General features: G+C 41.7%; 3 protein-coding genes across 8 annotated transcripts; all 3 read left to right on the top strand.

Moving 5' to 3' along the window:
* The first annotated feature begins 958 nt into the window (after positions 1-958).
* On the top strand, positions 959-8,676 carry TRIM6 (tripartite motif containing 6). 2 transcript variants are annotated; one of them, XM_008160441.3, is made up of 7 exons: positions 959-1,396; positions 1,872-1,967; positions 2,632-2,862; positions 6,200-6,222; positions 7,609-7,709; positions 7,878-7,904; positions 8,114-8,676. In XM_008160441.3, the coding sequence occupies exons 1-7, from the start codon at positions 965-967 to the stop codon at positions 8,674-8,676; spliced, it is 1,473 nt and encodes a 490-aa protein (XP_008158663.2). In that variant the 5' UTR covers positions 959-964. The 2 variants fall into 2 exon arrangements, with proteins under 2 accessions (XP_008158663.2, XP_054580702.1); XM_054724727.1 differs by having other exon boundaries at positions 974-1,396; positions 2,638-2,862.
* A 4,693-nt stretch (positions 8,677-13,369) lies between these two features.
* On the top strand, positions 13,370-26,314 carry LOC103303440 (E3 ubiquitin-protein ligase TRIM34-like). 2 transcript variants are annotated; one of them, XM_054724726.1, is made up of 9 exons: positions 13,517-13,576; positions 15,865-15,955; positions 18,421-18,890; positions 19,524-19,619; positions 20,237-20,467; positions 22,473-22,495; positions 23,720-23,820; positions 24,102-24,128; positions 25,088-26,314. In XM_054724726.1, exons 3-9 carry the CDS (start codon positions 18,471-18,473, stop codon positions 25,651-25,653), a joined length of 1,464 nt encoding a protein of 487 aa, XP_054580701.1. In that variant the 5' UTR covers positions 13,517-13,576; positions 15,865-15,955; positions 18,421-18,470; the 3' UTR covers positions 25,654-26,314. The 2 variants fall into 2 exon arrangements, with proteins under 2 accessions (XP_008158661.2, XP_054580701.1); XM_008160439.3 differs by lacking the exon at positions 15,865-15,955 and having other exon boundaries at positions 13,370-13,576.
* Positions 26,315-38,175: 11,861 nt separating this feature from the next.
* On the top strand, positions 38,176-46,902 carry LOC103303439 (tripartite motif-containing protein 5-like). Of its 4 annotated transcripts, XM_054725182.1 has the most exons (8): positions 38,201-38,629; positions 39,208-39,303; positions 39,929-40,159; positions 43,556-43,581; positions 45,684-45,781; positions 46,029-46,055; positions 46,316-46,540; positions 46,577-46,902. In XM_054725182.1, exons 1-8 carry the CDS (start codon positions 38,213-38,215, stop codon positions 46,900-46,902), a joined length of 1,446 nt encoding a protein of 481 aa, XP_054581157.1. In that variant the 5' UTR covers positions 38,201-38,212. The 4 variants fall into 4 exon arrangements, with proteins under 4 accessions (XP_027993440.2, XP_054581157.1, XP_054581155.1 ...); XM_028137639.2 differs by lacking the exon at positions 43,556-43,581 and adding an exon at positions 44,099-44,121 and having other exon boundaries at positions 38,176-38,629; positions 45,681-45,781; positions 46,316-46,902; XM_054725180.1 differs by having other exon boundaries at positions 46,316-46,902.
* The last annotated feature ends 8,235 nt before the right edge of the window (positions 46,903-55,137 follow it).

Below are 55,137 nucleotides of genomic sequence, written 5' to 3' on the forward strand. Positions count from 1 at the left end.
AGACTTACTGGGATGATCACTTAGTAAATTATGTAATGTATAACGACTGGGGTGGTGTACACCTGAAACTAATATAATATTGTATGTCAAGTGTAATTGGAAAAAAAAAAAAAAGTAGAAGTGTCTTCACAATAAGTGATTCCTCTGATCTTGGGGATTAGATACTGGAAAGCAATGCTAGAGTTCTGGCAAAGAGGTGAAAAGGTCCATGAGAAAGGTCTGTCCTATGGAGGTTCTAGGTGTTAACTCATCAAAAGTTGAGGACCTTTAGAGTGGACAGTGTGTCAGATGGGAAGATACAGTAATAAAACAACAACAACAACAACAAAAACAAGCTCTCTGACCCCATGGAGCTTATATTCTGGTGGGGAGTTCAGACTATTAAATATATATATTAGGTGGTGATCAGAAGAAAAATCCAGCAAGGAAATATCTCGGGAGCGATTGTATGGGTGTCCAAGCCAGCTAGGCTCAAAAGAGGAGACTTTTCTGATAACAGAACATGTAAGGAGAGAGTTGAATGAAGTCAGAGACATGCAGATATCAGGCGAAGGGTCTTCCTTGCAGCAGTAATAGCAAGTGCAAAACTCCTGAGGCAGCAGCCTTTTATTTTTGGTATTTTAACATTGAGAGGGGTTTTGGTGGACTGAGAAAAGGTCAAACAGATGGCCACTACTCTCTGGGGCCTCAGTATGTCCATCCATCCAGAAGAGGTAAAAGGAAATCATGATCTTTACTCTAATGAGGTTGAAATTGATGTCTAACATGCAGTCGGGTAAAGAATGTGTTTGAAGTTAGAATGAGGAGCCCTTGTTGCCCCAGGTGTGAGACCTCTTATTCCAGGATAGTCAGCATCCCTTCTTTTCTCTCTAATTTTCTTACTCTGGCCCTTTTTTGTTTTCCCATCTACCCAGAATTCTGTAAGTATCTTAGGAGCCAAGCATAGGCAGGAGGAGCCAGGACAATGGCTACAATGACTTCAGCAGTACTAGTGGACATACAAGATGAAGTGACCTGCCCCATCTGCCTGGAGCTCCTGAAGGAACCCCTGAGCATAGACTGTGGCCACAGCTTCTGTCAAGCCTGCATCACAGAGAACAGCAAGGAATCACAGATGGGCCAAGAAGAAGAAAGCAGCTGTCCCGTGTGCCAGACCAGCTACCAGCTCAGGAACCTGCGGCCTAATCGGCATCTGGCCAACATAGCGGAGAGGCTCAGAGAGGTGGTGTTGGGCTCAGGGGAGCCGCTGAAGGTGATTCTTTGTGCGCACCATAGAGAGAAACTCCAGCTCTTCTGTAAGGAGGATGGAAAGCTGATTTGCTGGCTTTGTGAGCGGTCTCAAGAGCACCGTGGTCACCACACGTTCCTCATGGAGGAGGTTGCCCAGGAGTACCAGGTGGGAGCCCACGTGGAGGGAAAGTAGGGAGGAACAGAGTTCTTGGCAGGAAATTTTAATTTTTTGCTAATTTAATTTTTGCAGTCTTCCCATTTAGCTAGAGGAATGAACCTAGAAAATTCCCCCTGGCCAAGAGTAGAGACTTTAGCAGTTTCTTGCTGCTCAGGATCAGCTCTGCATGTCCTTTTGAGAAGAGGATGCTGCTGGGGGCAAAAAGGGAGGTTGGGAGCATTGAGTGTGGGGGGATATGGTGGCAATGAGAAGACTTGAGGGACTTCATGGTCAAGTTCTTTCCCTGGGACGAAAGAGAATCACCCTGTTCCTACTGATGCCTATCCCCTGTGTATACCTTGGCTGTCTCGGATTTTCAGTCCAGGGCCGGACAAGTTTCTTCTGAGATCAGTATGCTCTGTCCCATTCATTCATGTCTAGTCACTGAGACCATTTAATGCTTGACTTGATGTGTTTCTTCCAGGAGAAGTTCCAGGAGTCTCTGAAGAGACTGAGGCAAGAGCAGCAGGAAACTGAGAAACTAAAAGCTGAGATCATAGAGAAGAGGACATCCTGGAAGGTAAGAAAGACTCTTCCTGAAGGTGTCCTGGGGATTGAGAGCAAGGAAAACTGGTCCTGTCCCCGATTTGGCTAGAAGAGCTTCCCTTTGCCTAGTTTGCCTAGTCCTTCTCTGCAACAGGGAGGGGTCTTGTTCCAAACAAAGCTCTTGTTCCTGGTGCAAGGCAGGGGAGAGAAAAGGGGGAGTTAGGAAATGAATATATTAAAAGGGAATCCAGGTTTTTCACCACAATCACAGAGGAGAAGAACCATGGCCATTAGCAGCTTCTAATTCCTGATTCTGGACTTTGTTCTACAGTTTCAAGCTCTGAAACTTGGAAGAACAGGTTAGGTACAGGCCGATCATTCCTACCTCCTCACTCAAAATTGGGTGGGGAGGCTAGTGGAGAGGCATGAGAGACCAGGGAGGCTGCTTGAAATCTAAACCTCACCCAGGAATCACAGTTTACACCTAGGAAGCCTCAATAAGTTCACCGGAGGCTAATGTTCTGGAAGAGTGGAGGGGAGAATTGAAGAAAGACCAGGTTCTGCAGGACGTTCCCCCTTCACTCCTCCTCTACCAGTGAGACCTGGCCAGGGAAGCAGTGCTGAGCCTGACTTCCCACCCTTTAGAGAGGAGATCCTCAGCTTCACAGACTAGCAGACTCTCTTCCATGTCCTTGAAGAATCAGCTGGAACCTGAGAGACACAGGATCCAGAAGGAGTTTAATCAGCTGAGAAGCATCCTGGACAAAGAGGAGCAGCGACAACTGAAAAAACTGGAGGAGGAAGAGAGGAAGGGGCTGAATATTATGCAAGAGGCAGAGGATGAGCTGGTCCACCAGAGCCAGGCACTGAAGGAGCTCATCTCAGATCTGGAGCGTCGGTGTCAGGGGTCCACAGTGGAGCTGCTGCAGGTAAGACTCATGAAGGAGCCCTCAACCTGAGAGTCAGGCAAAGAGAGACTAATATTCCTACCGTTCTGACACGGGACTGATATCCTGATCAAGGCAAAAATAAAATTCCTTTGACACTGGGGTGCCTCTTCCCTATTATATCTCACTTGTATTTATTATATATAAAAAGTAGTCCAAAAGTTCAGTTGATACTGTGGTGAGAATCTACTGTGTCCAGTGATATTCTATTGGAGCATTAATCAGTCTTGACATTATTGACATATTGGGCTAGAAAAGTTACTATGAGGGGCTGCCCTGTACATTGTAGGATGTAGCAGCATCCCTGCTCTCTGCTCCCTAGATACCAGAAGTACCCACACCCAGCTCTGACAATCAAAACACCTTCCAGACATTGCCAAATGTCCCTTGGGGGGAACATCTCCCACCTCCCCCTGTTGAGAATCACTGGCCATTAGGCACCTGTTGTCGATGATACTCTATTATGATTTGTCATGTGCTTTCACTCACTTTCATAGTAGATAAACACATACCAAGCTCAAGTGCTCAGAGATTCTTATGGAATCACCTGCCCTTCTTTGTGTTCACCCTCTTCTCTAGGGCAGAATCATTTACCATGTTGTAATAAGAGTTTGAACTTGTCTTTTAAGACATAAGAAAACCGAGCTCTGGTGTGTGTGTGTGTGTGTGTGTGTATGTATGTCAGGAGGGTGCAAGGTGTCCAATATAGAGAGTTTTGGTGGTAGAGCTTAAACTGAGGTTAAAACCTGAAGAGTTGTTTTTTACATTGAGTGGACAGTATGACTATAATGTTGCAGAAAGCACCTTGTGACATTCTGGAATCTACAGGCCCTTCCTTATTTTTTGTTTAACTTGTTTTCCTCTTGCTCTTCCTTTGCCAGTGTGATACTCATTTCTTTACCTATTCTTGGGCCCCAGCATTAAGGTCAAAAGGTAGTTACTTTCTATCTGTTGAAGCTTTTCTTCATTGACTGCTTCTGGTTTAACATCTTTATTTTCTTTTTCTTGCCCCTTTTTTTCATTTTTAAAAAAATATATTTTATTGATTTTTTACAGAGAGGAAGAGAGGGATAGAGACTTAGAAACATCGATGAGAGAGAAACATCGGTCAGCTGCCTCCTGCACACCTCCTACTGGGGATGTGCCCGCAACCAAGGTACATGCCCTTGACCGGAATCGAACCTGGGACCTTTCAGTCCGCAGGCTCTATCCACTGAGCCAAATTGGTCAGGGCTCTTTTTTTTTTTTTTTTTTTTTCATTTTTGATATTGGGTTACCCTAATGTTTTCTTCTCGTCACCCCTTGCCCCCCAGTTCTAGCCCCTGCACAGACTCCTCAAATTGTAAACATTGCTTCATAAGTACAGAGGAATCAATTTATATTGCTAGTCCAGGTATCTATCTAGGCTACGCAATGGACATTTTTAAAAAAATGCTTTTATTGATTTCAGAGAGAGGAAGGGAGAGGAAGAGGGAGATAGAAACATCAATCAGAAGGGAGAATCATCAATCAGCTGCCTCCTGCCACCTTAGATCCAGCCCATAAGCCAGGGAATCGAATGGTGACTTTCTGGTTCATTGGTCGATGCTCAACCACTGAGCCATGCCAGCTAGGCCCCATGGACATTTTCATTTGAGTTTTCTCTTACAGTCCATTTTTCTAGAATTTGCCCATCACAGACACATTCTTTCTTCTCTTTTCCATGTCTGTGTGGCATTGTTGCTCATTAAGATTTGGGCAGCTTTCAAGTTTCAAAATGTAAACGATGAGAATAAAGCTAACACAGGAGGCGTGCAGTGGCACCTGGTTGGATCATGCCTTAAAATTGATGCAATCCTCGATATTTGGTATAAGTAGGCACATCCACCACCTCCACCACTTTCCATATTTGAGCCAATTTGAGCTGTGTTTCTGTTAAATGCAATCAAAATAGTTACGTAGATCAAACCATTGGCCTTTTCTTCAGTCACTGAAGTTTATAAAGCAGGAGTTAGAGAGACCAAATAGGCCATGAAGTAATTCTATTCAAATGAGGCAGATAGTGACAGCAATGACCTTGAAAAGCAGGTGGCTAACAAGTTAATGGTGTGAAATGGACTGACTTGGTCTAAGATGAGACATCAGTGTGAATATAAGGAGGTTTTTATGTCAATACTTTACCTAAATTTAGTGACTGCATGAATGGTGGTATCACTGAAGAAGGTGGAAGATAGTAGAGGAGACCTCATGTTTGCAGAAAAAGTAAATTTTCTTTTAAAAATCTTGAGTTGGTGATGCCTATGGCTCATTTGCTGGGGTATACCGTAGGTCCTCGGGTTACATCGGAGATCCGTTCCTACGGCATGATGTAACATGATTTTTGCTGTAAGTCGGAACCCACCTACATAAGCACCTCCGTCACTCACATGGAGCACATACACAGCAGTAATAAAGTGAAACAGTAAAAAAAAAAAAAAAAATAAAGATAAAAATTCCTGACCTTTACTTGTGGTAAATAAATAATAAAACATAAAGCACATATGTACATATGTCGAAATGACGGAACTATTTTTTTTATAAATACTGTAAATGGGAGATGGCGACGTAACCATGAAACTATGTACGTAGAGTCCAACGTAAACAGAGGACTGCCTATGTAAGCGAGATCTGAGAAGTACATAGCTGGGAATCCACATGTATGTGTTGAACTCAAGAAAAATAGATTAATTCAATTAAAGGAGCATAGACAGAGGAGATGAGGTTTAAGAAAACAACCACAGTTACCCTTGCCAGATTGGTTAGAGCATTGTCTTGAGGCACCAAGGTTTTGGGTTTGATCATTGGTCAGGCCACATACAAGAAGCAACCAATGAATGCATAAATAAGTGTAATAACAAATCAATGTCTCTCTCAAAAAAATTCAGTAAATAAAATTAAAAACAATATTACAAAAGAAACACATTTAAAGCCCTGTATCCTCAGCAACCAGAATGTAGAGGACAGAAATTATGGCTTCAGCATGGGATATTCTCTAGGGCAAGGCACAATGTCTGGCAAATATAGGTGATGTACATATGTAACATTACACACACACACACACACACAGAGTTGTAAAAATAAAGGTACCAATGAATGAATCATCATTTCCTGACATCCCTATATAGGGTCTCAGGGACAGTGTGCTTTCAAGTTCTTATCTCTACCTTGTGGTCTCTATATTAGTCATCAATATCCCCATGATATAATGGGGTGATAGGAATGGGATGAGGAACCTGAGTGAGGCTGTACTGGAGGACAGGGCTTATGACTCCTAGACTTAACCTGTCTCTTTTCTTCCTAGGATGTGAGTGATGTCACGGAAAGGTATGTGCAGGAGAACACGAGATGGTTCCTTTGGAGTGACAAAAGATTTCTGCAGCCATCATAGAGTTACCTTGTGGTCAGTGGGAAAGGAAAAGAATCACAAGGCAGAGAAGATTTAGGACTGGTGTCTCGAGTTACTCATCATGAGAATTTTGGGGTCCCCCAAAATAAAAGGAATGGCCTGATTTCTATGTTAGGATAATTTAGGTAATGGGAGGTCACAAATTGGGAACCGCAGTGCCCTTAAGGATAAAGGGTTAACAGTATCATTGATTCTCCTAATGCCCTGTGATGGAACTCCTTTTCCACAAATCTCCATGCCTGATTCTAGTAGTTTATAGCTATGTCAGAATACACAGGGCTTTCCATTGCCCCTGTATTTTATCAGAGGGAAGTTTCCTCTCTACATCGCCCTATCCCAGAGTCCACAATTCAGCTTTTGGGACATCTTCCTTGAATTTCCCTTTCTCCCTTGGCTTTGGAACAGTTCATACCTTGCTACCTAGTTCTCCTCACACTTCTTTTATTTTGTTTTTTTTTCCAATTTCAATAAAAACATAGACCTGAGGTCTTGAGAAGAGGGATTTTGGCCTGAGATCAAAACACATACTCTCTATCCCATACTCCAGAATCTCATCCTTAAAGGTGACATCTAAAGTTGCCCACACACCAGGTCCATGTGAAATATGGAGCCTTGTCCCTTGCAAAGTCTGCACTCTTAGTTTGGAGGTGAGGACATCTTTCTCCAACTGGCATAATTCTAAGTTTAAGTGAATCCCGAGATGCTGTTCTGAAGGTCTTTCTTTATAGTCCTTTGGGAACCTCAAAGGCTTAAAGTCAAAAACACTTAAGGAAGGAGCCCTTTACTGGATGCTCTCAAAGCCCCAGTAGCAGGTTCCTGGTATTCTGCCTGTCAACACACATTTTCATCCCCTCATGGTAGACCCTTTGGTTGGCACTGACATTTTAAATATTTTGGTGGGTTTGTTTTATGAGGTAGCAAAGGATTTTGCAGCCATTATTTTATTGGCCTGAGATCAAAACATAAACTCTCTATCCCATACTCTAGGATCTCACCCTTAAAGGTGACATCTAAAGTTGCCCACACACCAGGTCCATGTGAAATACGGAGCCTTGTCCCTTGCAAAGCAACAACAAACATAAAAGAGGCTTTGAGGGGTTAAATCTTATCAAAATTTACAGATAGTGAGAAGCTAGTTTCTTGTTCTGGTTTTCTGGCCCCAGCGTCAGGGCTCTTTGGGGAATGATGCTAATTTTCTTCAGGAAAGTGTTGAGGTTCACCCATGGGCTTAGGAGATGAAGGACGGTGGTGCTGGAGGAATCCAAGGTCAGCCATATAGGAGATTCATAATGTCTGTTCCCTAGGAGTGAGTACTGGACTCTGAAAAAACCAGAAGATCTCCCCACCAAGCTGAAGAGTGCATTTCGGGCCCCAGATCTGAAAAGGATGCTACGAGTGTTCAGAGGTGAGGAGATAGAATTTGGATGTGGGATGATTGTAGTAGTAACAGATAAAAAGCATAGAGGTTATAGTTAGTATTTGGAAATAGGGGCTAAGAGAGGGTCAGGTAAGGAAAGGAACACCAGACCAGAGCCTGTTGGTTCTACACATGATTGACTTTTTGTCATTACAGAGCTGACAGATGTCCAAAGCTACTGGGGTAAGTAGAATCATAGCCTCTTTAAGCTGCCATGTTCTGATCCTCTTTTACATGTGAATCTTCCCAAACCAATCCCACTCCCCCGTCCCCAACACACAGGTATAAGCTGGTGATCCTTCCGCCCATCCCCCCACCACATAGTTCCAATTCCTCCCACCCACGTCTGTGTCACCCCTTGTCATCTGCTGATGTTGTACCTTTTCCCACAGTGGACGTGACTCTGAATCCACACACAGCTAATTTAAACCTTGTCCTGTCGAAAAACCGGAGACAGGTGAGATTTGTGGGTGCCACTCTGCCTGGGTCTCATCTGGGAGAGCACTATGACTGTGGTGTCCTGGGCTTGCAGCATTTCTCCTCAGGAAAACATTACTGGGAAGTGGATGTGGCCAAGAAGACTGACTGGATCCTGGGCGTGTGCAGCGATGCTGTGGGACCTCCATTCTCTGTCAACCAGTTTGCCAACAATCGCAATGTTTACTCCAGATACCAACCTCAAAATGGCTACTGGGTGATTGGGTTGCACCATAAACATGAATATAGAGCCTACGAGGACTCTTCCAGTTCCCTGCTCCTCTCCATGACCGTGCCCCCTCGCCGGGTTGGGGTTTTCGTAGACTATGAGGCCGGCACTGTCTCCTTTTTTAATGTCACAAACCACGGCTTTCCCATCTACACCTTCACTAAATATTACTTTCCTACCACTCTTTGCCCATATTTTAATCCTTGCAACTGTGTAGTTCCAATCACCCTGCGTCGCCCAAGCTCTTGAACATTCTGCTTCCCACACCCACACCTGAGGAGGACCCTTTGAGGCTTTCTGACCTGTTTTCTGCAGTCTCCCTCCTTTTTCTTTGAACATTTACTCAGGGCTATGATGCCCTGGTGGTGACAATGAACATCCTTCATTAAGTAATTACAGCTCTAGAGATAGGTTAAGGGTAACTTTCAGCCTTTTACTATTAATCATGGTATTTTTTTTGTCAATGCATAGGATCAAATTTGGGAAGTCCTCTTAATTTGCTATAAGTTTTTGTTCTGAATGGAAAATTGAGTTTCAACAGATATTGTCCCTAATGATTGAGATAATCATGTAATTTTTATTCTGTTATTGGAGTACATTGATTTGTTTCAATGTTTAAGCCTAATACAAATTCCTGAGATAAGACACTATCATTTTTCATGTGCAATACTGAATTCGTTTAGCTAATACATGTCTTAGATTTTATTTTTATCTCTATTTATAAAAAAAAATTGACCTGTATCTTTATATTCTTATATATCACAGGTTTTATAAAATGCAGTAAATGAGCAAAGAAATTGATGTATGTTTGTGTAAGTACATATAAGAGTGCTAAAGCCTATTATGTTAATTTTGAAGGCTTTAAATTTAAAGAAAGAAATTCTGACCAGTTTTTACTACAGCCTCCATGGATCTTAAAATGTTAAGAGTAGTAATTGAAAAATTAAAACAAAATCTGTCAAGTGCATTGAAGTACTAAAAGGAAAGAGGAAAATGATCCATCCAATATAGATTATTTTAGGAAGAGAATGATTTCTTTCCATTTCTCCACATCCCCTTTCCTTTATGCTCAATATGAACAGCCAGTGAGTGAGCAGCTATGACTCGGGTAGAGAGGTGCTATATGCTTTTGGAGCCAACTGTAAAAGCAATTATGAGGTGGAGTGAGGGTGGGAACAAATATCAAGGAGTTAACTAGAGCTAATGTCCAGTCAGTAGCCAAGAGCCACTGGCAATTCAAATGTGACTAGTCTGAATTGAGACATGCTATATGTGTAAAATGTACACCACTGGTTCAAAAAATAATATAAAAGATTGTATTAATTATTTTTATATTGTAGAGTACAATCATAATATTTTGGATATATTGTGTTAAATAAAATATATATTAACTTCACTTGTTTTTACTTTACTTGTTTGATGTAGATACTAGAAAATTTTAAATTATATATGTGGCTCGCAATACATGTTGATGGGACAGCTTATCCTGTAGTGCAATTTCTCCCCATAAGGGAGCTCTAGTATAAGGAAGATGTTACTAGTATATCTACATGGATCCTCTACCTCTGAGGCATTTGTGTAGAAGGTACTGGTAGAGAGAAGAAGATCTGAACTTATCTAGAAATTTATAATTTGGAAGATCATAGAAAGGGGTCATGGCCAGAGAATAGATTGTGCATAGTCTGGTCCCTGTCTTTAGCCCTCGGGCTGTTGGACATTTGAAGATCCATTGTGGTTTGAGGAATTATTAGTTCATCCTCCTGGCTCAGCTCTAGTTAGTTAGTGTCTGTATGAGATGAAGTATAGGTCACAGTAAAAGCCCAGTACTGGGTTACTCTAGGGTAAGGTTTCATTTGGGAGGTTAAATTTGTGGGATAACAGAGGCCAAATGCACACTCATTCTTATCTGGACTTTATTCAGAAGAAATATGAAAGGAACAGAAGCCAACCAGTGCCCATGTGGCTGATGGAAGTTGGGGGATAAGAGATGATGGTAAAAGAATCTGTAATTGTGCCCTTTTCTTTTCCCATGTAGTAAGTTCCAGGTGAAAGGAGTTAGCCCAGCTGTCCTCTCCCTATGGAAGTACCTAGTGAATGACTTTAGTTAATAGGAAAATCAAGTGCTTGCTGGGATGCTGTAGGTGAGATGTGGGGAGAAATTAGAATGAGTTTGCAGCCCTGGCTTTCTCTGGGGGATGCGGGGAGGGTGTCTGGGCAGGGGCCTACTGGCCTTGACATTTTTGGCATGATGCAGTAGGCTAAGCTGCTATGAAAATTAAACCCCAAAACAAAATGGGTGCAATAAATGTATTTATTGCTTATGTAAAAAACATGAATATAACTAGGGGGTGAATGGCACTATTCCACATGGGATGCATGGGGCAAGCTCTATCCGTAGCTCTGCCATCCCCGAAGACAGTATTGCCATCAATATCAAGACAGCAGAAAGGCAAAGAAAACTGGGGAGGCAGTTTGCCTCTTAAGTCCTTAGTCTTATGTGGAATTCATAATTTCTGCTCACAACTTTCTGTTACTGAGAATAACCATGTGGCCTCACTGAACTACAAAAAGATTATAAGATGTCTAGCCACATGCAATTTCCAGGGGAGGAAAATGCAGATTTTGGTGGATGCCAAGTGGCCTCGTGGCCTGGAACCTTAAGCAACTCCTCTTCCTCATTCCAGAAGATCCAGGATCTCAGATTTTTTCTGGGCTGTTTATTCCATCCTGTAGCCTAAAGTTCATAAGAAAAAGACTGAGTGAGGGCAATGCTGTTGCCGGAGTCTTAGGCAAGTGGTAAACTTAATTCTAACATTTTTGAACAAGCCTGTTCTTGCTAGAGCTGGCATTTACATTTTATTCTACTTTAAAGAAAAAAATTTGGAGTGAAGGGCTTTTAAAGCATTTTTATTGTGATATAATTGACATGTAAATTGCACATATTTAAAGTTTACAATTTGATAAGTTTTGACTTGTGAAACATCACCATCAAGACAATCAAGATATCCACCCTCTTCAAATGCTTCCTCCTGCCCCTTTGTAATCTCTTCTGTCTCTGCCCACCTCACCTCCATCCCCTAGCAACCACTGTCTGCTTTGTCTCAGTGTGCATTCTCTAGAGGTTTATATAAATAAATCGTTCAGTTTTGTTGTCTGTTTTCTGTCATGCTCCAGATTGTTGCTTATATTATCAAGAACCCATTCCATTATTATTGCCGTGTAGTATTCTATTGTATCAATGGGTCATTGTTCAATACAATTATATTGTATGTAAAAACTTACCCATTTGCCTGTTGATGCAAATGTGGGTGGTTTCCAGCTGTTGGCTACTACAAATATAGCTGTTGTGAACATTTCTTGTAAAACTCAAACAGTAAACACATGCTTTCATTTCTTGTCTAACTGCCTAGCTGCAAAATAGCTGGGCTATATGGTAGGTAAATGGGTAAGGTTTTGGAAGCTGCCAAACTATTTTCTAAAATGATAGTACCATTTTACATCTGACTTCAGTTGCTCTACATCCTTGCCATGGCTTGGTTCAGCTTTGGGAGAGTGTGGGGCTATGGGAATAATGGGAATAAACCAGAGGGATCCAGGAAAGTGAAGCAGAAATTTTATTTCTTTATTTAAATATATTTTATTGATTTTTTACAGAGAGGAAGAGAGAGGGATAGAGAGTTAGAAACATCAATGAGAGAGAAACATCGATCAGCTGCCTCCTGCACACCCCCTACTGGGGATGTGCCCGCAACCAAGGTACATGCCCTTGACCGGAATCGAACCTGGGACCCTTGAGTCTGCAGGCCGACGCTCTGAAATTTTATTTCTTTAATGTGACCTTTTCTCCTTTCTTTCCTTTTGGTTTAAACTGGCCCCATTTAGCACCCTGACTCGCCATCTCCCTCTCCCTTGCTTGTCCATTCCCTTAGTTATTAAGCCATCAGGACAATGAGGTTCTACTCAGCATCAAAAAAATCTTTGGAACAAAGCCTCAAATCTATTGACCACAGAGTTTCAGTCAAACTAGACTTCAGTTGTGTTTCAGTTCCAGACCCAGCAAAGAGGAACCACCCCACCGACCACACCCTCATGACACCAGACAGGATGACACTATGGCTGACATTAAGACCTGATACAATGCTCAACTTCTCCCCGCCTTGGCCCTGGCCAGCCAGCAGAACCCACAACCCCAACTCCCTCAGTTGCCATAATTAATGATTTTCCACCTATAGAAGCCATCACCTGGATGCCATCAGGGAACCAGGTCTCAGAGCAATAGCTCACCTGGGACTCTGGGTTTGGTGTCATTTCCTTCAAAATAAACCCTTACTTTCTTTGCTGCAAACTCCTGTTTGCGATTGATTGGGCTTTGGTGTCTAACAAACCCCTTTCCTTGGTAACAAAAGCTGGCACTTTACTCCTGTAATGGTTGCTATCATGCTCTGGATAATTTCAGTTCTCCCTCTGCCCATATAAACGAGTCTCCATGGTGTGACCCTTGCCCACTTCTTGTGGTATCTCTTGTTTACCTGGAACTCAAAGTACAATCTCATGGAACCAGTTGCAGATTACAACAAATTGCTTATCCTTCATTCTAGCCATTTCTGCCTCCCAGAGGTATAACTCAACTGCAAGTAATGCACCAGAGGAACTCTTGATACCCTAATGGTATCCAAAAGTGACCATTATTTTCAATTTCGAACACAGTACATTTGATAGAAGGTTGGCCTGGATAAGTCTTTGTTGTGGGAGTTCTGTGCATTGTAGAATGGTTAGCTGTATCCCTGACCTCTACCACTAGATGGCAGCAGCCTTCCCCGTAGTCATGACAACCAAAACTTTCCGACTTTGCCAAATGTCCCCTGGGGCAAATCTTTCCTCCCCACCCAACCCTTCTACAAACACTGGGTTAAAGCATTACTTTCTGCCGTCGCCCTGAAGGACTGCCACCATTTGATCCAGAAGCTCCGTCCCCTTTCCTTTTCCTGCCAGCCCCAAGAATTTCACTTTCACTTCTCAGCCAGTTCCTCAGGAGGAACTACTTCCTGCAGACGGAGCCCGGGTTGGAGAATGAACCCTGACCAGAACTGCCCCGTCTTTTCCTCACCACTTGAACCAGGAGTCAAGACATCTCCGCTGGGACCTGAAGGTGTGTGGGGAGGTTTAGGGCAGGCCCAGCGTGGGAGACTCGCGGAGAGAGGTACTAGGTGAAGTTAGGTGAGGTATTTTGTGGCGCAGATGTGCTCTGAAGGGAAGAAAAGCCAGCTGCAGGCTTCCTACTCTGAGTGCAGACACAGGGCAGCGTCTGGAGAGGGACAGCTTGAGAGGAAGGAGTATTGAAGAGGCAGAGGGCCTTGTTTGCTTCCTGGAGGGACCCTTATTTTTTCCAGGCTGAGTTCATCCCCATCCTCTATCCTATAGTTTTGATTACCTATCTTGCTGAAGGGGACTGTAATCTCTCTCTCTCTCTCTCTCTCTCTCTCTCTCTCTCTCTCTCTCTCTCTTAAAGAGATAAACAGAAAGTCTGTTCTACTCACTCCACTCCGTTTGTAAACGAGGTCCCTGTTTTACAAATGTGCGAAAGCCCAAGCTCTTAGTATGGGGCATCAGATAGAATGGAGTCTTGGGGACATGGCCAGGGGTAATATTGAACCTGATTCTTTCAGGCCCCTTCTGCAACCACCGAGGGGCTGTCTGTGGCCTTCCTGACACATCCTCAGCTGCTGGCCAGTCTGAAGACAGCAGGCTAATGATTGGTCTGCTGCCTGCCTCTGAGGCCACCTTTTCTCCTGTGTCCTGAGCTTCAGTCTCAGGGCTCTATCTACTTGCACTTCCCTGAAGAGACCTGCTTGCTCTTACTTCAGTGGTTCATTGACCCTGACTGGTGTCCTCACCTGCCTCGGAGCTCTTAGACACACCTTTGCGTTGATTGTTACCTCTGCTGCTTACTGTTTTTCTTTGTTCAGAGCTCATTAATAGGGGTTGACTATTGCCCAGAAGGAGACCAAAGATTCAATGGTCTTGCTAAGAAGTTTAATATAAATATATATCTATATATATTAAAATATAAAAATTAAAAAAAGAAGTTTGCTCCGACACTGATCATGTATCATCCTAAGGTCATTAGGGAAAAATTTGCACACCCTTGACATGTCACATATTTTCTGACACATACCCATTCTATCCTATACTCCCACTTTTCAGAAGTCACTGTTACTGCTTTCCTGGGAATCTATGCCTACCCTGGAAAGGGTCCATTTCTGCCCACATATTGTCTCCCAGGGTCAAGAACAATGCCTAATACAAGAGATAAAATAGATGTACTTACTTATTTTTTAAAAAATTTAATTCATATGAATGAAAGCAGGCTGCTGCTGAGAAAAAGTGCATTGGATATCCATTCAACATGCAAAACATGTTAAATACATATAAGAGCTTACATTCTAGTTGGAGAGAGATCATAACAAATTATAAATAATTGATGTGATATATAAGAAGGTGACTAGCCCTGGCTGGTGTGGCTCAGTTGGTTGGAGCATCGTCCCGTACAACAAAAGGTCTAGGGTTCTATTCCCAGTCAGGGTACATACCTGAGTTGCAGGTTTGATGCCCACGTGGGGTGCGTACAGGAAGCAACTGATGTCTTTGTCTCTCTGTCTCTGTCTCTCTCTCTCTCTCTCTCTCTCTCTCTCTCTCTCTCTCTCTGAACAAATCCTCAGGTGATGATTTAAATAAAAAAAAGAAGGAGTTGATGTCAAAGCACCAGAATGACTATGATTATGGGCTAATGTTTTTAAAACGTTGAATTAGGGTGAGTGACATGCTGAAAACTTTGCTAGAGCTCTTGGGGAGAAGGGTCATTAATGTGGAGGAGATTTAGCCTTGGACTCTAAGGGGGGGCTGAATTAGAGACTCAGTGTTTCTGAGTTCACCTGGTCTCTGGATGCCAAAAACAGGTCCTACTTTCCCCATTGGCAGTTCATGACCCAGGACACCAAGGGAAGTATCTAGGATATTGTCCGAAAACTGCAAAGGAAATCCTTTCTGCACTTCACTTCCAGGAGACACTTTCATTTTATTATCTAACCTGCAGAGAGGCATAGATTTTGCCTTATTATAAGTCCAAATGTGAAGAGAATACTCAATTGTGGGATTCTCAGATGTCTGACACTTAGGGTAACCTGACAGTTCCATCAGGCAGATGCAACTTGTGTTCCTTCCCTAACTCCCTGACTGCTGCTCAGCTCTTGGGTCACTCTTAAACATTGGTGGAGTCACTGCCCACCCATGTGTGGGGCTCTGCCTTCTCTGTACCTTTCTCTTTCTATGATCATTAAGATGGCAGGTGTTTTGACATCAACTGCTTGTAGTCCCACTCTGATGTGAGGTCCACAACCTCGTGGGAGAAAGCATGCTCTGTTCCTCTCTTCTCCATAGGTTCTTGGTGTTTTTCAGCATCGGTTGGATATTGAACAGAATAAAAGATAACAGAGAAGTGCACACCTGTGGTTGGCTCAGATCTTCCATTGTAAGCATGGGTAAAAATTATCATGTTACATAAACCCCTGTTTTTGTTAGTCACCAGAGCCTGATCTAATCAATTGCCACCCCAGAAAGGGGCTAATAGTATATGGATTTTAGACAATTTTTAGTATCTGTACCATTGGCTGGATTGCTCCTTTCAACCCCTATTCATGGAAGTCTTATTCCTCATCAGGTTCAGTTCATGAATCATTAGAGAAGTGAGCAGATTCCTAGGCCTACAGGTATCTCTATACAGCTTTCATTATATCCCCATCCTTTCTTTTTAGAGCAAGGGGAAGGGGAAGATTTATAGTTTGTTACACATCTCAGATCTTTCACTATCAAATTATTTCAACTATATTAATAACCTAATGCTGCTGTAACAAGTTACCACAAATTAGATGGGTTAAAACATCAGGGATTTATTCTTTCGCAGTTCAGGACGACAAATGTCCAAAGTCAAAGTAGTGGTAGAGTTGGAGCCTCTAAGGAGAATCTGTCCCCCCTCTCTCCCTTAGTTTCTGGTGGTTTCCAGCCATCTCAACAGTCCCTGCCTTGATGGCCTTCTTTGCCACCATTGTTACATGGCCTTCTTTCTTATGTATCTGTGTACCCTTTCTTCTTCTTTTATTAACTCTGGTCATTGGATTTAGAACCTACCCTCTTCCAGTATGACCTCATCTTAACTTGATTACATCTGCAAAAACCTCAATGCAAAATAAGGCTACATGCACACAGGCAAAATATTTGTGTGAGGGACACAATTTCAATCCATTAGAAGACATATCAAGACATTCATAGCCACTGAGGTCTTCTCCCCTCACCTTACAGCTCCTTGTCCATATTTAGCCCAGGCTGTAAGAGTCAGTGTCACCATGCTACTGCTAATGGACCACCGCTATACTTCCAGGTTTGGTTTGCCATTCCTACTCATGTGACAACAGGAAATAAACCAGCCAGGTTTACTTAGCTTAGCAAAGGCATATAAGATAGGAGACATAGCATGTTGGCCACTGCCCCAGGTGAGCTCTAATGAGAGTTTGTATGGAGATCTAAGAAGTACTTTATACCCCCCATGACAGGTCTTTTGTAAACAAGGGACTGTCACCTTTATATCATTTAGGAAGTGTCACATTTCTAGACCCTTAGGCTCCTGTATTGCAAAAGGCCTAGCAGCTCTCTGCACACCAGCCACAGTGGTGTTCTAAAATTAGTAGAAGATGCTGTGTCCTCCATCAATAGGGCATTCTTCTCCCTAAAATATTTTTCCTATTTACCATTCCATATTCCCTTCTCATCTTTTATCTTTCAGCCTAATCCTTACTTATTCAAAGGGGATTTTTTGATGATCTCCTATTTAATTTCCCCAAAACGTGTAATTCTGTGCGGTGGTGTTTATCATACCTACCAGACCTCTGAAAGAGGACCCTGAAGACATTCTATTCACTCCAATTCACTTACTAAATTGAATAATCTTTGTAAGTCACTTGATTCCATGTACAGATCAGGAAAAAAGAGAGTATTCTTATTTTTTAAGGATTTTTACATGAGGAATAAGTAGGTCAAAGTGATGTGTAATTGTAACTGGTTAATAATTGTTAGTAATAAGATTACTTCCCTATAGTGGTCCTTGCTGTTTCTATCAGTGTCGCTGGGGAGTAAATATCAGAAGGCTTCGTGTGGGACAGACTGGAAACCATTTCTGTGGTCCCAAAGCTCACCTATCATGAGCTGCTAATTAAAGGAAAGAAAAGATAAAGCACTGATTTTTTAAAAAAGTCTAATTGCCTATGGCAGTGGTTGGCAAACTGCGGCTCGCGAGCCACATGCAGCTCTTTGGCCCCTTGAGTGTGGCTCTTCCACAAAATACCACGGCCTGGGCAAGTCTATTTTGAAGAAGTGGCGTTAGAAGAAGTTTAAGTTTAAAAAATTTGGCTCTCCAAAGAAATTTCAATCGTTGTACTGTTGATATTTGGTTCTGTTGACTAATGAGTTTGCCGACCACTGGCCTATGGAGAAATGAGGTTCTTTATATATTTGTCTAGTATTGTGTTCCCAGACAAGTGCCTGGTCCATGTGTGGATTACACTTTAGGAGTAGGATATTTAAGGAAGGATATCATAAATTATATAGTGGTAATAAGAAAAAGATGTCAAATAATACACCAAATGATGCTTTGGTGGTTGTGCTGTAGAAAAGTTAGTCATACTAGACATGCAAGAAGGAAGTTCAGTGAAATATAAGAGGAAGTCACGCAAATGTCAAGGGAGGATCATTCCAGGATGAAAGAAAAGCAAAAGCTCTGAGGCATTGGTGGCTTACCCAAGTCACTGAATTCATTTTTCCCCTCTCTTTTGCTATGTCTTTCAGTTTTTCAGCCTTGACCCATCTTTAAAGTGTGCACAGTTAGCATCCCTTTTATTTGTGCCATTCTTATGGCATATCCTTTCAATCTGCCCACCCATCTAGGAATCTTTAAGCAAGAAGAGCCTCAGGAAGAAACCAGGGGAGTAGCTGCCATGGCTTTAAAATTCCTGGTGAACATGAAGGAGAAGGTGACTTGTGCCATCTGCCTGGAACTTCTGACAGAACCCCTGAGTCTACACTGTGGCCACAGCTTCTGCCAAGCCTGCGTCACTGACAACAAGGAGTCAGAGATCGGCCCAGGAGGGGAAAGCAGCTGTCCTGTGTGTGGTGTCAAATACTCGTTTGGAAACCTATGGTTTAATCAGCATCTAGCCAACATAGTAGAGAGAGTCAAAGAGGTCAAGTTAAGCCCAGAGGAAGGGCCGACGAACGATCTCTGTTTGAGCCATGGAGAGAGACTCCGACTCTTTTGTAAAGAGGATAGGAAGGCTATTTGTCAGCTTTGTGAATGGTCCCGGGAGCACTGTGGTCATCAGATAGTCCTCATGGAGGAGGTAATCAAGGAATGCCAGGTAAGGCCCAGGATGGAGGGAGATGAGGTGAAAGATAGTACTCCGGTGGGAAATCTCACCTTTCCATCCTACTTTACTCACCACAGCATCTTAGTACTGACTCCTGTAATTTCCTTCCATGTGTCACTTACCCTATCTTGGCTTCCCAAGCCTGAGGGACATCACTGTGTATTCCTCCCATTTACATAAAGTATGAGTCTAAGTACAGACTTTGGCCAACAGTGAAAGTTTTCCTCTTTTCTCCTTCATCGTGTGGATGGAGAATTTCTTTCACAAGTTTAGCTCTCATTACTCCTCCCAGCAGGACGGTTGCTATTAACATTGGGGATGGGATGTGGAAAGAGTTTTAATAAGAGAATAGGACTTTCCTTGGCCATAACAGAATCAATATTTACTCTAAAAAGAAAGAAAATCAGGCTACTCTTGGTGAGGAGGTAGTCACTTTCATTACCCAGGAATAAAGAAAACATTCACCTCCTCAGATTTTCTCCCAGGTCATAGATTATAATCACCAGATTCTAATCAGTAAACCAGTCTCTTCTGAGATCAGCCTTAGTTATTCCTCATTTATTCTCTTTCCAGGTGCTAAGAAAGACCATGGCTTGACTCTGGTATGATTCCTCTCTCTCACAGGACAAGCTCCAGGCAGCTCTGGGCAGGCTGAGGAAGGAGCATCAGGAAGCTGAGAAGTTGGGTACTGACATCAGAGAAGAGAGAACTTCCTGGAAGGTAGGAGGAGACTCTTCCTGGGTAATTTCTGACATAGGAATCTTGGCAGGAACTTCCACGCCAATCACAAGGAAGCCCTTTTCTCTTCATTCCCTGACATTGAATGAATCCAGAAGCCATTTGGTTAGTTCTCTTCCTTGTCCTGTCTCTGTTGGGGGTGGGGGCAGGAGAGTAAATGTTACAACTAAATATATTACAATTACAAATTGTACACACAGACATTTGGAATTGAGAGCAAAAACAGTCTTAATGGTGAGGAAGGCTGAAGAATTCTGTCTTCCATTCCTATTTTCCAGTGAGGCTTTACACCTCCAGTGGGAGGAAGGCAAGATTCAAAGTTCAAATGTGAGAGTGTGGGAAGGCATGAATGTCTAGGACAGTTGTCTACAACCTAAAACTCGCTCCAGTTTTACATTTGTTCCAGGGTTGGACTAAATAAGAGAGTCTGAGGCCTTTTGGGTTTATACTGAAAAGGAAAAACAGCTTTCCCCCAAATTGCTCCCCTGTTTCTAATTCTTTCCTGGTTAGAACTCTCTGAAAATATTTTTTTTTTTCCTGGCTCCTAATCCCTTCCACAATAGGCTCTCATTACTTCTCTCTCTTGTTTCACCTTGCAGAATCAGATACAGACTGAGAAACAAAGGATAAAAACAGAATTTAATCAGCTTAGAAGCATCCTGGACAGTGAAGAGCAAAGAGAACTGCAGAAATTGGAGGAAGAGGAGACGAAGACCCTGCATGACTTAGCTGAGGCTGAGAATGAACTGGTTCAGCAGAGCCAGTTGCTGGAAGAACTCATCTCAGATCTGGAGCGTCGCAGTGAATGGTCAGCCATGGAGCTTCTGCAGGTAAAAAGGGGACCCAACCTGAGATTCTTAAAACACAGCCTAAATTGCCTTCTCTTCTGTGCCCTTGGATCTAATCCTGGTGTTGACACTAAAAGGTTCCTTTGACCTTATAGAGCGCCTGAGAATAAAGTCAACAGAGAGGGAAGAAAAGAGAATCATGAAACACAAAAAGGCCAGGATTTGCACTGTCAGATCCATCTGTGACTAAAGTAATATCTCTCTGGACACATTTTTTTTTTTTTTTTAACTCTCTGCTAATACAGAGAACAAAACATTCCTTTGGTTGTAAACCTGGCCAGTGGCATTAAGAGTAAGGCCAAATACAAGGAGTCCCCAAAAAATGTATACACACATTTTTTTTTCCTGATAGCTCAATTGATGTTTCTTTCTTATCAAATTTAACCCATTGAATAATTAATAATTATTCAAAGTATGTATACATTTTGAGGACACCCTATATATTGATACATATTGTTCAAAAACAAATCAATCCATAGTGGTAATGATGTGGAAATGCAGACAACCAAAATAAGTTAAGGATATAGAAATGACGAATTGGTAAGATGTTTTAGTGTTTGGGAAAGGGACTGAATGTGTATTTTAACCATTTTGACAAGAGGGCGTAAGAAAGAAAACAATACGGTTTGGTGAATAGAGATTCTGTTTTAGATATTCTGAGTTGTTGCTATGTTTCTTCTTTGCTGTGGAATGTATTATTCTGGATACATGATGAGACACAATAGACAATGACTAGATATGTGAAGTTTGGAATCAACAGCACCTGTGTGTGAATTAAAATTAAAAAAAAAAAACTGGAAGAGGTTTTCTATACATAACATCATGCATTCTGCTAATAAAGAAGAATTTTACTTCCTTTCCAAGATAGATGCTTTTTACTTCTTTTCCTTGTCTAATAGTCTCTATTGGAACCTTTAGTACTATGTTAACACAAGTAGTGTCAGCAGACATCCCATCTTGTTCCTGATCTCAGGGGGGAAAGTGCTCCGTTTTTCATTTTCATCATTCAGTATGATGTGTGCTCGCTGTGGGTTTTTCTTAGGTGCCTTTATTAGGCTGAGGAAGTCCCCTTCTATTCCTAGTTTATTGTTATTACTGTTTTGTTTTTATCATGACAGGCGTTGGATTTTGGCAAATGATTTTTTTTTTCTGTCTTTTGAAATAGCTATGTGTTTTTTATCTTTTGTTCTATTAATATGATGTTTTATATTGATTGCTTTTATGTTCAACCAATTTTGCATCTCTGGAATAAAATCTTGACCATGATATATAATCTTTTCTATTTTTCTGGATTCAATCTCCTACAAATAGTTAACAGTTTCGATAGTCATAAAGGATATTGGCCTATAGTTTACCTTTCATGTGATGTCTTTGTCTGGTTTTAGCATCAGAATAATATTGGCCTCATAGAGCAAGTTAGGAAGTATTCCCTCATCTTCTATTTTTTTAGAACAATTTATGAATTATTTGTAATATTTCTTCTTTAAACTTTTAGTAGAATTTCCCAGTAATGCCATCTGGGATTGCATTTTTCTTTGCTGGAAATCCACTCCAATTTCTACATGTTTCATGTCTATTCAGATTTTTCAATCCAATCTCTACATGTTTCTGATCTATCAGATTTTCCAATCCAATCTCTACATGTTTCAGGTCTATTCAGATTTTCTATATCTCCCTGAATCAGTATTGGTAGCTTCCATGTTTCTAAGAACTTGTCCATTTAACCTAGGTTATCTAACTTATTGGCATACAATAGTCCCTAACCTTTATAATATTTAATTTCTATAAAGTCATTAGTAATGTCTCCTTTTTAATTCCTTATTTTAGTAATTTTCCTCCTCTCTCTTTTTATTCTTGGAATGTCTAACTAAAGGTTTGTCAATTTTGTTAATATTTTCAAATAACTTTTTATCTTTCTATCCTTTCTTTCATTAATCTTGCTCTAATATTTACGCTCCTTTGTTCATGTTTTCTTTCTTCTCCCTAGGACACAAGTGGAATCATGAAATGGTACGTATGGATGACCAGGAGTGGTGCATTTATAAAGAAAGGTTTGTAGTCATGAGAGTTATTTGGTCATCAACCAGAATGAAAACTCTCCCAAAGCAAGAAAAGTTAAATGTAGTATTATTTTAAATTGCTGAGGATTTAAGTGTCCCATATTTATTGAGAATGAACCAGATTCTATGGTAGTGAATCCAATGGTTGAAATTCACAATTAGAGCCAGTAAGGATAATAAGGATAAGGGACTTCTCTATCAGACTCTTATTACTACATTCAGTTCACTCTCTGTCCTTGCTCTGGTTCCTGTATTTCATAGATGCTTGTCTTTATCATATGCAGGGCCTCCTCGAGCTCTAACATAGGTTATGGGGCAGCACCTTTATATTTACTTTGCTTAGCAGGAATAGAGGACACCAGGCCATTCTACAAGGTTCTCTTTCGAATTCCAAAAACAGACTTTAGCCTTGTGATTTGTGGCTTTGACCCTTGTGCCAAGAATTAATATATCTTATTCACACACTTTAAAAGCTTAAGTAGGAAAATGTAGCCTTTGTGTCTGAAGTCGCCAATTCATCTGGCAGCTTCAAGTTCTTTACAAACACATGAGAGTCTAACCATTTTTGTTCAGTAGACAATTTTTCCTTTTCCAAGTGTTTTTAACTTTTCCCAGAATACCTGACATCTCAAATGTTATTTGTGGGCCACACCACTGGAGTTCAGGCTTTGGACTGGGGCACAGGATCAAAGGGTCTCCAAAAGGAGACCTGTATCCCAGTCAGGATCTGCAGCCTCACCACTGATCTTCCTGGAAACCACACCTGGGCCCCTTTATGGGAGACTCATTGTGATGTGGAAAATGACAAATATTACATACCATTTTAGAGGTAGCAAAGGCTTTTCTTATACATTATTTCATCTAATTCCTATTATTTCCATGAGGTATCAAGGGAAAGGCTAATTATTATATTTTTTAGAAGAAGAAACTCTTACTTTGAGGTGAAGACCTTCCCAAGGTCACACAGAGGGTAACTGGGAAAGTAGACATGAGCACATTTTTTCTGGCTCCACTAGCAGGGGACTTCCTTCTCCCCTCCTCAGGCTTCTCAGAGAAGCAGGTTCAAGTGCATTAATGGCATGAAAGGAGAGGAAGAAAGTGGTATTAGAAGGACAAAAAGGTATGAGATGTAGGATCAACATTTTTTTTTTTTTTTTTTTTTTGTCATCCCTAGGAGCGAGGTGTGGACATTGAAGAAGCCAAAAACTATTTCCAAAAAACTGAAGCATGGATTCCGTGCTCCAGATCTGAGTGGAATGTTGCACATGTTTAAAGGTGTGGAGAGCCAGGGCAGGAGTGTGGATCTAAGATGTTTATGGTGTCAGGGACTAAACTGGGATGTGGGTAAGGGGCTGATATAGTCTCATATGAGGATAGAAAGGAGGGTGTTCAGAGAAGGGATGTTGCTGATGGAGATGTGGTTAAGGGAGAATGGCTAGATTCTGGTTCATTCTCTTAGCTTCACAGTCTTCTCCCCTTCCCCTATTCTAGAGACAAGCTATCAGTGTTTAATCATTTGCTTCTAATCAACATTATTAAATCTTTTATCATTTCAGAGCTAACACGTGTCCAGTGCTACTGGGGTAAGAATTTACTGCGTCTTTAAATCACTGTGTTCTGATCCCCTGTCAGAAGTTTGTGGTTTCAGTGAGATCTGATGATCTTAGCCCTAGGTGTTTCCCTCACTTCCCAATATGTATATATAATACACTAGTGGCCTGGTACACAAAATTTGTACATGGAGTGGGGGTTCCCTCAGCCCAGCCTGCACCCTCTCCAATTTGGGATTCCTTGGAGGATGTCCGGCTGCTGGTTTAGGCCCGATCTTTCTCGCAATCTGGGACCGCTGGCTCCTAACTGCTCACCTGTCTGCCTGCTTGATTGCTCCTAACTGCCTCTGCCTGCCTGCCTGCCTGATCACCCCCAATGCCCTCCCTGCTGGCCTGATCTCACCCCCCAACTGCCCTTCCCTGCTGGCCTGATCTTGCCCCCAACTGCCCTCCTCTGCCAGCCAAATTGGTTCTGATTGGTCGGTTGTTATGCCAGTCAGTGTCAAAAGCTCCGCCTCCCAGGCAGCCATTGGCTCCTTACAGTTGACCCAGATTTGGTTCTGATTGGTCAGTTTCTATGCTAGTCAGCATCTCTGGTCCTATCAATGGGGCCTGATCAGAAAGGCGGGGCTGATCAGCAGGTGGAGGCCTAAAGAGAAATGGCGGCTCGGCTGCTGGCCAGACTGGGAGAGAAAGAGAGAGGCAAGTGCTTATCAAAAGCTGCCTCAGAGGCAATGGATCAGCCCCTGCTTCTCTCTTCAGGTCTCTTGCTGACCCTGATTCACAGTCCCCTCAGCAGTAGGTGCTAGGGCGGAAGCAGACAGCACTGACTTCCGGTTTTTATATATTAGGATTATTCCAGAGCTTTACCCCACTTGCCCTATCATCAATACAAGTTCTTCCTAGTCACCTTCCAAGTTCCCTCACCAAGTCACCAGATAAACCAACCCCTATATCTATAACTAATCTTATCTTTTTATTTTTCTCTGCAGTGGACATGACATTTAATCCATTCAACTTAAATTTGAATCTCACCCTTTCAGAGGATCACAGACAGTTGGCATCTGTGCCGATTTGGCCTATAAAGTATTATAATTATGGTGTCTTGGGATCCCAATATTTCTCATCAGGAAAACACTACTGGGAAATAGATGTGTCCAAGAAGACTGCCTGGATCCTAGGGATATACTATAGAAAACGTTCCTGTAATAAAAAGTTTGGTGTTAGACGAGACACAATTTATCAAAAGGCTTACTCCAGATTTAGACCTGAAAATGGCTACTGGGTTGTAGGGTTACAGAATGAATCTGAGTACAATGCCTTTGAAGACTCTTACACCTCTGATCCCAAGGTCTTGACTCTTTCCATGGCTGTTCCTCCCCGCCGAGTTGGGGTTTTCCTAGACTATGAAGCAAGGACTGTCTCATTTTTTAATGTCACAAACCATGGGTCACTCATCTACAAGTTCTCTAAATGTCACTTTTCCCAGACTGTTTATCCCTATTTCAATCCTTGGAACTGCCTAGCTCCCTTGACTCTGTGCCCACCAAGCTCCTGAATGTTCTTCCCTCATCCATTTCTGTGTAGCGACTTGTCCTGGGGCTCATCTCCTGCACCAGGGCTGATATCTACATTCAAACCTTCTCTTCCTTGTTGTTTCTCTTCTTTAGAACTTTTACTAGTTCTTGGGATTTGCAACTCTTTCTGGATTAAGTTAGAAGAGAATCTTATTTACCCAGTTACCCTTTTCTGTATTCTCAGCGACATATATCTTATACCTCTTAAAGACAGAGCAATATTGGTGTAACATCTCTGCCCTGATATTTCTCCATATTTTCCTTTATCACTGATTTTGAGAGCTATGGAAAAAGCTGTCTGCAACCATGCATGACCTTAGGATAACCCATAATCACCCCACCCACCAACAACAACAACTAAGGAGTATTTGAGTGCATGTCTGTTTGTTTCCTAACACACAGCAGTGTCATCAGACAGTTGAGGAGAAAAACAAATGTCATAATGTACCCAGAGTAAAAATTTTATGTTCAGAGTGTTTTATTTTAAATCTCTTCTCTGACATGGTGTGTAACAATGAATACATTTTTTTAATAAAACATAAATTGTGATTTTTAAACTGTACGCAACTCTTTAAGATTGTTGTATGAAACTGTCACTCAATATGAAGTACCTATTTAAGGGTCCTGCATGATTTAATAAATATTTTCTCTCATGATCACAAAAATGTATAAGCTGTGTCAGTGTCCTGTGCAATGGAAGTGTTCCTTTCAGAGGAACAGAGAATGATTCTACTGAAGCACATTTGTCAAGTGCCCAGAATCTACTTGTCAAGATCACTCCAGTCCCAGTCTTGTGTTACAGAACTTTTATACACAGGTTGTTACTTTTTTTGTTGTTGTTGTTAATCCTCACCTGAGGATATTTTTTTTTAAATTGATTTTTAGAGAGTGGAAGGGAGATAGGGAGAAAAAAAGAGAAAGATAAAAACATCCAGGTGAGAGAGACATATTGATTGGTTGCCTCCCATGTGTGCCCAGAGGGATAAAACCTGTAATCCAAGTATCCAAGTAAGTGCCCTTGACTGGAAATCAAATTAGCCACCCATTGGTGCTCAGGCTGGAGCTCTAGCCACTGAGAACATTGACCATGGCAAGGCTGGTACTATTTTATGACCCTTTATTGGAAATTTAAAAAACTACAAAAATTTGAGTTTCCAAATTTATCCAGCAGAGGAACCCATATCTAGGGACAGCCTTTTGGTATTCTGGGCTTTTCCTGTGCTAAAACATCTGAGCATAGCACCCTATATACCATCCAATTCACTTTTATTTTTCTTTTATAATCAGTTTCAAATTATGAGAAATAGACTCACTGAGAATAGTAAAGGAACAAACTTTCTTTAGAGAAACATCCTATATAATAAAACCCTAATATGTAAATTGACCAAACAGTGGAACGACTAGCAGAACATCCTGGTTGCTGTGATGCACACTGACCACCAGGAGGTAGAGGATCAACACAGGAGCTACCCTCAGTTGGGGGTAGCTCCTGCATTAAGCCTCTGGCCCCCGAGAGGGAGGTGACTGGCGGCAGTGATGGGGGTTGGGGGAGAAGAGCCAGCCAAGGTGGGTGCCACTGCCCCCCCCATCTCCCCACCCACCAATCACCCCACAGATATCCCTGATCACTGGCCAGGCCTAGGGACTCTACCCTATATATTGGGAACAGTTCTTAGATTTAAAAATTAAAACCTGGCAGGGCTACTCTAACCCTGAAAAAATAGGATGATGCAGTGATAACATGCATGGACTCTGGCTTGCACATTTTGTGGTCAGCCCTGATTCTGACACGTATAACTGTGTGACAAAACCAATTACTTAACTTCTCTCTGCTTCAGTTTTTCCACCCATAAGATGGGGAAAATGGTACTACTGCCTCAGAAGGATCATATGTACTACTTTTTATAATCAGGGCAAAAACAAATGTAGCTGGCCATACAACAGCAAGATGCCTTTCACCTGTATGAAAAATATGGTCACTGGTGCATGCAGTGTCCCAGATTATGAGAGGGATGTCCAACTGCCAGTTTAGGCCTGACATCCTTCAAGGGGTCCCAGATTGCGAGAGGATACAGGCCGGGCTGAGGGACTTCCTCACCTCCCATGCATGAATTTTGTGCACTATGCCTCTTGTACATTATAAATTAGGGCAGCTAATGCACAGAATTCAAGTCAAGACATAAAGAGGGAATAACATCCCAGTAGAATGAAAAAGAGAGTACTTGGCTTGGGAAAGGTATGTACATGCACTTATACTTACACACACACACATACACACACAAACACACACACACACTTTATAATTATATACAGAGAGGGTGCATATCTTTATCCAAGTAATTTTCAAAAGTATCATAAAATAAAGAAATTCTTATCAATGGAGAGAGCATCAGCCTGTGAACTGAAGGGTTCCAGGTTCGATTCCAGCCAAGGGCACATGCCTGGGTTGCGGGCTCGATTCCCAGTAGGGGGTGTGCAGGAGGTAGCAAATCAATGATTCTCATCATTGATGTTTCTCTTTCCCTCTCCCTTTTTCTCTAAAATCAATAAAATATATATTTTTAAAAAGTAAATTCTTCATGGAGTTGAAGAAATTTATAAACTTATGAGGTATGTCCCAATGTTCCATGGCTAATGAGTGGAAGAGACAAGATTAGAACTGACTAAGTCTGTGTTTCTCCAGCTCAGGTGCCCTTTCTGTAGTTCACTTCCAAGGAAAACATAGCAGCCAAATTACCTAGGTTATGGGTAGCAGGGAAATCCCATGCGATGTTGATTTACACAAGGAACCTGAAGCATGATGGGAAAATGTTAGGTGCCAAGATATAGTGATGTGCTCAAACCTCATAGACATTAATTAAGCAGGAGCTGCTCATAGAAATGGTGAAAACCAAGTTGAATACTTAATGACCAGAGTGCGCTTGTAGGTGACATGTTGTAGAGAGTGACCACTGGACAGTTAAGAGCTTTGACTTTGAAATCAGGTAGAATTTCATAATCATACTGATGTTGCTACTTACTGGCCCATATTAGATTAAATTAAATCACATTCAGTTTCTCATCAGAAATAAAAATACTAAGAATAACAGGATAAGAATGTTGTGGGAATGGAATGTTTGCACTAACTTTCTCATTTCCTAGCACATAAGCAGTGGTCCAGATTGCTGTTGATTCATTTTATGTGGTTTCAAATAGTGAATGTTGGGAAAGAATATTAATCTACTTTAAATATTAGTACTTTAGTTGTGCTTTGAAATAGAATACTTCATTAAGGAACCACATCCTTTTTAATCTCATCTTTTTGCATGATAAATATTCTGTTTTTTAAATTTTTCAAATATGTTTGATCTTATGGTTAGCTTTCTAGTACACAGTTTTAGGTTGTAATATATTTCCTCTAAACATTTTCTTTGGATTTGCTATTTAATAATCTGCTATCAATCTCATTGCCTTTATCTATTGGGGTAAAAACACTTAACATAATATTTAACATCTTAAATGCTTAATGTGCTGCATTCAACAGGTTTAAAGTTTCAGTTATGCAAGATGAATATGTTCTAGATAACATCATGCCTATAGGTAACTACACTGTATTGTGCAGTTAGTAATTATTTCTTTAGTTTAAAAGATAGTGTTATCTTTATTGTAGCCACCTACTCCTTTATTTTAAGTACTAGAGGCCTGGTGCACAAAATTTGTGCACGGACGGGGGGTGTCCCTCAGCCTAGCCTGCACCCTCTCCAATCTGGGACCCCTCGAGGGATGTCCAACTGCCTGTCGGACATCCCTCTCATAATCTAGGACTGCTGGTTCCCAACTGCTCACCTGCCTACCTTCCTGATTGCCCATAACCACTTCTGCCTGCCAGCCTGATCACCCCCAACTTTCCTCCTCTGCCAGCCTGGTCACCCCCAACTGCCCTCCCTTGCAGGCCTGGTCCCTCCCAACTGCCCTCCCCTACTGGCTATCTTGTGGTGGCCATCTTGTGTCCACATGGGGGCAGGATCTTTGACCACATGGGAGCAGCCATCTTGTGTGTTGGAGTGATGGTCAATCTGCATATTACTTTTTTATTAGATAGGATATAGGCCTGGTGCATGGGTGGGAGACAGCTGGCCTGAAGGGTGTACCAGATCAAGGTGGGGGTTCCCTTGGGGCATGGAGTGGCCTGGGCGAGGGGCCTGTGGTGGTTTGCAGGCTGGCCACACCCCCTGGCGACCCAAGTGGAGGCCCTGGTATCTAGGATTTATTTATTTTCTTCTACAATTGAAACATTGTAGCCAGGAGTGGAGCCAAGCCTTCTGCTCACTCCATGGCAGCAGCCATTTCTGTTAGGATTTATTTATCTTCTATAATTGAAACTTTGTAGCCTTAAGTGGAGGCCTGGGCAGGCCAGGGTGTGCAGAAAGCTTGGGTTCCTCCATCGCCAGGGAAACCCAAGCCTCCCTCCTGCTCTCTCTGTGGCCACAGCCATTTTGGTTGGGATAATTTGTGTGCTTGCTCCTGATTGGATGGTGGGCGTGGCTTTGTGGGTATAGTGGAGTGATGGTTAATTTGCATATTACTATTCTATTAGATAGGACGGGAATAACTTTTTTAATCTAAGTGGATATATTAGATACAAGTTGATTTGACCTTCTTTTCTATTACCATAGTAATCATCTTTCATTAAAAAGCCTTTCCTCTGTTTTCCCAGGCATGTCTCCATGTTTCAGGTGTTGGTTCACATTATGACTTCCAATGACAGAGGCAGGGCAGGGGTTCTGTATAGGCTCCTCAGCAGTTAGGTATGTAGGTCAATGTTTCCCTTCCTGGCCAGCCTCACTCTTTCCTGCAGTTGTCCTCAGGAGTGAGTAGAGCCTCTTCTCCCCTCCAGTGAGACAGCAGGGCAGATGCTACAGGAAGGAGTGTTCCTATAGCACGTGTCTGGCATTTTCATTCCCCACTGCTGCCAACCTGCTTATTAGCCAAGAGAAATAGAAACACTGTACTACTTGGCAGGTGTCTGCTCTGGTCCCTGTCTCATAAAAAATACTTCAGTTCTCCATTTCTGGAAGACCTGTGATGGGAGAGGGGTCTCTCTCTCTCTCTCCAGTTTCTTTTTCTGTGTCCTGTGGCACCAGCTGCTTTGACCTTAGCTCCTGTAGCCTCACCATAAATAAATTCTGCAGCCCCAAGGCAGAATGCATGCTCTGCTCCTCCCTCCTCTACAGGCTCCTGGTGGGTCTCAGGATGGGTTAGATCTTGGAGGAGATGCAAAATAATTGGAGGTTCTTACCCCAATTTTGGATCATGCTGGAGTCATAAAACAGAGGTAGGTATTAAATTATATCTACGCTGATACAATATCTATCTCTGATCTTGCTGTTCATCAGAGGCAGTCTCTGCAGCCAAGGGCTAACTGCATATGGCCTCTGGACTGTTTTCAGTATCTGGACCACTAGCTGGAATACACTTCTGTTCTCCTTCAGGCTCATTCCTTACCAGGTTTCCTTCATGTATGATGAATATGGCACTAGTAGACAATGTTAGCGGGTCTAAATTCATTTTTATGCAACCTCTATATTTTATTATTGCTGTATTTGACTAGTTGTGCTGTGGCTTAAGCCTTTGTTTTTACTTTGATCATTCTTACAGATTATTGAGGACATGTCCATAATTTTCAAATTGGGTAATTTCTATTAATCTACTTTTAATTTTAGTTAGTCTTTATGTTGTGATTCCAAATTTTTTATAAGCCAAACCTGGATTTGTTTTCTGAATGATTGTAGTTTTAGTATTTCAATTAAAAACAAAAACTATTTCTATCTGATTTCTGACAATTTGGTGATTATTATAAGTATATTTTCTTCTACATCTATCACCCCAGAAATAATATCTGCTATGAAATCCTTGTTTACTAAATCCAACATCTGGCTTATTTCAGAGTTGGTCTCCACTGATTAACTTTTCTATTGAATATGAGTCATGTTCTCTACTTTTTTGTATGTTGAATAATTTTAGATTGCATCTAAAATTCCCTCAGGGAAATTGTGAAAGAGATGTAGAGACTCAGGATTCAAGATGAGGTTGATGTGTGTGACAGTGCACAGCTCAGGTCAGCCTAGTTCTCCAGAAGATGAATTACTGTGAGAGCCATGAGAACAGCTTCAGGGAGCAGAACTGAGGTAGGATTAAGAATGTAGTCACTGGCCCCTCTGAGCTAAGGCACCAAGTGTTCCTATTTCCCTGAGGTCCTTCTGAAGGCCTCCCATTGGTCGATAGATTATCACTTCCTGCTCCTCCCCTAAGAATTTAACTTTCATTTTCACTCTGCACCTTTAAATCCATTTTGTGAACTTCAGGTCTCTGGTTTGGAGAGTGAATCCTGATCTTCAAATAGCTGAAACACCAGAACAAGTGAATAGACCTTTTTTTCCCTGGAAGAATGGGGGTGAGTTTCACTCTGCTTTCTGACCTATGCCTGGGGGGTGCTAGTCTACTCAAAACTGCTTCAGTCCTTGGGGCCAGGAATGCAGCCCCTCCCACCTCTGCCATTAGATCCTCCGGCTTGAGGAGCTCCCCTGTGAGGGCTGCCCTGGCCCAATGGCTGGGGCAGAGCCTTGGTGGCTGGTAGAGGCCACTCCAGTAGAATCACAAAGGTGAGGCAGTGGTGATAGCCCTGGGAAGGGATGGGAGCCTGGCACTCCCCAGTCAGCTTTGTCCATTGGGGGCTGCAGCATGGGGATAGGGCTGGTGCATCCAGGGGCTTTGACCGTTTAGATGGAGATGCACCTCTGTTCTCATAAGGTAGAGGGTGGAGCACAAATGTCACCCCCAGTCCCAGGTCTCTGCCTCAGGTGAGAGTCCAACAGACTTCCACTCCTCCTGCAGGAGAGGGATTTTCTTCTCACATGTCTAGGCACTTCTCAAACCTCTGCTTTTTTACGGGTCATGGAGCAAGTCCTAAAAGATCTTTAATTCATGTGCACCTGCATTTTAAAAGAGGAATATCCTGTATGCTACACCCGTAGGGTTCTTCTGGGCATAAGCCTTGCTGATTTTTGAAGGCAGACACTCTGTGGGCTCAGGTTTCTGGTGCAGGTCCGCAGAGAGCCTCCTATGTGGCACAAACCCCTAAGTCCTCAAGGATGGGCTTCATGTTTGTGATATCCTTCCAGCACAGACACTACTCCTGTTTCCCTATCTATCTGCCTGCCTGCTGTGGAGCCTGGTCATTGATTAAGTAATAGTGGGGTCAAACTCCATGTGTGATGAGTTAAGCTCCTCTGCACTTTCCTCTTCTGTGTCCTGTGGCCAGTTGCTTTGACCTTAGCTCCTTGTAGCCCCACCATAAAAATAAATTCTGCAGCCCCAAGGCAGAATGCATAACCCTGCTCCTCCCTCCTCTAAAGGGTCCTGGTGGGTCTTAGGATTGCTTGGATCTTGGATGAGATGCAAAATAATTGAAGGTTCCTTCCCCAAATTTGAATCATGCTGGAGTCATAAACCAGGGATAGATATTAAATGATATCTACCCTAATACAATGTCTATCCCTGATCCTGCTGCCAGGGGCTAATTGCATATAGCCTCTGGACTATTTTCAGTATCTGGAGCACTAGCTGGAACACACTTCTGTTCTTCTTCAGCCTCATTCCTTATCAGGTTCCCTTCATGTATGATGACCATAGCACTAGTAGACAGTGTTAGCAGGTCTAAATTCATCTCCATGCAGTCTTTATAAGTTTTCCCTTTCAGAGAACAGAGCAAAGGGAAAATTTATTAATTGATACTTCAGATATTCTTTTACCATCAAACTTTGGCAACCATCAAGACATGAATATCTACTGAGATATTTTCTTTCTTTATTGCTTCATAGTCCCATTTACTTAAAGTTCCTGAGAGAGCTCCTGGTCCTAGATTGTAGCCACAGGGCTATACTGAGTCCAGGTGGGAGAATGAGCATCACTGTGTTACCACTCTGTGATACTCTCTGGTAACTTAAGAAACATTCAAACTGGTGAAGAATTTTTGTGTGCTTATTTAAGCCAAAATGCCCACAATTGCTAGGAGCAGAATCTCAATGGACTGAGATAATGTTCTGCGGGGCCAGATTCGGCGGGGGCCAGATATGGCAGGGATCTCCCTTTTCCACGTCCAGCACGGAAAGAGAGATGAACAAACCGGTTCTAAGTGGAGGCGGCCAGGGATTGAGAAATAATAGAAAGAAAGAAAGAAGACGCAGAAATAGATTTAAAGCTGGGAGCTGGGTGGACGCCATTCTCTCTAATGGAGAGGCAGTGACAACTCAGCCCACGCAGCACATTTATTTTATACCCCCAATACCAGGAAGTATCACCAAAACTTAGGATCAAAGGAGCTTATTTGCATTCTTAAGTAGGCCCTAGCATTCCTAGTGCTTGACTGGATTTTCATATCTAAATCCACACCTGGGCTGATATGAAGGCCAAGCTGATTACACTTTCCGACATCTTGGGGAAATGTGTATCCGAGATGCGGCTCTGCCAGTTGTCTCGGACTCAGCTGACAACAATTTAAAGAAATGCCCATGTGCCTTCCCAGGTGGCCCTCTACAATGTTCCAGAGAATGGTAGTTTTGCACCTTATACATTAGAGCAGTGGTCAGCAAACTCATTAGTCAAGAGAGCAGCAAACCGCAGCTCATGAGCCGCATGTGGCTTGCGAGCCGCAGTTTGCCGACCACTGACTGCACTAGAGGTCTGTTGCACGAATTGGTTCACTGGTGGGGTCCAGCCAGCCCTCCCTGATGAGGGCCCATCAGGGGTGGGGCTGGCTGGGGTGAAGGGCTGGTTTGTGGGCTTACCCCACCCCTGATAGGGGTAGGGGGGCCACTTGGGGTGGGACCAGCCAGGGGCAAGGGGCCATGGTCGTTCTGGTGGTTCTGCCATTCAGCCGCTGGGCTTTTATTATATAGGATTAGAATCAAAAGAGAAGATGTAGGTGTGTTACATGGAATCCATTGGTGATAGATTAGGAAGGCTGAGGCAGAAGAAAGCAAGGAAAGGAGGGATGGAACTTCTGGGATTGGATAAAAAGTAAAATAATAGACACATTCTACTTTTACTTGGGTGGGTATAGGATAGTTAACAGTCAGCAATTAACTCAATAACAATGAGGGTATCTGTGGTCTCTGTACTGTAGTGCATGTGTTTTACGGGGTCAAGAAAAAAGGAAAATTACCTGGACATTTCAACCATATGTTATCATAGATGCTAAAGGACATTAGACAGGCTAAGTTAAAGTAAAAATTGACTTTCTCAGGGAAAATACCAACCTAGGACATGATTTCCCATCAAAACTGCTTTTTTATAGTTTAAAAACTTTTCATTTCAGACCATTCTTTGTGATTACTCTAGGTCTCTGAATTTGCAAGGCTACCACACAGGCCTTTCCTGAGCTAGTCAGGTTAGCATGCAGTTCTTTTGTCCACACCTCTTTGACTGACCACCAGCATCATCTCCAATTTGAATGGTCATTACCATCTTGTGACCTGTGAGATATAAGCTGTCAGGGTCAGTTAGCTGAGCTGAGGATACAGGTCAGGAGGCATGCTGACATTGGCTGCCTTAGCTGAGCTATTAGTGATGGTCTTCACAGTGCTATGGAAGGTACTTTATTTCTGTTATCTCAGCCTTTTAAGAAGCCAGACTTAGTAGATGTATGTGAAACCACCAAGGTTTATGTAAGCCTAGAGATAGAGAGCTACAGAGTATAAATTACATTGTGAAAACTCATAGGCATAGCATTCAAGGGCCATAAAGATACAATGGTGGTTTTAAAAGTCACAATCCCCATATGAAAAATGAAGTCTAAGCATATTAACTGGCATTTGAAGTCTATATGAAATCCACCTAAGTCCAAATGCACTTTCCACATCAGGCTAATTTTGCTATCAACAATCTGACCTTGCAAGGCAGCTGATCTTCCACTTTGCTATAGTCTCATGAGTTTTCCAGACAACAAAAACAAACAAACAAAAAACTTATTAGAAGACTTATCCAATATTACATTTATAGGAAAAAGAAACCTAGGCCTGATGTTAACCCTTTGTTCTCAGTTATCTAATCTAACTTTCCATCCTTTCCTCTTACCTTACCCTATGTTTCACTCATCACCTGCTCTCCATGTCTGTCATCTTATTGTCCTGAAAGTTATTATCATCTCTCTCCTGGGCAACTGTATGTGCATCCTACTCATCTTCCCAATCCCCCACTGGATCCATCGATTACTCCACAGCCCAACACTGGTGATTACTTTTGCTCTTGGCAAAGTGTTCCTAAATGTTACATAATTCACTAAGTGCCATAGGTCATTGCAGGCTCATGTGATGCCAAAAGACTAGCAGTTTTCTCACACCAGCCACACTGGCATTTTCCATCTCAGAAAATGTGGTGCATCTTCAATGAATGGGTCATTTCCTTTACCTAATTTTTTTTTTTTCTCTTCCATATGCCTTATTTCCTTTATCTTCCTCAGGTTCCAGTTCAACCCTGAGGTATTTAAGTTTGAATTGCTGGACAACCGTTTATCTGCCTCAATAATTGATTTCCCAACAACATGCACATCTCTCTCGTAGTGTTTTTCACATCAGCTTGTATATATATTATTTCATTTACTGTTACTGAACTAGGTGGATGTCAGGGTCATAGTGGTTTAAACTATTTAGACTAATTTCTGTGTTTATTGGTATTAGTTTAGTCGTTAGTATGTAATTCAAAAGATGAAAAGTTAGTTGAATAATCTTGCCTAATATTTTGATATTTCTATTGCAAGACTGAAATTTACTTCATTTGTTTTTCTATTTTTTCAGATATGTGACTTGTGTGATCCTATGAGTATCTTTATGCTATCTCCCTCTCCATCATCAATATGCATACACACCATTAGGCTCCTGTCAATGTCCTTGGCATATTTCCAGGCAAACATGAAATTTTACTATTTATCCAACAAGACTGCCCAGAACCTCCTAAGTTGCTTATTTTGTCTTTGATGAACCTTGTAAAGTAGTAAAGGGGATACTGAAAACATTAGGATCATTGCAACTCTGTGTATTGAAAATAAATGATGTTTGTAAGACACTCACTAACTTTATGTACACATCTGATAAAGGGATTGTTCTTGCCATTTACACAAACACATTGTCACATATTATGTTATAACTAGAGGCCCGTTGTACGAAGAGATTCATGCAATAGGCCTTCCTTCCCTTGGCTTCCAGCACCGGTTTTCCTCTGGCACCTGGGATCCAGTCCTTTGCTCTAGCCAGAGTCCGCCTTCTTTGTCTTTGCTGCAGGCTCCAGCCAGAGTCAGCAGCCTTCATCTTTGCAGCAGACTCTGACCAGAGTTTGCAGTCTTCATCTTAACTGTGGTCAGACAGAGTGCTGCTCCTATAGATCCCTTCGACTCCCGGCCCCCCCCACCCGCCCCCCCCCCCCCCACACACACAGCCTCTTCACTCTCATAGCAGGTGTCCTGCCACGCCCAGCCACTCCACCCCTGGAGCAGCTGGGTGGCCGCCATCTTTGGCCTTCTAATTTGCATATTCCCTCCTGATTGGCTGGTGAGCATAGCAGAGTGATGGTCCATTTGCATGTTTCTCTTTTATTAGTGTAGATAATGAGAGAAATTTTTCAAACATACAGTAAATAATGGCAATGGTTGCACTATAAGTAAGGTAAGCAAGTCAGAGCAGGTCTTTATGGTAAAGGAACATGAAAAGAGATTGTTAACTGAAGGATGTGAGTGAGTCCTACTGATACCAGGGCAGCATTGCCTGATGAGAGAAGAGCAGGTATAAAAGCCCAGACTCAAAAGTGGTTTGTGGATGTGTTTTGCATAGGAAAGATGAAGCAGGAGAGATGCTGGGTCACACAAACATCTTTTCTTTGTAAAAAAGGCTACAGGTCATCCTTTGGTTTAGTAAAAGTAAAGGGCAATAACAACCATTGCACAGATGAAAATGAAATTTGTCATGTCAGAGTAAATAAAAGTATTTAAAATTCTTATGTGCCTGGCTGGAATTTCTCAGTGATTACAGTGTTGGCCAGTGCATGGAAAGGTGAAGGACACTTCCCAAGGTTGCAGGATTGATCACCACCCATATCTGGGTATCTGTGGAAGACAACCAATTGATGTCTCTCTCTCTCTCTCTCTCTCTCTCTCTCTCTCTCTCTCTCTCTCTCTCTCTTTCCCTCTCTCTCTGTGTGTGTGTGTGTGTGTGTGTCTCAGTGTTTGTCTCTCATCCCCTCCCTCCTACTCTGTTTAAAAATCAATGGCAAAAATATCCTCGAGTGAGGATTAACAAAACAATTAAAATAAATAATATTGTAATAAATCTCTCTACTTTTTCTGTTTTGTCCTATTATATTCGTTCTTGCCCCATCCTTCATTTCTACACAATTAGCAACATTTATTCTACCATTCTTACTCTGACCCTCTTTAATCTTTCTAATCAGGCAGAGATCAGTGAGCAAAAGGAGCCGCAAATCAAGACAGATAGGAGCAGGGGACCAGCTGCGATGGCTTCAGGAATCCTGGTGAACATAAAGGAGGAGGTAACCTGCCCCATCTGCCTGGAGCTCCTAACAGAACCCATGAGCCTGGACTGTGGGCACACATTTTGCCAAGCCTGCATCACTGCAAACAACAGGGAGTCTATGATTGGCCAAGATAGCAGCTGCCCAGTGTGTAGGATCAGTTACCAGCCTGAGAACCTGCGTCCCAATCGACATGTGACCAACATTGTGGAAGCGCTTAGGGAGGTGAAGTTGAGCCCACAGGAGGAGCAAAAGAGGGATCTTTGTGTGCAACATGGAGAAAGACTCCTGCTCTTCTGCAAGGAGGATGAGAAGATCATTTGCTGGCTTTGTGAGCGGTCTCAGGAGCACCGTGGTCACCACACATTCCTCATGGAGGAGGTTGCCCAAAAGTACAAGGTAACAGACCAGGATGGAGGAAAGACAGGGCAGAATATAGCACTTGATGGGAAATCACAAGTTTTGTATTTGACTGTAATTATCTTGCCACCATAACCCTGAGGCCTGCGGTCACTTTTCTTCTTATGTTCACCTTCCAAGGCATGAAGGACATTTCTATACATTCCACACAATTACAAATTATGAGCAGACTCTAAAGGAGAATATTTTCAGACCTTGTGCTAATAGCTAGAGGTTTGGTGCACAAGCCAAGCTGTCACCATCCCTTTAGACATGAGGGGTAACTGGGCAGTTGGGTGGATCGAGACCTAAGTTCTTTCCTTACTACAGGATCAAGTATTTTCTTCTAGGGCAAAGAAAATCATTTTTCTCTTGAATGGTAATGGTGACTTCTATCATCTGAATATGAAACACCACATAACCATCAGGTTTCCTTCAAACCACAGATTCCAATGATCATTTTACAGTATCTGTAAATTCTAGTTTCTTTAGAGATGAACCTGATTTCTTCTCATTAATCTCTCTTCTGATGAGGAGAAAGCCCATAGCTTGACCCTGAAGTGATTCCTCTCTCATAGGAAAAGCTCCAGGCAGCTCTGGACAGGCTGAGGGCAGAACAGCAGAAAGCTGAAAAATTGGAAGATGACCTTGAAGAAGAGAGAACTTCCAAGAAGGTAGGAGGAGACTCTTTCTGGTAATTAAAAAAGAATTTGGGCAGAACTTTGGGTTTTAGTCACAAGGAGCTCCCTTCCTTCTTGTTTTCTGACAGTTCATATGTCCAGATTCATTGATTAGCCATTCTTTATCCTTTCCCTGGTAGGGATAAACATGTCACAAAATAGCACAAATATTTGTAGATTGGTTATTACCATGGAGAGACTCTTGTGAGTATGCCTAGTGAATTCTATATTTATTTGTCATTATTTGTAACCTTAACTATTCCAGGGAAGACAGTTGCCAATGGCTCATGGCTCTGTTTCAGGTGCTCAACATAGGCTGCAGATGGGGTGGGGTGAGAAGTAATGCATGGAGGCATGTCTGTCCTGTACACCTCTGTGAGAGCTGAGCCACACCCAGGTGTCCTATTTTGGCTCAGGGTTGACCTCAATATGGTAGACATGAGAGCATTATTTTGGAATGTGATGAAGATGAAATAATGGGAAAAATTAGCCTCCCCAAGAATTGCTCCTCTGCTTCCATCTCTCTTCTCTCTGAGAACATCTAAGTCAAATACTTTCTTTTCTGACTCCCAGTCTGCCTCATAGCCTGAGTCCCTGTCTTTCTTTCTCATTTCTGAAGGATCAAATAGAAAATGAGTTGAAAAGTGTCCAGGATTGTTTTAAACATCTGAGAGGTATCCTGGCCAGTGAGGAGCAAAAGGAGCTGCAAAGGCTGGAGAAAGAGGCAGCAGAAAACCTCGATGACCTGGCTCAGGCTGAGAGAGAGCTGGCCCAGCAGAGGAAGTTGTTGAGAGATCTCATCTCAGATCTGGAGCATCGGTTGCAGGGGTCAACAGTAGAGATGCTGCAGGTAAGACTTAGAAATAAGCCCCAGCATCTGAACTTAAGAAAAATTAATGCTAAGTTTCCTTCTCTGCTGTGTGGCTGTGTTGTTTGTGGTGTTGACAATGAGATACCATTGGTCTTGCAGTGACCCTTCCCTGTATCTGTTTCAGAGGTTATTGAAATTGTTGAATGCATAAACAAGAAAAAATCTTGTTCTTATTAATGTATCAATTAAAGTATAAAATTGACTCTGAAGAGAAGATTCATTGTATTCTGCAGGCCCCTGTATCTGACCTAGCCTATAACTTTATTCAGATACCTCTTCATGATCCCACAGTTGTTGTTGTTTTCTTTTTAGAATAAGTTGAGATTTTTCTGTTCTTTTTGAATCTTCTGAATAAACAATTGTGAAGGATGTGTATTATTTATTTTTAATTATTCAATAGATTTACCAGTGAAACCATTTCACTCTGGGCCTTTATGTTAATGGAAAAGTTTAAAATATTTTTTCTACTTGTATTAGGTTTTCTCAGGTTTTTTTATATTTCTTGAGTCAGTTCTTGGTAATATACATCTTTGTAGAAATTTGTCAATTTTAAGTTGTCAGATTCGTAAGCATAAAATTAGTCATTATAATTTCTTAGAATATTTTTCATTTCTACAGTACTAACAGTAATGGCTCCTTTTTTTATTTCCGATTTTGTGATTATTTTGTTCAAGTTAGTTATCATTGGTCAAGGTCATTGTCGTTTTTTGGTTTGTTTGTTTATTAATATATTTTTATTGATTTAAGAGATGTTTATTAATATATTTTTTATTGATTTCAGAGAGGAAGGCAGAGGGAGAGAGAGATAGAAACATCAATGATAAGAGAGAGTCATTGATTCGGCTGCCTCCTGTATGGCCCCTACTGGGGATCAAGCCTGCAGTCTGGCCATATGCCCTTGACCGGAATTGAACCCATCAAGGCTCATTGATGTTTTTTAAGAATCAATTTTACTGTGTTATTTATTTATTTGTTTGTTTGTTTATTATTTTTAACCTTTCTATATCACAGGTTTCTGCTCTCACTTATATAGTTTCCTTTGTGTGTATATATATGTAAATGCACATTCATATATCAGAGTGTGTATGTTTGTGTGTGTGCATTGTATTTAATTTGTTGCTATTTTTCTAGTTTCTTAGTGAGAATTTTTTGTTTATTTTATTTTGTTAATCCTCACCCTAGGGTATTTTTTCCATTGATTTTTAGAGAAAGAGAGGGAGGGAGAGAGAGAGCGAGAGAGAGCGAGAGAGCGAGAGAGCGAGAGAGCGAGAGAGCGAGAGAGAGAGAGAGAGAGAGAGAGAGAGAGAAGAAACATCATGTGAGGGAGACACATTCATTGGTTGCCTCCAGCATACACTCCAAAGGAGGCCAGGGATCAAACCTGCAACATAGGTACATACCCTTCACCAGAAATTGAACTTGGGAGTCTTTGGTCCTGGGACTGAGACTCTCACCACTCAGCAACACCAGCCAAGGCTTAAAGTAGGAATTTTGACCACTTACTTGATAGCCTTTTCTCTTATAGTTTTTAATGTTATAAATGCATTGTTTTAGCTATATTCCATACTTTAAGATTATTTACTTATTTGTTTGCTTTTTATTGATTTCAGAGTAAAGGGAGAGGGAGAGAGAGATAGAAACATCAATGATGAGAGGCAATCATTGATTGGCTGTCTCTAGCATGCCCCCTACTGGAGAGGGAACCCTAAACCCCGGTGTGTGCCTTGACTGGGAACTGAACCTAGACCTCCTGGTTCATAAGTCAGCCCTCAAGCACCGAGCCCCACCTGTTGGGCCTTGTTATTATGAATCAATTTGACTTTTTTTTTCAAATTTTCTCTATTATTTTTATCTTAACTCTTGAAATATTTGAAATGATGCTGTTTAATGTACAAACACTTTGTGATTTTTTTAAACATTTTTTTTCTGCTGTATATTTTAAATTTAATTCCTTTCTAATCAGAAAGCGTATATTATTTCAGTCTTTTAGATGTATTGACACTTGCTTTATTGACTAAAATATTATTTGAAAAGAATGTGAAGTGTGTATTGATTGGATGAAAGGGTGTTTAGTTGTCAGTTAGGTGGAGCTTGTTGACAATGTTGGTCATGTCTTCTACATCATGATGATTTTCTTATTTACGTTTTTGCTTTTTATTTTCTCTTTTTCTTAAGTCTCTTTAACCTTTCTTATAATACTGATTTGGTGGTGATTAACTCCTTGAGCTTTTTTGTTATCTGAGAAGCTTTTTATGTCTCCTTCAATTCTAAATAACAGCCTTGCTGGGTAGAATAACCTAGGTTATAAGTATTTGCTTTCCATCACTTTGAATATTTCATACCACTCCCTTCTGGCCTGTAAAGTTTGAGTTGAGAATTTACACTTGGGATTCTTAGGGAGCCCCATTATATGTAACTAACTGTTTTTCTCTAGCTACTTTTAAGATATTTTTTCTTTGTATTTTTCATTTCTCATGGGGTGTTTTTCATACTTTCTATCTCCTTTTTATGTTTCCTCTCTTTTTATTGAAGTTCTCAGTCAGATAACCTATTCTGTACCTAAGTTCATTGAGCATCTTTATAACCAGTGTTTTGAATTCTGCATTTGCCTCCATTTTGTTTGGTTATTTTTCTGAAATATTGTCCTGATCTTTCATCTGGGACATGTTTCTTTGTCTCCTCATTTGGCTGCCTTCCTATGTTTATTTCTATGTATTTGATATATCGGACCATCTCCCAACCTTGGCAGAGTGGCCTTATGTAGCAGGCTTCCCTTGGGGCCCAGACGTGCAGTTTCTATGTTCATCTGAACCAGGTTCTCTAGGGGTGCCTAATGTTTGGGTAGTGTGTGCTTTTTTGTTTTAGTTGAGCCTTGATTGCTTTTGGCACATCAGTGTGTGGTACTGCCTCTCAGGCTGAGTTGGGGGTCCCATTTCATAATCTACACATGTGGGTGTTGTACCAGCCAGTTTCATTTTCCCCTCTTACCAGCCTTATGGAGACTTTTTAAAAAATATGTGTCTATTGATTTTAGAGAGAAGGAAAGGGAGCTGGAGAAACCTGTGATGATAAACAAGGTTAGAAAACTGAAAATAATTAACAATATGTAATGAACTGTCTTGTTAGACCCTCAAATGGAGTTAAATATTATAGTGTTTAGAATAGTGACCAAGTTGATATTGGTAACATGGACGAAGGTATATAAAAGAGGAGGAAATTTCTTTGTTGAAAAGTAAGTTACATAGTAAACATCCTAAGTTACTGGTTTCTGTGGCTTCTTTACTAGGCATTATAATAACCTGCATTTAAGAGACAAAACTGAGTAATAATAAAGACTTGGAAATAAATTATAGATATATGTGTTTTGAATTTAAGGGTGTGGATAAGATCAATTATAGATAGTGAGTGAAAAATAAGAGACATTTGAGAAATGCCTACATTAATACATTTGTTTGCTAGTACACTCAGCAGAAGCCAGGTGAATTTTTGAGGAATTCTATAACTACTCATCTTTGTTTCTACAAATAATGGTAAAATGCCTGACAAGTAATGGCATTTTGTGTTGAATAAATGAAAAAAACCATGAAATATTCACATCATCTCAGGAGGAGTCTTATGAACATGGGAAAATATCAGGGGCCTTATATTTTTCTCATAAATATGTCTCATCTCCAGGTACTGGAAGCTCAAGCTGTGTTGCCACATGGATTAAAGTTATTTATATATTTTAGGAAAACACACAACTATACATGAATATTCTGAAATGATTGACCTGGGTCTTTCTTTACTATTTTGTGAGAACATTAGGACCATCTCTATTCCCTCCAGATCAGGGGGGTGGAGTGGGGGATGTGTTGAAGCTTTGTTAGTGAAAAGAGTATATTACTTCATGACTTATAGTTTCTCTTTCCTCCCTAGGATGTGAGAGGCACTATAAAAAGGTATGTAGGGACGACCAGAGATGTCTGTGCTATAAAAAGAGGTTTAAAGCCATTAAAGTTATCTAATGATTAATTAGAATAAAATATTGCTCAGGGAATAAAAATTTAGATATAATTTTATCTTAAATTTCTGTTCACACTTGGTTTGTGTATTCCATATCTATTGAGAATGGAACCAGCTTTTATTTAGGCAATTCACTTGGGAGGAGTTGCAGAGTATGGATTAGTGGCAAGTAAACATCAGATGTTTCAGTATCAGACCCATCTGACATTCTATGCACTCAGCATGTCTGTATCTAACTCAGATTTCCACATTTCAAAGGTGATGTATTGACTGTGGGAATGTCATGTCTTCTTTACCTCAGAGGCACCCAGAATTTCAGACAACTCTTTTATATTTAAATGTCTTCTCTGGTAATAGAAGATTTTCCAAAATCCAACTTGAATATCAAGGAATATTTTAACCTTGGGGAAAACCATCGATCCATCCTGTAACATATTTTAAAGTTAGAATGGAAGGACGTCATTTTTGTATCTAAATTTGAACACCTACTTGGCCACACTAATCTCTTCCAAGAACATGAAATTCAGACCACTATTAGTATCATATTTATAATATCTTCTATGAATATCCCACGTCCCGCGTGGTTCAGGGTTCGGCCACACGCAAATGAAAGAGATGAGACAAGAAATAATAATTTGGAAATTGGGGGGCCAGGTGGGAGCCCATCCCAAGAGGAAGGACTCAGCTTGGGCTCAGGCCTTGCCATCCTTTTATTCAATTTGGGATACACCTATAGCCCTTAGGCAGGCAATTTCCAGTAACAGGCAGACTATCTTATCAGTAAGGATTTACATGACTGTCTGGTGGGAAAGTTGCTTCAGCTACCATTATCTCAACTAAACAGTGGGTGCATAGCTCTGACCTTTGCCAGGGCTCAAGGGTCACCAGCATTCCAGGCTCCTTGTCCACACCTCTCTGCTAGTGAAGCCAATAGGTGGTTTCCCACAATCTTCTTTCCAAGGGTTATAATTTTTCCCAGAAGACTGACAACGCAGATGTCGTTCTGGAGGCCGCCCTACTAAGAAGTGGAATTTAAAGTGTTCAGCCTCCCCAGACAATATTCCCACACTTGACATATCTCAAACATAAGCAACCATGTTCACTTTCTTTTCATATTGCTGGGAGTCTACATCCATGTCATGACTTTTCCTTATACTAATTTATTTCAAGGTACTAAATTTTGCATTTTAAATAAATTCACTATAGCACATAATTTCATATGATTTTTAGGAGTTAGAAAGAGCGAGGATAGTTATCATTGTGAAAGGAATAAACTACTTCTGAGAGGTCAGCACCTTTCCAAGGTCAGACAGCAGTCAAGTGGGAAAGTGGATTGAGCACATTTCTTCTGGTGCCAAGGTCAGAAGTCTACTCTCTCCTTTCTCCGGAGTCCATGAATGGGGGCTCAAGTACTCATTGGGGTGAGCAGATAAAAATCAGTGGTTTTGGAGAGACAAAAATTCAGAGGTGTGTGGATCTATTTTGTCGTCCCTAGGAGTGAGACCTTCACTCTGCAGAAGCCAAAAACTCTCTCCATGAAGCAAAGGAGAGTGTTCCAAGCTCCTGACCTGAGAGGAATGCTGCAAGTGTTTAATGGTGAGGAATGCTAGAGCAATGGGTGGCTGTGAGATTTTTGTTATGGTTGGGGTTAAAGTTCAGTTTTAGGTGTAGATGGAGGAGACAAAGGAAGATGGATATTATATGCTGATGACATATTCAATGGGGAGTGGTCAGCTGTTTTGTTCACCTCTCACTCTTCCATGTACTACCTTACATAGACCCAGTCTTTGTAATGTAGAATCTTTTGTCTATACTTAATGTTATGGATTTTTTCTAATTTCAGAACTGACAGATGTGCGACGCTACTGGGGTAAGGATAAATCACAATATCATGAAGCCACCTTCTCTTCATCTTTTAGTATTTGGCGTTTTCTACTAGATCTCATGTAAAAATCCATATTTTCCCTCCCACCACACACATGCATATTATATATCTGCAGTATGTATTGCTCTTGAAGAACCAAACCAAATTCTTCCCATTTCCCATTCATTTTATTCTCAACACCTCTCTGACAATGTCACAAATAAAGGTATATCATAGTCCTCACCAACCTTATAATTTTTCTACAGTACACGTTACCCTGGATCCTCCCACGGATAAATCAAATATTGTCATTTCTGCGGATCGAAGACAAGTGAAGTCTATCTATTATTATAGACCATATTTGTATCTGAAAGGCAATTCTGAGGATTTTGGAGTCCTTGGGTCACCTCCTATCACCTCAGGAAAACATTACTGGGAGGCAGATGTGTCAGATAAATATGCCTGGGTTTTGGGGGTGTATGGTGTAAAATGTCCTGACTCCAATATGATGGATTTTGAAAAACAAGTTAAGAGGCGTCGGCATGTTTGCTCTCAATATCAACCTAAATATGGCTACTGGGTTATAGGGCTACAGAACCATTCTGAATATAAGGCTTTTGTGGATTCTGCCTCCTCTGACCCCATGACCTTAACCCTGTTCCTGAGTGTTCCTCCCTGTCGTGTTGGGGTTTTTCTAGACTATGATGATGGCACTGTCTCATTTTTTAATGTCACTAATGATAGTTTTCTCATCTATAAATTCTCTTCATGTTCCTTTCCTCAGAAAATGTTTCCGTATTTCAATCCTATGAAATGCCCTTCCCCCATTACACTGTGTTCTCCAGGCTCTTAAACCTCTTACACCCTCATCCACTTCTCTGGAGTGCCTCTTGCCTTAGGTGCATGTAGTGATTTGAGCTGACGTTCTCACCATCTTTTCCGGGTTCTTTTTTTTTCAATTTGAACACCCTTCATTCATCAATAGGGTGTATAATTTGCCTCATGTCATATTTTCCCAAAAACCTTATTTGCATTCATAGACAATCCTAATTCTTGAGTTTTACATCTCAAGGAAAATGACTAATGCCTCAAAAGAAAAGAAAAAGGACATGTATGGAGGTAACATCTCCTCCAAGTTCTACAATCTCATGTCTTTTGCCCCTGACTGAGAAGATGAAGGAAAGCTTTTCAACAACTTTTAGTGAAGACCTTGTATAGAAGTCATTCACTACAAAATGAATCCTCAGAGGTCTGTCTGTTTACCCATTATGTTTGTTATTCATCAAGGAGTAAAGAAGAAAATATTAAATATGGGGTTTTCATTGATTTCATAGAGAGAGAGGAAGGGAGAGGTAGAGAGGGATAGAAACTGAGATGAGAGGGAAACATCAAAGGGCTGCCTCCTGCATGTTACCTACTGGGGATTGAGCCTGCATCCAGGAAATGTGCCCTGTCTGGGAATTGCACCAGCTACTTCTTGTTGCATGGGTAGATGTTCAACCACTGAGCAACATCAGCCAGGCAATAAGAAAATATCATAAACTAGCGGCCTGGTGCATGAAATTCATGCACTGGTGAGAAGGGTTCCTCAGCCCAGCCTGCGCCCTCTCACAGTCAGAGACCCCTCAGGGATGTCCATCTGCTGGCTAAGCCGGCAGTCAGACATTCTTCTTGCAGTCCGGGGCTCTCACAGTCCAGGACCCCTCACTCCTTCCTGCCCCCCTGCAGCGGATGTGAGAGAGGCTCCCACCACCGCCACTGCACTCTCCAGCTGTGCGCCTTACTTCTGGCTGAGTGGCGCTCCCCCTGTAGAAGCACACTGACCACCATGGGGCAGCTTTTACATTGCGCGTCTGCACCCTGGTGGTCACTGTGCATCATAGTAACTGGTTGTTCTGCCATTTTGCATATTACGCTTTTATTACATACTAGGGGCCCGGTGCACGAAATTCGTGCACTGGTGGGAGGGGGGGGTAAAGGGGGTGTGCCCCTCAGCCCAATCTGCACCCTCTTCAATCTGGAACCCCTCAGGGGATGTCCAACTTCCAGCAGTCGGACATCCCTCTCACAATCCGGAACCGCTGGCTCCTAACCACTCACCTGCCTGCCTGCCTGATTGTCCCTAACCCCACTGCCTGCCTGCCTGCTCGCCCCTACCTTGATCTCCTGCCAGCCTGATTGCCCCTACCTTGCCCTCCCCTATCAGCCTGATCACCCCAAACTGCCTGTGCCTTGGCCCCCCGTCTGGCCTCCCTCTGGAGGCACCACCCCCATAACCCCAATGCTGCTGCCACTGCAGGTGGTTATGGCTGCCTGAGCCTTGGCCTCTGTAGCCACTGCGGCTTTGTCTGGAAAGATGTCCAGAAGACAACCACTCTAATTAGCATATTACCCTTTTATTAGTATAGATTTGGGGACCATTACAACCACGCAGAACTTGAAGAAAACACATGGCCCTGGTCAGTTTGGCTTAATGGAGAGAGCATCGGCCTGTGGACTGAAGAGTCCAGGTTTGATTCTGATCAGGGGCACACATGCCTGGGTTTCGGGCTCAATCCCCAGTAAGGGGCCTGTGGGCGGCAGCTGATCAGTGATTCTTTTTTTTTTTTTTAAATATATTTTATTGATTTTTCACAGAGAGGAAGGGAGAGGGATAGAGAGCTAGAAACATCGATGAGAGAGAAACATCTACCAGCTGCTTCCTGCACACCCCCCACCGGGGTATGTGCCCTCAACCAATGTACATGCCCTTAACCGGAATCGAACCTGGGACCTTCCAGTCCACAGACCGACGCTTTATCCACTGAGCCAAACCAGTTTCGGCTGATCAGTGATTCTTATCATTGATGTTTCTATCTCTCTCTCCCTCTCCCTTTCTGAAATTTTAAAAATATATATATATTTTAAAGAAAACACGTGATCTTCACTTTGGGCTTTGTCATCTTACAATATCCTTTGTGCAGTGTTTTAACTTCCCTCAACTTTCCTTTACCCACCTTTAAAGTGCAATCTATTTTGGGGAAGATGATCAGGAAAGTGATTCCAGTGGGTAGAAGTTTTTTTTGGAGGGGATGGGTCATGAAGATATTTAAAAATTGAGCATGGTGATGGTTGTACCACTCTGAATTTACTTTAAAAAACCAGTTCATTGTACACTTTAGGTGACATGTACAGTATATGGGTTATATCTCAACAAAGCTGTTCTTTTATTTCTTTTTAAATAAAGACCAGTCTTATAATCAGTTGCAGGTGTTTTCAGAGGCCCCTCAAGATTTGCTCACCATGTCCCAAATCACGGCTGTGATTCCCAGTTGCCTCCAGTCCTGGTGGATCTGGATGGTGTGGTTTGCAAAGGAGAAGGTGGCAAGAGGCTTAGGGAATTTCGGCAACCCCATTCCCCCGGTCTCCTCATAGGGCACCAGGGCCATTCCCACTGTGCCAGCTCTGCTCCCTTTAACCTGTTGGGCAAAAGAATCCTGCGTGCTCTGGCCAGAAAGTGCATTCTTTCTTAGCTGGCCCCGATGCTTTTTTTAAGGTCGTTTTATGGATTCAAAAGAATAAACAGAGATGTGGAAAGCTTTTGTCAAGGCAGACACCCAGGGAGCGCCAGGCTCGGGCCGGACACGCCCCCCGGGTGGCGATCGCCATGCTGACACCCAGGGAGCGCCCGGCTCGGCCCGGACACGCCCCCCCCCCCCCCGACGATGGCCATGCGGACACCCAGGGAGCGCCGGGCTCGGCCGGACACGCCCCCCCCGGGTGGCGATCGCCATGCGGACACCCAGGGAGCGCCGGGCTCGGCCGGACACGCCCCCCCGGGTGGCGATCACCGTGCAGACACCCAGGGAGCCCCGGGCTCGGCCCTGACACGCCCCCCCGGTGGCGATCGCCACGCGGACACCCAGGGAGCGCCGGGCTCGGCCCGGACACGCTCCCCCCCCCCCCCCCCCCCCGTGGCGATCGCCATGCGGATACCGGAACTTACTGGATTGGGCGCAGCCATCTTGGTCTTCCCAACGGCCGGATGGGCCACCCGGAGTCCCGCCCCAGCCTCTGGCAGGCCCAATCATGGGCATAGCGGAGGTGCGGTCAATTTGCATGTTTCTCTATTATAAGGTAAGATGATAATATGTACTATGAGTGTAAGTTCTGTGTTTTCATTAATGAGTTCACATCCAATTTCTTCAAATATGCACAGTGAATTTTGAATAAAATACCTGAATGCTGATTAATTTTCTTTAAATAATCTTGATAATAAAACCATACCATAGTTAGTATCACTGTGAGAAGAAAAATGTCATTAAGTATATAACATGTGTCTCAACTGAATAAATACTTTCTCCATTAATTACTGAGAAATCTAAGCTGTGTCAGTGTGTCATGAAACAGGTTTTGCTTTTAGGAGCACTAGGGTGTTTTTTACCGAAGTCTCATATTTAAGATCCCAGATATCTCTTTGATGCTATGTAGACTACTCAATGTCTTCCAGTGTTAGACAAGAATGTGTGTATGAGTGAAAATTTTATTATAAGTCTGATGTTACTGCATATTAGCCTATATCAAGTAATCTGAATTATACACACTCAGCTTCACATTGTAAAATTATATGAAATTTACCGGATGTATTATTGTGAAAATTAAACCACAGACTATTTTCAGTAGCTTCTGTCATTGCTAGCACATAATTAGTCATCAAGTATGCTGTCGATTCATATTTGTTTGCCTTTCACTGTGACTGAAATAAATGATTTTAAGAATACATATTAGTTTTCTTTCAACTTTACTATTCTTGCTTTGATTTAAGAAATAAAAATAACTTGAAAGAATTGTGAAATCTAATGAACAAAATAATCTGATGAACAAAATGGAACCAGAAACAAGGAACAGACTGGCAAGTACCTGAGGGGAGGTGGGTTGGGGTGGCTTGATAAAGAAGGTAAGGGTATTAGCTAAAGAATATATATGCATACCCCATGGACATGGACAATAGACTTGTGAAGGCCAAGGAACAGGGGTGCGGGGGAGGGTGAATATGGGGGAAATAAGGTTACTTGCACTAATGTCAACATTAAAAAATTTTAATAAAAAGTTGTTATTCACAAAAATGATGTAAATATAAGAAGTACAATTGTAGGATTTCTTAATAATGTTTAGCTGTCCAGGTCAGCCTTAGTTTTGCAGTGAGGTGCAAGTTTGCAAGAACAAGAGAAAAGCCAAATCTCCTCCAAAGAGATAGCAGGGGCATCATTTTTGCAATGATATTCCCACCATCCCCTTGTATTTTGGAATTTTTATTCCCAAATATCTCCCCAAAGAAGTAAAAGTTAAAATAAATTATTAATAAATTAACTAATTAACTAAATGGGCTCTCTTGACAATTATTATCTGCTCTCATCACTGCATGGCCATGGGGGTATCTAAATTCCTCACTTTGGATGATCTTTGATGTAACAAGGGATTGCAAGGTGGATATTACTGTGTGTGTGTGTGTGTGTGTGTGTGTGTGTGTATGTGTGTGTGAAATTGATCTAAATTTTCCCTTTGACCTCTGCCTTCCTTCCGGTCCTGTCTTATAAAATATAGACAATTTCTTGTTCTTGAGTAAGTAGTATATGTTAGATTTACTGATATTTTAGGTTCAATGTATCTTTTGCCATAACAAACAGCCAGATTTTTTTTTCAAGTGTTTTTCCCACTCTTCATTCTCAAAGTTGAGCAAAGAGAACAGGATGATTTGGAGTCTGGTGTTAAATGCAGAGATATACAGAAGGGTTATTTTTTGTATAATCTATATTTGATCTACAAATATGCTGACAATTGAAGGGGATTGGAGAGCTCCACATATGGAGAGTTTTTATGTGGAGTGCACATGGACAGATTAGGATGTGTGCCTCCCAAAAATCTCATCGTCATCATTTTACTCTTGCCTCCCTTTGAATCTCTGGTCTGAGCCCACATCTTGGGCACCAGAAAACTAATGTGTTCACTCCAGACCCTGTGTGAGATGTTTTATGAGGTGCAGAGCTTGGAATGATAAGAAATAAATCCTTTTGTTAATAAGGGGTACAGAACCTGGCTCTTTATCAGATTTCCTTTTTAGCCCACAAGAAATCCCTTTCTTTCAAAACTCAAATCACAACAAATAATATGCATTTTTGAGTAGGTTGAGGTAGGGCTGCTTAAGGCTATAAAGACTTGGACCAATAGAAAAGTTATATATATAAAAGCCTAAGCAACCAGTCGTCTGGTAGCTATTATATGCACTGACCATCAGGGGACAGATGCTCAATGCAGAAACAGTCCCATGGTGGTCAGTGCGCCCCCACGGTGGGAGCACCGCTCAGCTGACCAATGGGTGGCAGACTCTTGGCTCATGGCTGGAGAGCACAGCTGCAGTGGAGTGAGCCCCTCCAAAGGACACTCTCCATGCGTACCCCTCCCTCATCTGGACCTAAACGTGGCTACAAGCACAGCAGGCCTGGGTGAGCAGGAGCAGCACGGTGCCCAGCCGGGCTTTGGCTCTTCCTGGGCTGCCTGCCGCCTTGTACATTACTACATTTCTCAGGGGATGTAGGACTGCCGGTTTCGGCTGATTCCCACAGGCCAGGCCGATGGAACCCACTGGTGCATGGATCCATGTTAATTTGAAAATAACAGCTACAAAGAGGATCTAACGTCTTTGAGCTTGTCTGGGAAGAGATTATAAAATCATTAATCAGGAAAATGAAATCAGAAGCCCAAGAGAAGATTTGAGGGCAGGGAGAGTGGTGCTGGTGTCTTGGGAACTTACTTTGTGACATTAAGTTTTAGGTGGAGAGACTCCAGTGAGGAAAACAGCTTGTCAGGCTACAGGAAAGCATCAGCCAACAGGAAACCAGAATGAACCATGCTCCTTCTCCCATCACTTAAAGTCCATCTTCAGAACTAAGCACATTGTTTTGGTCCTCATCCCAGCATATTATGTTCTGAGGCCCAAGGAATGATACATTCTCCTCAGGGCTTTGTGTTCCCTTTAGTCTCTGCATCTCCTGTTGGAGAGAAGTTCTCTGACTTCTGATCTATAATTTTTAATTGTTTCTGGACTGAAAATATCACAGGGCACAGGAAGTAATGTGGTTAGAGTGTGGTGGTGTAGATAAAAAACAGACATTGAGGTAAATATATGAATATATCTAAGGAACAAAACAGAATGTGAGAAGAATTGTCAGTTAAATTTGTCAAAGGAGTTTACATAAATGCTAACAATACCATTTTGATTTATTGGTTTTTAAATACATTTTTATTGATTTTTAGAGATAAAGGGAAAGGGATAGAGAGGTAGAAGCATCGATGAGAGAGAAACATCATTGATCCAATGTTTCCTGCACACATCCTAATGGGGATTATGCCCATAACCCAGGCATGTACCCTGGCCTGGAATCAAACTGGTGACCTCTTAGTTCCTGGGTCGATGTTCAAACACTGAGCAACACTGGCCGGGCTTGATTTATGAACACAGCAATTAAGTTGACAGCAACACCAACAACAGAATAGAAACATGATTCTTATCAGCATGTTCAATGTAATTAAAATTATATTCATAGCAGTATAACTGTGTATCTTTTTATTTAAATATCCTTCCCCATATACCAATATTTTATAACCAAATTGACACAATAAGAAATAACACGAAGAAGGTCCCTTTCTGCCTTCATAAATCTAGTTGTTTTTGGGTACAGGTCTGGATGAAGATGGATACTCAATTATAGTATTACATGATGATAAAGAAATTGAACCTCTCAGAATGCTCTTTGTGCAAAATTTACATGCTTATCACTGCACTTTCAAAGCATCATGAATGTATTTGTTGTTAGAAATAAATTCATTCAAACCATGGAATGGAAACTGTCAGTATGGCTCACCAAATACACCTCTATGTATTCCAGCTCTTGCCTCATAGACATATGTGAATCAATAAGAATTTTAAGGCAAGCTTACCTTACTCAACTATAGGTTACAAACAATACCAAAACATCTGCACTTTCATTAGAATAACATCAATATTTCAGATGCCCTCCATGTCTCACTTGAGTTAAAGTGTGAAGATTGCCCAGCTCTGCAGTCTTGTCAGTCACGCGGACCCTTGTCTGGACCTTCCACCAACCTGTAGTTGCTGCATCAGAAATACGTTCTCAGAAGAACAAGATAGATAACAGGGCACAAACACATACAGAGGAAATAGAAATGTTTCAGGTATGCTTTTAAAAACTTACACTTATTTTTAATGTAATGCCATTCTATTTTTATTATAATACTATATCATGCATGCATTGTACCTTTTAAAATTTATTATTAATTTTAATTTTTTTCGGTTCTACTTTTGATTGATGGTGCAAAAAGTCCAAATTATTTCCCAAAGGAGTGGGGCAAGTTTATGGAGGTGTGAGTGTTTCACAGATAAATACATCACTAGAGGAGCACTATATGTTAACCTTCATCCTCTTCCTGTCGCCTATGGCTGGTAAAATGTCAGTGCCACAGCTGTACCACATTATGTCTAGAAGGCTTTTGTTTCCAGGTTAGAAACAAAAACTAGTAGTTAACTGCAGGATCAGCTCAGATTCAATGGTGTTGTGGAAAATTTTTCTCAATAGTTTAAAAAAATTTCTACATACCAGCTCTTTGTAGCTGTTATTTAGAAAGAAGAATCTTTCCTAAAATTCCAAGGACAGATGCTACCATTCAGCTCAAATTATCAGAGCTCTATCACTGATTATCTTCCCCCTCACACTTGGCATTACAAAGGGCAGGTACCCAGACTTCCTGGATCATGATTTTATCCCTAGTAAGTAGTTCAGGACATGAATATAAGATAAGCTTAACTAGTAGGTGTAGAGTTGAATTGAAATTCTGAGTATTCAGGATAGCTGTAGAGTGTATCATTGGATTTCACATTCTTCTTATTCAAATATTCTTGCTAGAATAATCTGCAAAAAGGATAAAACTGTAAGAACATACAGAAGCATTGACTTCCCCAAGTGTCCTACTGATGGCTTCTCATTGTTATTGTTAAGTTTCTGTTTTGCTTCTTTAGTTTCATTTCTACCAC

This window comes from Eptesicus fuscus, chromosome 13, assembly GCF_027574615.1.
Source record: "Eptesicus fuscus isolate TK198812 chromosome 13, DD_ASM_mEF_20220401, whole genome shotgun sequence".
NCBI classification, from domain to species: Eukaryota; Metazoa; Chordata; class Mammalia; order Chiroptera; family Vespertilionidae; genus Eptesicus; species Eptesicus fuscus.

Bases quoted from the DNA above. Each gene is read 5' to 3' on its own strand.
- TRIM6 (XM_008160441.3), top strand. From the start codon at position 965: ATGGCTACAATGACTTCAGCAGTACTAGTGGACATACAAGATGAAGTG. The intron at 1,397-1,871 runs GTGGGAGCCCAC...TGTTTCTTCCAG, and splicing joins AGGTTGCCCAGGAGTACCAG to GAGAAGTTCCAGGAGTCTCT. The intron at 7,710-7,877 runs GTGAGGAGATAG...TTGTCATTACAG, and splicing joins GATGCTACGAGTGTTCAGAG to AGCTGACAGATGTCCAAAGC.
- LOC103303439 (XM_028137639.2), top strand. From the start codon at position 38,213: ATGGCTTCAGGAATCCTGGTGAACATAAAGGAGGAGGTAACCTGCCCC. The intron at 39,304-39,928 runs GTAGGAGGAGAC...TCATTTCTGAAG, and splicing joins AAGAGAGAACTTCCAAGAAG to GATCAAATAGAAAATGAGTT. The intron at 46,056-46,315 runs GTAAGGATAAAT...ATTTTTCTACAG, and splicing joins AGATGTGCGACGCTACTGGG to TACACGTTACCCTGGATCCT.
- LOC103303440 (XM_008160439.3), top strand. From the start codon at position 13,498: ATGAACCCTGACCAGAACTGCCCCGTCTTTTCCTCACCACTTGAACCA. The intron at 19,620-20,236 runs GTAGGAGGAGAC...TTCACCTTGCAG, and splicing joins AAGAGAGAACTTCCTGGAAG to AATCAGATACAGACTGAGAA. The intron at 22,496-23,719 runs GTACGTATGGAT...TGTCATCCCTAG, and splicing joins ACAAGTGGAATCATGAAATG to GAGCGAGGTGTGGACATTGA.